This window comes from Puntigrus tetrazona, unplaced genomic scaffold (assembly GCF_018831695.1).
Source record: "Puntigrus tetrazona isolate hp1 unplaced genomic scaffold, ASM1883169v1 S000000671, whole genome shotgun sequence".
NCBI lineage: Eukaryota > Metazoa > Chordata > Actinopteri > Cypriniformes > Cyprinidae > Puntigrus > Puntigrus tetrazona.
In genome coordinates this window covers 147,950-206,757 of record NW_025048290.1, presented here as the reverse complement: position 1 = coordinate 206,757, position 58,808 = coordinate 147,950, and the positions used below count along the sequence as shown (strand labels likewise).

Genomic DNA, 58,808 nt, shown 5'->3' with positions numbered 1-58,808 from the left:
AGAGCCAACAATCTGTATCTGAGCGTCAACAAGACCAAGGAGATGATTTTTGACTTCAAGTGAGCTAGGTGACCATTCTCCACTGTCCATTGACAGATCAGGGTGGAGACCATCAAAGAGCATCACATTCCTTGGTGTTCATCTGAGCGGACCACTGAGGTGTCTCTCTGCCTGCCTCTCCCTGGACATTTACACCACACGCCCGCATCTACAGCCCACAGAATGGCACATGACCCTACACACCCTTCACATTCCCCTCCTGCCATCTGGAAAGAGTGCCGGGCATTCGAGACCCCTCAGCCAGACTGCTGAACAGTTTCTTCCCACAAGCCATCAGACTCCTCAATAATCACACCTGAATGGACTTTCTGTTCAATAGGCATTCTTTGCACTTCATATTTATTGTTGTTTTGTATTTTGTGTTCTTGCACTGATTTTGTCTTTGCACTTTTTACACTGGGTTTTGCACTCCTCTCCTTTGCTGTTTGCTCTAGTCTGCACACTTTGCACTTTATGTGGCTAAAGACACTGTCTTAGCTCTTGTATGTCATTTTTTTGATTGTGTATGACTTTATTTAGTACCAGGTCTCTAGAGAAATGTTGTCTCATTTCACTATGTTACTGCATATGTAGTTGAAATGGCAATAAAAGGCACTTGATTTGACTTTTGGTGTTGCTGAGCTCACCTGAGGCTTTATTTTTTCAGCTAATGTTGGCTTGCTTCACTGATAGTGACCGCTCTTTGGATCTCATCTTGAGTTGACAGAAACAGATTCCAAATGCAAATAGCACACTTGAAATGAACTCTGGATCTTTTTATCTGGTGATTGCAATTGGAATAATGAGAGAATAACAGACACCTGGCCATGGAACATCTGAGAAGCCAATTGTCCCATTAGCTTTGGTCCCTTAACAAGTGGGAGGCGCACATATGCAAACTGTTGTAATTCCTACACCATTCACACTGATTTGGATGTCAATACCCTCAAATTAAAGCTGACAGTCTGCATCTTGTTTCATTCTGAATCCATTGTAGTGATATATAGAGGCAAAAAATGTTAGAATTGTGTCAATGTCCTAATATTTATGTACCTCACTGTACTTATTATGCTGTCTTGGCATGTGACTAGCATGTTTCTTTGCATGTTTTTAGCATGACTAGGAAGTGACTAGCATGTTGCTGTCACGTTGTGGTGGTTTAATATGCAAGGAGCACTCGAGAGGTAAAATAAACTTAAAACAGATTTAATCTTCTCAATGGGCAAAATACATATAGGCAGGCAGGCAGGCAAGTGGAGGGCAGGACAAAAGCGGCGTGAAGACATCGGCGATCAGACAACGTGAACTCAAAACACACAAGGAAATTGAATAAATTAACAGGCAGCAGGTGAAGACAATTATACAATTAACATGAAGGGAAGGCAGGGCACAGAGAGCACATGGCACAAGACAAAACAATAAACAAAGAAGTTCAGACGTGATATGCTCGCCCCTCCCGGAGAGTGCGTCTTTGCACCGAAAGACAAAACTAAAACGGGAGCTTGGGAGGAGGTTCGGTGGAGGACAGCCCCAGGAGGGGTGCAGGCAGACAGGAGTCCAAGGAGGTGCAGACGGCGGGAGGAGCCATGGAGGAAGAGCGACCATCGACTCCATGGGGCCGACCGACGATGGTGATAGACCAGGTGGTGGAGGAGACTGAGGTGAGAGCCGAAAAGCCAGGGGTGACACCAAGGGCGCTGGTGGTCCTAGGCGAAGCCGCGGGAAGGAGAAGGCCTGACAGAGTTGGAGGGAGAACGGAGGGACAAGGTGAAGCCGGAGGAGAGGAATCCCGAGGCAATGGATGGTCGATTTAACGGAGGGACGATGGAGCCCGGTGGAGCTGGTGGCCTGATGGACCACTGTGTGAGGGAGGGGAGCTAGGAGCCTAGGAGCCGACAGTTCTACAGCCGAGGTGGAGTCCGGGGACTCGGAGGTGGGACGGTGAGGCAAGGGATCCTCCACACCCATGATGGCGATGGAGACCGGCAAACCGTGGTGAGCTCCAGATGGTGTGCTGAGGCTGGAGCGCAGGGGCTGCTGGGATCCATCGGCGACGTGCAGGCAAGTGGGTGGGAAGGGGATAAAACTTGAGGCGGCACTGGAGGAGCGCTTTCGAGGCACGGGCACTGGAGGGAGCGACGTGGGGTGGGCACTGGATGGAGTGCATCGTCGGCGCGGGCACTGTGCGGAGCGACGTGGCGGCGGGCACCGTTCACCGGAGCGACGCGTTAGGCGCGGGCACCGTGCAGAGCTCTTGGGAACAGTCTCTGGGTGCCCTCTTGAGCCAGGCATTCAGGACGGCTGGGCGGGAACCAGCGGGCTAACAGGACAGCTGAACAGGGAACAGAAACTCTGGATACAGGAGGTGCTCAGTTCAGGTCCAAATCCACATCGTCCAGCTCCTCTTGTAGATCCAGCAGTCCCAGGTGGATGATCAGCTCATCCTCAGCCACGATATGCAGTGGGCGGAACTCCCTCCACACTCTCGCTGTAAAACGGCTGTCTCCACCGCGGCGGTAGCTCTGTTGCCGCCTCACGCACCTGGTCTGTCGCAGTCGGCTCGGGTCCGGTGTGGCGCTCCACGGCTCTGTCGCTCTCCTCGGCGATGGTTCCGTGGTGGAATTGCCAGACTCGCGACTGTACCATCGGTGAGCACAGGTTTGGGCTCCGCGACGCTGGGAGATGATGGGCTGGCTTTTGGATCTGGAGTGCGGTTCTCCAGATCCAGACGCCTCTCTCGAGGTCAAGTCTCCTGAACAGCTTCGCTCGTGTGGTGGTGTTTAGTCCCGGAAGTGGATCGAGCAGAGAAGCTGTCCGGTAGCGTGAGTCGCGATTCGCAACATAAATATTTACAGCTAAAATACAAGTGTTTGTGAACGTATCTTTGTGAAACTCAGTCTGTATCTGTGGCACACGGACAGTGCAAGCTCAATGAAGCATCCTGATTAAACTTATTTTTCACACGCCTTTAGGCCTTATAAATGAAAAACACGCCAATTTTTTCAAACATAACTGCACCTCACCCACAGTGATGGTGCCACAAGCGAGTGGTATCCGGGCTAGGCTAGCAGCTATCCCATATAAGCCAGCTATCGCCACCATCGTACTGGCAAATGTTTCCGCTCTTTGGATAATAAACTGGACTATCAGACTGCTCTCAACACAGAGGACTATGAGAGACTGTTGTGTTTTGTGTTCACAGAAACATGGCTCAACAACAGCATACCGGATCACGCCGTTCAGCTCAACTCACTAACATACTACATCGAGCGGACAGAGTTCTCGATGCTGTTCCTGGAGTATATACGCAAACACTGCTCATTTCCTTTTGGAGTTCATGATTATTAAGTGCCAGCCATTCTACCATTCTAGGAATATACAACCATACTTTTTTTGCTGTATATATCTCTCCCAGCTCCAACAACAACAACAGAAGTGAGGCACTAAATGATCTGTACCAGAACATAAGTAAGCAGCAGGACAGCCCAACAAGATGCTTTTCTCTATCTTGGCTGAGGATTTCAACCATGCAGACTTCATAAAATACATCAACGAGCAGACTTTCCAACAAGGGGGAAACAACACCCTGGACTTTGTTTACACCAGAGAGGAGCTTACAAGACCCTTCCTTCCCCCACCTCGGTGCCTCAGATCACCAAACAGATTCAAGTGTGGCCAGAAGGGTCATCAGAGGCCCTTCAAGACTGTTTTAACACCACTGACTGTGTTCAAGCAGGTTTCACAGACCTCTAGGAGTACACAGAAACTGTTACATCCTACATCACCAAGTAAATTGAGTCTGTGGCAGGGGATCCAGACCATCACGGACTACAAGCCCCCACTGCAGACCTGCAACAGCACCATCTCGCGCTGCTGAATGAGCTGTTTGCTTGCTTTGAGGCAGTAACAAACAAGACTCACCACTCGGTGATGATGCTAACCCCAGAGGAAACCTCCCTTCAGCAGGTTCAATGCACGCAAAGCTCCAGGTCCTGGCAACATTCCTGGACTGTTCTGAGAGACTGTGCAGCTGTACTCACCAATGTCTTTACAGACATTGTCAACACCACAGCACTGGGCCAGTAAAGCACAGCAGCATTTCTACTTCTCCACAAACTGAGAAGAGCCAGAGCCCCAGCCCCATCATGTGCACCTTCTACAGAGACACCATCAAGATCATCCTGACCAGCTGCATCACTGTGTGGAATGGTGCCTGCAAAGCATCCTGCCGAAAGACTTTCCAATGCATAGTGAAAGCAGTTGAGAAAATCATCTCTCTCATCCCTTCAGGACATTTACAACACGTATCTCACCCGCAAGCCCTTTGCATTGCAGGTGATCCTAACCCACCTGACACAGCTTCTTCAGTCTGCTGCCATCAGGCCAAGACCAGTAGACTGGAAGGACAGCTTCATACATCAGGCTGTCAGGAAGCTGAACTCTCCTCCTGTCCTTGCCCCCTTTCCTTCCCTCCTCTCCTTGCCCCCATGCACCACTGACCCTAACCCTCTCATCCCAGAACAGTTAAACATTAATTTAAGTTTAACATTAGACTGCATTAGACTGTTTGCACTACATTCTTTATTTGCACTGTTTTTCAGTGGTTTACACTCCTTTCTGCTAAGTGCCTTTATTTATCTATACTGTACATATCTGTATATAATTGTATATAGTGTCACGTTTGGTGGTTTGATTTAGGAAGAAGCACTTCGAGAAGAGAAATAAACTTAAACAGGTTTAATCTTCTTAACAGGAAAATAAATATATACAAGCAAGCAGGCAGGCAGGCAGGCAGGCAGAACATAAAACCATAGGTAACCTCGACGATCAGACAAACGTGAATTCAAAACACAGGACTTAAATACACAAGGTAAATCATTAAATTAACAAGACACGGCTGCAGACAATAAAGCTAATTAACTAGAAGGGAAGGTAGGCACAGAGAGCACATGGCACGAGACAAAAACAATAACACAGTCCAGAGAGCGTGACATATAGTTGTTCTTTATTATATATATATTGTGACGAAGCGCCCGAGGATCCATCAGCGTTGCCCTGAACAAAACCTACAACACCTGCACCAGCCACTCAGCGACGGATTCACGCGCACCTGGAGCTCACAGCAGCGGCCAGATAAGCCCGCCAGACAGCGGCTTCAGTGAGCCATGAGACTCCAAGCTGGATGCTAACCCGCTGTTCTCTCTCTCTGTCTCCCAAAGCCACACCGTGACGGGCCTACCTGAGCTAATTCCCATTACCTCACCTTGGACTCTCACGACTCTGAGCACTGGAAACACGGAAGACGACTCACCGCTGCACTCACCGGACTCACCGGGCCTAGCTCACCGAACTCACCGGACTCACCGCTCACGCATTGCTATTGTTCAATAAATACACCCTCCGGGATCCCAAATCACCTGTCTCTCTTTGTGCTTCCTCTGCCTCACAAACTGGTGGAGAATGCGGGCAGTTTAAAGCACAAGAGAACAGAAAACGAAGAAGAAAAAAAAAAAAAAAAAAGGACGCACGCGCCATTATTAAAGGTCCCCCACAACGTCATCAACTTTTTTCTTTGTTTTCTCCCCAGGCAAGCGTTCGCTCCCCGGTGAAGATGGAGGAGTTCCTCCAACGCCTCGCCGAGGTTTCGGTTCGCCAGCAACAAATCGTGAAGCCGTCTGGCCACCGTGACAGGACGAGACCGAGCAGGAGCTCGCCAGCCCTCCGCCGCGCCACTCGACCGTGCCTCGCCGCGTGCCCGATCCCCGGTGCAAGCCGCCCAGCTGCTACCAAGATGTCTGCCAATGATGACCCGAAGTCTACCTCGAGATGTTCGAGAGTGTCGCGACCACCGAGGGGTGGGATCGGCGGGATTGGGCACGAACGTTGGCCCCGCTGCTGTCAGGAGAGCCCCAGCGTGCCTACTTCAGCATGCCGGCCAACCAGGCGAAGGTGTATGACGACCTGAAGAGGGAAATCTTGGGCAGGGTCGGTCTGTCACCGGTCTGCGCAGCCCAGGCATTCCAAGAGTGGGTCTTTCAGTCTCGCCCGGCCGGCGGGGCAGGCCGCTGAACTTACCGGCTAGCTCAGCACTGGCTCTCGGCCGGAACACCAACCCCACCATCATAGTAGAAAGAGTAATGATAGACCGGCTCCTGCGGGCTCTCCCCCGGAGTTATCGCCAGGCGGTCGGCATGAGAAACCCCAAGACCGTCCTGGAGTTAGTCGATGCGGTCGAGCTGGCGGAAGCGGCACAGCGTCGGGAGGCCGGGGAGTGAGCGCTATCTTTTCCCCGGAGGGTGCCCCAGGAGCGAGGCGCGCCGGAGGGCACCGGGCGACCGATGGAAGGCGGCGGCCCGACGCGATAGACGAGCCGATGCCGATCGAAGAGGCCTCCAACCCCCTAGAGCGTGGCTGGCAGGCTGCGGCCTCACCGGAGCTTCCCGCTGCACGGAAATCCCCATCGGCTTGAATGGGCGGAAGCTCAGTGCCCTCCTCGACTCCGGCAGTACCGTCAGCCTGGTTCAGTCCCGCCTCCTACCCCACGCTGCGGAACGCTGGAAGCGGCTGCCCTGATCTCGCCTCACCGGGACACCAGGAAAGTGTCCACCCGCATTATCACCTTGACGACCGCAGTTGGAAGCTGGCCCCTGGAGGTGGGCCTCGTGCAGGACCTGCCGGTACCGATCATCCTCGGGCGGGACTGGCCGGGCTTCGAGGAGGCGCTGCACACGCGACCAGCCTGCCAGCCCCGGAAGCCCTCGCCGGAAGAGGCGAGAGAGGGAGAAAACCGCGCCCTGCCGCTTCCTAAGGCGTCGGACAGCGGAAGAGATGGTGAGTCCTCCGCCCGCAACTAATGTCTTCTTTGATGTGTTTCAACAGGTAGTCGGAGGGGGCTCGTTCGGCCGGGCCCAGCGTGAAGACAACCGACTCAAGAACTGCTGGAACCAAGTTCATTTCATGGATGGAGAGGAGACGCGGCCCGGCCCCATCCTCTCCCGCATTTCATTGTGGAGAACGGCCTACTCTATTGTGTCGCCCAGCCGGAGGAGGGGAGGAAACGGCTCCTTGTGGTGCCCGAGGAAAAGTGGACACCATCCCGGAGCTCGCCCACGCTCATCCGCTGGCAGGACACCTCGGGGCTGCCAACACCAACAAGAGGATCCGGGACCGTTTCCACTGGCCAGGGCTCGAAGGCGACGTAAAACTGTTCTGCCAGGCCTGCCCCGAGTGCCAGAAGACCTCGCCCCGGCCACCTCCCCCTAGTCCACTGATCTCGCTGCCGATAATCGAGGTGCCCTTCGAGCGCATCGGGATGGATCTGGTGGGCCCGCTGCCGAGCTCTGCCCCCGGCCACGAACACATCCTGGTGATCGTGGACTACGCCACCCGGTATCCCGAAGCCATCCCACTCCGCAAAGCCACCGCCAAGGCGATCGCCCAGGAGCTCTTCACCCTGTCCACCAGAGTGGGGATACCCGGGGAGATACTGACCGACCAAGGCACCCCTGCAATGACTACCGGCGACTCAACCAGGTCTCCGAGTTCGACGGATAGCCCATGCCCGTGTAGACGAACTGCTCGAACGTCTGGGAAGGGCCCGGTATATCTCCACCCTCGACCTCACCAAGGGATACTGGCAAGTTCCGCTGTCAGAGGAAGCCAAGCCGAAAACAGTCTTCTCCACCCCCGGCGGACACTGGCAATACCGCTCCCTTCCCTTCGGCCTACACGGGGCTCCAGCCACATTCCAGTGCCTAATGGACATCCTACTCCGACCTCACCAACAGTACGCCGCCGCTTACCTCGACGACGTCGTGATTCACTCAGAGACCTGGGAGGACCACCTTGAGTGCCTGCGGAGGGTGCTCTGGGATCTTCGACGGCTGGACTCACCGCCAACCCCAAGAAATGTCACCTGGCGCTCTTCGAGGCAAAGTACCTGGGTTACCGAGTGGGAAGAGGACTGATCCGGCCCAGGAGAGTAAGGTCACCGCTTGTCCAGGAGGCCCCAAGACCCACCAACAAAACCCAGGTGCAGCGCCTTCTTGGGTTGGCTGGGTATTACCGTTGCTTCATCCCGACTTCTCCTCCATAGCCGCCCCTCTGACAGACCTGACCAGGAAGGGGCAGCCTGAACGGGTTCTGTGGAGCCCCGACGCGGAGGAGGCGTTCCGGAAAATCAAGGCCACACTCACCTCGGACCCTGTCCTGAGAGCCCCGGACTTCGGCTGCCCCTTCCTGCTACAGACGGATGCTTTCTGATGTGGGTCTGGGAGCCGTGCTGTCCCAGATCCAGGAGGGTGAGGAGCATCCGGTCCTCTATATTAGTAGGAAGCTGACCCCAGCCGAGAAGAACTACGCGCCGGTCGAAGGAGGCCCTAGCCGTCAAGTGGGCCGTCCTGGAGCTGCGGTATTTCCTCTTGGGCCGGCGGTTCACCCTACTCACCGACCACGCACCCCTGGATGGCCAGGATGGCCAGGGCCAAGGACACAAACGCCAGGGTGACCCGCTGGTTCCTCATGCTCCAGTACTTCCACTTCGACGTGCAACACCGCGCTGGGGCAGCCAACGCCGACGGCCTGTCTCGGATGTGGTCGGCTTTTGCAGGTCTGTCAGGGTTACTCCCCACCCACCCCCAATATCCCCATTACTACATTCTGCTTTGTCCACCAGGACCAGGACAGCGCTTGGGGAGTGTGACGAGCGTCCGAGGATCCATCAGCGTTGCCCTGGGAACAAACCTACAACACCCGCACCAGCCACTCAGCGACGGATTCACCTGGAGCTCGTCAGCCGCGGGCCAGATAAGCCCGGCCAGGCGGCGGCTTCAGTGAGCCACAAGACTCCGAGCTGGATGCTAACCCGTTGTCTCTCTCTTTGTCTCCCAGAAGCCACACCGTGACGGGCCTACCTGAGCTAATTCCCCATTACCTCACCGTGGACTCCCTCACGATTTTGAGCACTGGAAACACGGAAGACGACTCACCGCTGCACTCACCGGACTCACCGCTGCGCTCACCGAACTCACCGGACTCACCGTACTGCTATTGTTCAATAAATACACCCTCCGGGGATCCCAAATCACCTGTCTCTCTTGTGCTTCCTCTGCCTCGTCGTGTATATACATACACACACACACACACACATACATACATATATATGTAATTAGTATTTTTTTATTTACCTGTAATTTTTATATTTTATTTTGTTCACCTAGCCTCCAAGAGTAATGCAATTTCAATACTCTGTATGTATGTGCTATACGTGTGGAAGAATTGGCAATAAAGCAGACTTGAATTGACTTCTTGAAACATTGGAGGGAAATCTGGATCTTTCACATTTGTCTTATTTAAAGGTTTGGAAAAGTTTTCAACAACATTACACAGTGTGTTCAGATTTTTCTCCTTAACTAAAGACTCTGATTGGTTGTCTCCAAGCTAACATACTCCTCGTAAAGTACTGATTATCTAAGTCCTGTGTCTTGCCTATCTCCTATGTGCTTTCTGTGTCTGTTTTCGGCTGGGACTAGGTGATGATCTGCAGCGACCTTCCCACATCCAGTTTTCCTCAGGTCGATTTGGTTAATCATGTAATTCTCCAAGTAGAAGAGGTTCAGAGTGATCATCCAGTCCCTAAAAACTACCGGGCCTCACCAGCTCACCTTTTTCCAGGACCCTTCACATATACCAAGCCAAATGTTCAGACCATTCATCTTCTCCCAGCACCTGTGTCTTTTCTCATTCCCCAATCAAACCTCCCCCAAGCTGACAGGAGAAATATTTGAGTCTTTAGACTATGCCTAGACAAACTAATGATTATGAATGTATGACTATTAAGTATAGCTGTATTTCATATTTGTTACCATGTACATACTTCAGATAAGTACCTTGTGTTACCACTCATTTGCCTGTAGGTAAGGGATATATACCATGTGCGTACCAGGGAAGTACATGACTGCAAAAATAAAGTGCTACATTTCTTTCTTGACTGGATGGGTACCAGCAATTTTGTGTGTATTTAAGTATACTGTATATCATGTCTTTACATTCTTGATTCATGCAGGTTCACAGGTGATAACTATTATAATAACAGTACATAACTAGAAGTGTATGTCACTTACTGAGTCAGGGATAAAGCCAATGGCACGCAGTTCTACTTTTCCAGAGACTGAAAATGTGTTGACCATGTCAAGAGGAATTCTGTGTTTGAATTCCAAAATGTGAACCCCATTAACTGCTACCTACAAAAGTAAGTAAGACATATCAATTGACAAATCATGTTTTTTTGTATCACAACAACTACTACTAATAATTAATATGTGGGTTAAAATGCTTTTAACAGGCAGAGGGCTATCAATCTCATTTGTTTATACCTGTGATGTGATGCCTTACACTCACTTTGAAAACGTCACAAAGAACCAAGATTATGGTCTCAAAAGATGCTCCTTGTTTAAAAGGCATAAGGTCAATATTTTCTTCTTTTCCCCAGTTTTCATGTTGTAATGAGTTGCACACAATCTGTGGGGAGCTGCTGAAGCGGGGATTGAAGTGAAAGGCGATGTCTGCCTGTGGCTTTGTGCTGCATCCACATGTCAAATCGAACTGAAACCTAGGAAGGCACAATAAGCATTACATGGATGATTAAATGATAGTCTATAGCAAAATAAAAAGGTTTTAGGACTTAAGCACTTAATTTATTATGAGACACATTTAAAACAATTTTAAAAATATGTTTATGTATATACAGTATATTCTAGTTGTTACTATATAATATGTGGTTTTCTGAGACTAACTATACATCTAAAAGAAAAGTTGGTACACTCTAGAAGTGCCAAGTCCGGTTCTTGGAGATCTACAGTTCCTTAGAAGAGGAAAACGATTCCATACCTAAACAAATACAACTGATACAGCTTGATATTCAGGAATGCTTGGCAAGTGTGTTCAAACATGGATGGAACTAAACTCTGTAAGAAGATAGAACTCCAGGAATAAGATCTGGCAGCACTGCAGGTATACAAAATACTCAAAGAAATTAAAATATGCATGGTCTAAAAATTCCACCCACTTTGTTAAAATTTTGGCAAGCTCTAAAAAACAAAAAAATATATTTTACATTCTAATGGCTGTAGGTAGACCACAGATGAAATTTTGCCAATTGCTCAGTTTTTACACATACAATATACATCCTGCATTTCCCTGTTTTTGGACTTAGTTCGGAGTTATTTCCATCCAAACTATGGACCTCATCACCTACCAGTACCATCCTAGCCACTGGACCTGTCACATGGGGGAAAAGACTGGTGGTGTCCAGTGTGGAAAATCACTCACTGATATCAGCTCGAGCAGCTGGCATCACAAGGTCTTCAGTCCCAAAGCTGCTATTCATTCAAGCCCACCATTTTCAGCCTATCAAAGCTTGCATAGGAGGACCTATGGCTACCTATGACCTTATGGCTACCACCAATTCGGACACAGAGTTGACGGCAATGCTTTCCTGGGCCACTGCACGCCTCCCAGTCCTGAGCCTTGCAGCAAAAGATTAGTTCCTCGGTAAGCCCTGCCTGCCCTGGCTCTTTTCTATTTCCAGAAGTACATATAGAAGCTGATGAGCTTGTAGATTGCCCTTTTTTCGTCCAGAAGCTGCCCTGGTGGGGTGGCTAGGGGGTATGTTGAAATTCCTCGGGTGGAGAGTGAGGTTGCACTGCATCTGTGCATGCGAAATGCTGCCACTTGGAAGAATAGTCCTTGCCTCCCATCCCAGGGCCTGTAGGCTGTCAACCACTTCCGTAGCTGAGGCATGCAGTCCTGTGGGAAATCTAGCACACCCTGTCCCCGTGCCTTCCACCGCTCCCAGGTTGGCCACACCTCAACCTGCCCATTGCCAGGGGAGCCCTCCTGCTCCTCCCTATGCTTAGAACCAGTCAAGGCCAGTTAGAACCTCAGGAAGTTTCAATGTTCGGTCGACTTAAAGAATGCATACTTCTATGTCTCGATTCTTCCTCAGTGCAGATAGTTTCTTTGGTTTGCGTTGGAGGGTTGAGCTTGGCAATGATTTGGAGTCGGCGTGATTTGGAGTTGATTCAGACAAACCCAGGTAGACCTGTTTGCTTCTCCCACTGCCATCTGCTTTATTGCCTCACCGAGAAACCCCTCAGTATAGATGCACTGGCACACAGCTGGCCTCAGGGGCTTCACAAGTATGCCTCCCCCCCCAGTGAGCCTTATCGCACAGACATTTTGCAAGATCAGGAAGGACGACAAATAGGTCCAATTGGTTGCACCACATTGGCCCACCCAGACATGTTTTTGGGCACGCATCTCGCAAGAGACCCTCCTTCTCTAAGGGGTACAGCACCCTCTGGCACTCACGTCCCAATCTGGGGAATATATACATTTTTACAAAAAAAGTTGTCTTTGGAATATTTCACCCACAGTCAGTCAGGAGGTCACCACCCACATGCCGTGTTCCCAACAGCGCCTCCCGCACACACAACATAATTAAAGGAGACAACTAAATATACAAAATATAGGCTATTTTAGAGGGCAGGGTTACTTTTGAGGTCTGGTACAAATATGACATTGACTAGAAAATACATAGGCTATAGGCTAAGGCTCATATGCATGTATAATACATGTAAATTCATGAGTAAAAATAAAATTCAGACTCACGCATTCTTATTAAATAGCGGTGATTCTGCTATGTCTATTAACTTCAAACATTTGAAATCACAATCACATTTTAATATTTTAATTTTAATATTTAAGGTTGCTTTCGAGCAGTTGCTGATCCAGATTGCAGCGCTCATACTTAACGCTCCACTTTAAACAGCTTCACAAATGATCTTGACAGCAGGCATGAAAGTGGACCTTTTCCTACAACGGAAAATACAATATCTGACTATGTCTAAGTTTTATGCTGTGTTCTTGCAACATGCACATGAGGAGGAGGTCATTTTGGGGTTTAAATGAGGAGTTAAATTAAGTTAGGGTGAGAGACATGATCGATCAATCTCCAGTGTTGTATCTCTGCAACTCTTCAATAAAATTGCTGACTATTGTTAAGTATTGTCGGTCATCCTTATTCCCAAGAAAAATTCACAACAAAGCCAGCAGCCACATGCAATGGCACCTGTGATGATTTTACAGCCCAGTGTGATCCAATCACAACTGGCAGTGGCATCGGTAACCCAGCTAAGACCATTGATCCTGCCTCGCGATGGCCTAGTGCTGCAACCAGCAGCCATATCACAGGAGCAGGATGAATGATGCTAATGATAAAGCTGGGGTCTGTGAATTGGTATAATGTATGCGGGCCTGGACTTTGCAAGGGGTGATCTTCGGGGAGACTGCATACTGAGTAGAAACATACATGGAATGAGGACTTCTGTAAGACCATCGAAGCTCTGGCTCGGCTAGTGCAAGCAGAATTTCCTTTTGTGGACACCGTAACAATCTCCCATTACGTACAGGAGAAAGACGAATCTGTGTGGAATTGTTTTATTTTATCTGCATGAATGCCATATGCAAGGTGTGTTCATGAATGAACTGAGAGCTGAGATTCCATAGGGGGTGAAAAACCTCTTTGTCAGATAGAGAACAGGACGACTGGAAGAGATCTACATAGACACCCTGCATTGGGGCTAGACAAGTAACCTGTGAGCTAGACAAGTAAGAAATGACCACAAAACCAAATGCGGCAGGGGCAGTGTGGCATGTCACAATGATTTACGAAAGTAAAAATTTTTGATCAGTGACAAAATATTTCATGTTAGTTGAGGGGGTTCCTATTGAGTTTCTCACTGATTCTGGGGCAGCCAGATTAAGCATACGACCATGGGACCTGCAATGGCACCGTTTTTAACTGAGCAAACAAACAAATCCATTTCGGTATCAGGCCATGAAATTCAAGAAATATTCACAATGCCGCTAAATTGTGAAACAGAAGAGAGGCAAGTGCTGACACATGCATTCCTCTGTTCACCCCAATGTCCTGTCCTAATCAAGGAAAGGGATTTATGGTGTAAACTAAATTTGGTTTTGAAGGCTTATCCCCAGGGTGTAAGAGTTGTGGAGGAGGAGCACTTTTGTTGTCTCCATCTGTGCCCCAGTGGATTTATGTATGGCAAAAATTATGTCTGAGTAAAAATGGTGGTGAAATGGCCAAAACAGTACTAAGCCTTTCAACACAGAAATAATGCTGCCTGACAATTTGCATCGCACATCACATGTTGTAGTGGAAAAAGTCTGTATCAAAAAGACTGGTTTGAAAAAAAAACAGAAAAAGAGACATTAAAATGTGAAAAATGCTATTGGTCACAAAAGATGTGCTTCTAGGGCCAGAAGTGTTCCCCACTTATCTCTTTCTAAATGAAAAGACAAAACATGGTCGAAGGTGGGTTTTTTTTATAAAGAGGTGTGTATACTGACTGGCTTGAAGTCAAGTCTGATGGGGTTAATAAAAGGGTGTAAGCCAGTGGTAATAACTCAAAATCTGATTACAGGACACACCAAAATCAATACCCATTGAAAAAAAGAAGCTGGGGATAAAACCAGTGTCTGAGTCTGTTGAAAGAGGGAAATATTGTGCCATTCAATGAGTCTCGTTTACACCCAGTTCCATTTACATTGTGAAAAGATCAGATAGAGGCCAGCCAAAAGAGTTTTGTACAGGATTTACAGAGCAGTAAATGCAGCTGTCAGACCAAGGCTGGTTTCAGAGGATGCACATTTTTTTGACTGTGCTTATGCATTCTTTAGTGCCTGTGGAAAAACAGCCAATTCCAGTTTGCATTTGAATTTAATGGAAAAGATACACTGGCCTTACAAAGAAGATTTTAACCCTTAACTCTGACTTGTTATCCAAAATACAGTTTTGCTAATAGCAAGTTACCTTTTTGGGGCATGTCATAACCAAAAAGCAAATGCTGTCATTTTTGGGAATATGTTCATACTGTCCTACATTTATTCCTAACTATGCAGTGCTCAAGCAATCCCTGAGAGCTCTAACAACAGGAAAGGATTGAAATCAACAGACAAAATTTGAATGGACGGAAGAGGTAGAAGCAGCATTTATAAATATGAAAGTTCAGCTGTCATCAGCTCCAACATTTTGGCTGTCCACCATTGAAAAACCTTTCGTTCAGATGGTCGATGAGAAAAATGGGTTTATGACAACCGTGTTCTTGCATGCTCATGGTGACAGGTTAAGACCTGTGGGTTACTTTTCCAGTAAACTTGATCCAGTTGCAGCAGGACTGCCTCAATGCTTGAGGTGCAGTGGCAGCCTCTGAAAAGGCTGTCGGTTACTCCAACCTGACCTGAATGGTACCACACACAGTCACCATGATTCTGCAAGAACAAAAAACATTGCATTTATAAATGGCTAAGTGGCTACGATATCATACTATCCTGCTTGATATGCCAAATGTTATGGTTAAGCGTTGCACAACCTTGAATCCTGACAATCTTCTTCTGAAACCAAGTCAGTATATGAACCAGTAATTATAAACACATACATTTTCGTCATTTATGCCCACTCAATCACACGCAAACAAAAACACAAACAAACATAAAAACTCAAGCAAAAACAAAACAAAAACACTCAACACAAACATGCACACATAAACAATCCTACAGTTAAACATTTTTTTATGATACGTCATACAAACCTTTAATGGAATTAAACAGGGGGTATCTCTACAAGAGGATGAAAAGCATTATGATTAAACAATGAAGTAACTTTTGTTGTTGTTGTTTTAATATAAATTTTATATTTATATTAGTCTCTTTCAAACCAACAGAGATTTTCCTTAGTCTGAAAATCAGTTGTCACACGTTGTTTGCAACAAATGTAATTTTTAAACAAGTGTCTGACTGAGTCTTTATAACAGATTAGACTTTTTCTACTATTTACTTTAGATAGATTAAAAAGTTATTTATCTCCAATATGTATACAGTAACTGATGAGGACATGAACAAGAATAATTACATAAACTCCATGATATTATGATTCCATGATATTAATCAAATTGACAAAAGAAATAAGGTCTCTTCAAAACACAGTAAACCTTTCTTATTACGTTTTAAATGTGTTGAACAACCGTAGTCGTTTGTTAGCATTTGTTATGCTTGTAGTTTGTAGTTAATCACGTTTAAGCTAAAGTTTAAGTCTAAAGCTTTCTCAGACCCCACAAACTGCCAAAAACCTGTTGTTAAGCCTGTCGTTACAAATCCTAAAGAGAAAAGTCTTCCATGCATCCCATTTTCATTTTGTCTCAGGAAACAAAAAGACTGTCAGTGTGACCATTAATCATTTCAAAGCTAAAAAAGGTTAGTTTTAAAAACTATTTTTACAGATACCTAACATCTTAAAGCTTCTGTACTGAAATGATATTTGTCTCAAACCATCAAACATATAAGATGGTGTTAATAAGATGGACTTAATGTCAATTATTTGGATCATTTATTAGGTCAATTATTTGATAAAATCTTAGTAAAAATTAATCTATATACTGTGGAAAAATAAATATGTTGCATTTAAACACCATGGTTAATCATACCATTTTTTTAAACTGAGAAAGAAAGTCTAATCTGTTGTAAAGATCCTGTGAGACATTTGTAGTACCTTGTTTGAGGATTACTTTTGTTGTAAACAACTTGTGACAATTAATTTACAGTCTAAGAAAAATCTGTTTGAAAGATCTAAAATAAAGATATTAAAACAACAACAGCAAAAATTATATTATTGTTTCTTCATATTGCTTCATCTTGTAGAGATAGACCCTCTGTAATTCTAAGTTTTTATTTGTAAAAATTTTTATGACATCATAAAACTCAAAATGTTTACCTTCAGGGTTGTTTATGTGTGCATGTTTGTGTTGAGTGTTTGTGTGTGTGTAATTAATTAATTAAGAAATAATTTTTTCAACACAAAACACATGTAACTCTCTCTCTTAGGTCCAGACACATGTTGTCTAACCTCAATAGAGTTCAGAATATCTAAGAATGCTGATTGTAATGCATCTTTTTCATTATTGACATGGACATTAAAATTAAGACTTTGTCTGCAGCCAGTAGTAACTCAGTTAAAAAAAAAAAAATCTGTAAATTCTTTAATAAAATCTGTGTGGTGCCCTGGTGGCCTGTATACAGTAGCCAGTACAAACGTGACAGGGTTTTATCACTAACACTATTCTTCCCTCTGAGAAGTACTGAGAATATTATTAGAAATTGTAGCAATACCTTCCCTTTACCCTTCGAATGTGGCTCATTCTTATAGCAGTAGTCTTGGGGGATTTTTAAAATAATGTATTGTTATTTGTTGAACATCAATTATTCAAATAAACTGTCGTTCTTAATTTTGGTTTGGATGTTTTCAATTGTGTATGAGGTGGGCACTACTTAGACATCCAGTCAATGAGACACAACAGTCTGTATATTTCATCACCCCGGTAAGCACGGAGGGGACGAAGGGCGGGGACACATATTACAGTGTCTGAAATAGTAATTGCATGTTCACACCCCTTTTTAGTGATCTCTGAATGGGGAAATCCAACATCATTGGTGCCGACATGAATACTGAATACATACATGAATCTTACTGATTTTACATTTAGCATTAGCTAGCACTTTTAGATATGCCAAGATGTCAAGTGCTCTGGCTCCTGGTAAACCTTGGACTATACTGGCTCATGTCTCCCTTTTCACGTTCCATACAAACATTTTAGGATTTAAGATTAAGATTACTGCGCATTCTCGACTCAAGTTCTCTGAAAAGGGCAGATGTATCAACACTCAAAACAATGATCAATAATCCAGTAATTGCAGCAAAACAGCAATGTAATGGCATAGTGTAATTAAAAAAGACACCTGACAAACAACTTGACAAATATCTGGACCTTTATAGGGAAACAGCCGTGCAAACACAATAAGAGATAAATGAAATATGCACTTTTTATTTTATTTTACATGATACCTAATTATTTATATTCAGAGTATTTATACTTTCACATGCTTTACATTTTTTTCAGTGTTTTATTATAGCAATTACTTAACTTTTTGAAAAAAAAATTCTTTATGTGTGTTACATTAATTTCTTAAGGGACAAGATCAAGTTATCGACATGTCCTCAATCCTCCATCAAGCCTCTCCCATTAGGCTGGCCACACACCAAATTTCAACTTTTGAAGCACCCAACATCCCACAAATGATCCTTGCTCGCTCTCATTGGCTATAGCAGGTGTCACATGAGAGACAGTCTGATCAAGAGTTGCGAGTTCAGCAACATCTCATTTGGAAGCAGTTAAATAATAATAATGACACTACACAATAGAGGATTTTTTGGACAAAAAATTAATTGCAACAAGCCATGAATAGGTCCAACCTGCCCCCGTGCTATGTTGCTATGACAACAATTTTGGAATGAGCATCGAAGAACTAGCAAATCCAAGATCAAGCCAAATCGTTAACAATCAAGTCCATCTAACTGAGTTAGTGATATACAAAGAACGGACCCCCTGAACATAAAATACTACAAATACCTGAAATGATTAATTCAGGTGATTCACAGAAACAACACTCCTCGCAGTTACTTCTCATACTTAAAACAAAGCATATGAATAAACGTCTACTGACAAACAGGAAAGAAAGTCCTCCGTAATAGAACACCAGAAAAGTCATTTGCATTTGTTTCCTTTAAGTTATCTAACTCAAGGTATAAAATACCTTAGTAACTTAGGACTTATCATGGCAATTGGAATGGCATTGTAACACACACACACACACACACACACACACACACACACACATATTATATATATATATATATATATATATATATATATATATATATATATATATATATATATATATATATATATATATAATTTTCCCCCTCTCTCTAAAAATGGATTAGGAGAAATACTGCCATTTTTTTTCTCTGTAGTAATTTGGTAACGTAATCTCGTGGCCTCTAGTAACCTACTTCAACATTTGAAATATGAATATAACATTTAGGTGAATTAAAGTGATTTTGTAAGTTAAAAATTATTTGCTTACGTTTTTGGACTGTGGGTGGAAAATTCAGACGGTTCCTTAAGTGGCAAATAGTATTTACTAAAATAAGCATTAAATGAAACTGGGTCACAAAAGGACATATAACCTTTATAATGCATTTATGTACTTATACAACAGGATATTTTTAGTGGATCTTACCTGTCCGCATTATTATGAACACATCCCTGTATAACAATCATCTCCCCTGGGTGAAGACCACCCGCTATAATCTCAGTGAAGGGCATTGCCTGATGAACATAATAATAAACATTGATAACGTTCAAAACACATTCCATCGACAATATTTTTCAGGCGGTTACTCTTACGTTGAGCGAAACAGAATGCTTATGAATTCACAGATTTGTTTTGCATGTTAATCTTGCTATGCTGATATCTCAAATTCTTAGATCGACTTACCGGATTGAGAATTGTCTGTTTTGCATTTGCCACTGACATTAAAATTCGTATTTAGCAATTAACAGTAATATACTTAAAGTCGTGAATTTTCTAAATAACGTGGTCTTGTTATAACCCAGTTTCCTGCATTGGCGAAGAACTAAAAGGCTAAAACAGCTTACTTCAGCATCATTTGTATGAGGTGCCAGACTGGACAAAAAACGAAGGTAACGCGATTTGAACGTTCGGTTTTAATACACTCCTTTAACAACAACAACAACAACAACAACAATAATGTACTACAATAAATAATCATCAGCATTAACAATCCCAACTAAAATGTAACTTATTTTTGTTCCCCATTTATATCAAACTCTAAACTCTATAAATACCTGCAATAAGTTAAACTGTCCCCAAACATTATTAAAAAAAATATGCTTATTTTATTAGATACTTCTTTACTTGAAGTTTTAATGAGTGCCTTTTAAAATACCTATTTATACATTCATATAAAGGGAGAGTAAAAACATAATTGAATATGGTACATGCATGAGAAAACTTTTTTTTTCTCTCAAGTAATTCAGTAATGTAATCTGGTGGCTATTAGGAACCTAACCTTAAACCTGGTGGTGCTCGGGAACCTTAACACTTCTTTTTAGCTTTAATTTGTGGTTACTTTTTACTTATTAATTTCTGGGTTTGTTTTAATCCCCACTTACAATTTAGATTCTAAATTAAATAATTCCCAAGTTACTTATTTGAATTTTTTTATTTGTGGATTAATTTAGTTATTCAACCTACATGCTAGTGAATGCTAGAGATATCACATGTGGTAGCTGTGCTAGTTGGACAAGTTGCTATATTTTTAAAATAATTGTTTAATTAAAGTGTCAGGCAATTTTGACAAACATTATGATGCCTTCTGTGCTAACATTTCTTCTTTCCCTTTTAGATAAATGGTCAGGGTCCCGTTGTGTCACTTTTTAACACAAGGTACCTCACATTTCGGCATGCAGTGTACTCCATTGCTTTCAGTGGTTTGTCTAATGCATTAGGTCAAGATACATTTAAATATTTCAAAGCAAAGTTTTAAATATTTCCACAAATGCTAGCATAATAATGCTTATAGTCAATGCTATATAAAGAAAATTTTTGTAGTGTTTATTAAAATGAGACAAATCTGTTATTATTTTATCTTAATTCAGTCATTATTAAATGTCTCTTTGAAATTATCAAGTTATTTGTGTATTCCTCATCCTTTCCCACACAGAAGCATGACAGAAAAAAACAACCTAAAGAAAAATTACTGTTTTGTTTGTTTTTTTTCATTGTTTTTGTTTTTCTGTCCCGTCATGGATCACATGGCAGCTATTACCCTGCTGAGCCTTAGAGTGGGGGAACTACTCCCTTCAGGAACATCTAGAGGAATCCCTTGGTCTAGCCCATCTGACCACCTTCCCAGATAATTGCTTGAACACGTTTTTGCACACCACACTGAACACCACACCACGTGTGCAGTTGTCTTAGGAGGGTCCCTGAGGAGGGTTACAAGAAGGATTATGTAGAGTGGGTGCTGGTGTCATGTGGATTGACGCTGAACGTGCACATCAACACCAACCCCACTCAGGACCCAGGATCCAGCTCACCATCATTGTGCAGTGTGAAGCATAAGCAGCCCACCCCTGACAGAGAGCCAAAGCCCACAGTGACCAACAAGCCATCTCCAGAGAAAGTGAGATAAGGGACCCCCCAAAGCTAGAGCCTGACCAGATCCGAGAGCTGGCAACTAAGGTTTCCTCTTGTTAAACCCGTGTCTTCTCTTCACAGAGTGTTCTGTCTGTCTCTTCTGCCAGTTGTTCCACTCCTTCCTGGGATTGGACCTGCCATAAAGATAAGTCTTATGCTTTACTGCTCCAACCATAGGTCAGTACATACCAGCATTCCACGTCATCTTCCCTTAATTCAGGATATGGTCTCCTTCTTAGGAAGGCCCGCTTCTCCATTGTCCTGCCAAACGTAACTACAAATAGAAGAGGTTAGCAAGGTTGGAAGTCCTTCTGGTAGAAGTTTGGTTTATCGGGTGGTAATGGGATCATTACCATTGGATCAATTACCATAACCATCAATGAGAACTGGGACTCATTTTTTGGCTCCTCAGCAAAACTGATGTGTGGTTACACCTTATACCCGTCTGACGTGGAGGTGCTCAGGATTAGTTAACCACTTGCTAAATTTCATTGGTGTTTTCTTATAATCAGACCTAATCAGGGGTCCAAGCAAGACCCCAGGCTCCAGTCTGTCATCACGACATAACGTCTCCATTCCCTCCATCAGGAAACGAGGGTTACATACGTAAACAAGACAATTTTGGGAAGCCGTTTATTTTGGTAGTCGTTAAATTGTGTGTGTCAAAAAGGATATGGGTGAACACAATATGGGTGTTTGATATGGGTCAACACAATAAAGGAAATAAATAAAGCATTAGAACCACCAATGAGCAAACCAAAAGAAACGATTCCAGAGGGAAAAAAAGATTCAGTAAACTTTAATATTTGCATACTTATAGATCATTACACTATGTATCAGCTAGTGCATATTTAAAGCACCCTTGAAAAAAAAAAAAACTGCAAAGAATCAGCACTTAAAATTATTTTTCAAAGACACAAAGCAGTGATTTATTTGTCTCAAAATTCAGTTATACACATATATGTTTGATTACTTCATAATGTGCATTTCATGTGGTTCATTATGTATGTGTAAGTGCAGTTTAATGTACACAAAAATCACACTTTTACACTGTATCATCTTTTTGATTTGTGTTTGCATCACAACAGGCCAACAGTACAACAACTCTGCATAATTGCTAATTATTTAAAATATTACAAATATTTTTTCAAGTTACAATGTTATAAGTGAGAAATTAAATTATTAACTTAACACAAATGTTTTGTTGTTTAAACATTCACCCTGTATGTCTCTTGAACAGACAGTATGAATAAACTTTTTTTTTTTAATCAAAGTCCCAGCTTTCAAATAGTAACTGGCTAATATAATGATATCACTTGTTTTAAAAAGTAATATTACAGCAAAATTATTGAAAAATCTGAAAGCATGGATGTACATGTGACTTATGTCACAACCATTTTTATGACTTGTTTACCTTTTTATACTGCATAGTATATTCAACAATGCTTTAATATTCAGGGGTGATAAAGGGGTTATTTATGCATTTTGACTTCTGTAATCTGACAAAAACTAATTAAGCAGCACACAAAAACATATTCAGTGTGAAATGCTTTTAGCAGTGTTCTTAACAGTAAAATGTTCCTGGTTAAAAATGTGTATTATGAAAAAGTAAAGAGAAAGAGAAAAACATATCCCCAACAAAGCAAAATAGCTAAAATCATGTCAAGCATTTTTTTTCCACAGACCAGTTTTCACAACCAATTTTCAATGTGAACATAAAAAATGTGGTTTTAAGTAGTCTTTTTAACCACATGAATGAAATAACAGGGCACCTCTCCTTGACCTGGGGTGTATTGCTTGAAGTCTCCAAATACATTGTGGTTGCATTTTCCAAAAATGATGCTCTTAAAATCTCCTTAAAACTCTCCAAACGATGGGGGTAGTACGACAGTGAATTTACTATAAGACAGAAGAGAAAACCTCTTAAGAACATCATGCATGTAACATCAACAACAGTTCAGCAAAAAACTCAATAGTGAGATGTAGAAAAGGGACATTCTATCTACTTTCTCTAGGCTTTATTACACAGTGAGTTGTTTACAGTACCTGCATCATATTTCTCATCAACCTCAGATGAACCTTCTGGGGGTATTAGAAAAGAGATCCATAAACTGAACAAATGAGATGATGATCTCACTCAGGTGTGTTAAATGAGGGAGACATGCAAAATGTGTAGAGCAGGGGGTCCCCAGGACTGGAATTGAGAACCAATGCACTAGGCTATACAATCGTGGGAAAACATCTGATCTGACAGTTGTCCAAAAGATCATTCATGCCCTTCATAAAGTGTAAGCCACAAACATTTTTTGCCAAAGAAGCTGGTTCTTCACAAAGTGCTGTATTCAAGATAGTTGAGTTGAAGGGAAAAGTGTTTTAAGAAAAAGATGCACAACCAACCAAGAGAACTGCAGCCTTATGAGGATTGTCAAGCAAAACTTCACAAGCAAAGGGACTGGGGTCAAGGCATCAAGAGCCACCACACACTGACGTGTCAATGAATTTAGCTACAATTGTTGTATTCCTCTTGCTAAGCCACTCCTGAACCAGACAACATCAGTGTGGCGTCTTACCTGGGCTAAGGAGAAGAAGAACTGGGCCTGTATTCACAAAACAACTAAAGGCTAAAAGTAGCTCCTAACATGTCGATTTTAGGATAAAATATTATAATAGTATAGTAGGCATGTCAGTCCTAAATTTAGATTTCTTAAGTTTTGTTGTTGACTACTTCACATAGCGTTTTAGAGCTAAAACTTGCTCCTAAATGTGTGAAACATTAGGGGTTCTGAAGTGGACTTCCAAGTCACTAAGACCAACTCACAACTAGCCTAAAATGCTATGTTGCTTGCAATCTGCCTCTGAATATAAACGTATTAGAAACATTTGACTATATAATTAGCTTTTAAAAGGTTACAAGTAACAGCTGTTCCTGTGTCCAGTTTGCTTTTCTTTTAAGTTTGTATGTCTTACTATCAGCCATGATTATTCTACTCTACTTATTAAATAAAAAAAAACAAAAACACTTCTTATATGCATATGTGAGTGATGGGATCTGTAAAAACCCTGTCGGATGTGCGCTGGAACGTTTTCAGTAAATTCGAAAAATAGGTTAAGGGTAATTGTCAAAATCTATCATCTCTGAAAATATACTGGCAAAATTTCACTTATTTGGTTCAGACAAACAATATTTCAGCAAGCAGAAAAGTCTTCCTATTATGAACACTGTGGAGGTGTTTTCTCTTAACATCAAACAGTTAACCTATCCTATTAAAATAAACTATGTAACATATAATAAAGGTGAATCAATGCACATTTCCCACGAATTCTGTGTAAAGTACCCCACGCAAAGCATATTTATTTGTTTAATTTTAATATGGAGAGATGGCAAAGCGAAAGAAAAGAACTCAGTCTGAAGTATATGTCCTTACTAGAACTAGGAAGTATGATCATATTAGCCGGTTCTGTCAATACTGCACTGGCTCCCTATCAAACATTGGATAGGTTTAAAAATCTTATTAAATTACCTATAAAGCCCTGAATGGTTTAGCTTCTTAATACTTGAGCGAGCTTTTAATCACATTATAGTCCTGCATGTCCGCTGCATTCTCAAAACTCTGGCCATTTTATAATACCTAGAATATCAAAATCGACTGCGGGCGACAGATCCTTTTCCTATTTAGCACCCAAACTCTGGAACAATCTCCCTAACTCTGTTCCGGAAGCAGAGAAACTCTGTCAGTTTAAATTTAGATTAAAGACACATCTTTTTAACCTAGCCTACACATACCACACTAATACATTTTTATTTTTTTTTTTAATTCAAATCAGTTTAGATCAGCTGGAACCGGGAACACATGTTCATCAGAGACCAGAACACCTAGATGCGCACCGTGGACAGATCACCAGATCCTGATGAACACACACACACACACACACACTGCTGATGTAAGTAATTTACACAGCTGCGTTCAAAATTGAACTGGAGGTTAAGTGCTGGGCGTCTGACCAGAGGAGAACTGGCACCAACTGAGTCTTGTTTCTCCCAAGGTTTTTTTTTTTCTCCATTGCTTTTCTGAGGTACACTATTTTTGCACTTTAAACTAACAATTTGTGATAAAAAGTTCAGAAACTATGGTCTGGCAGAGACTACTCTCCTTTCAGCCAATCACATTGTGCACAGTTATTAAGAGTGCTGCCATCATCCATAGCAACAAGAACAACCCGGCCCATACTCTTAGCTCTATGTTCCTTAGTAAAAGTTTGTCTCAACAGCTTTGTTGATAGGTTTTAAGTGAAAATGTTTCGTAAATACGGGCTCTGAACTGTTGCCCAGTGGTCCAAAGTTCAGATTTGAGCAGGTTTTCTTTATCATTTAGATAATTTGATAATTTTGATTTGGGGTGCAATGTCATCTGCTGGTGTTGGTCCATTGTGTTTTTTGAAAACCAACATCATTGCACCCCTATCCATGATGGATGCACCTTTATATTGTTTTTATGATCTTTATTGTTATCACATTATTATTAGCTTTCAGATCATTTTGAAGTTAGGATACCTGTTGAGAGTTTTTATCATTTTTTGTCACATTTCTGTAATACCCACTTCCTATTTGTAGTTAAGAGAGGATAATGCTGTTCTATAATAGCTTTTGTCCTAAATGTGGTCCTAAGTGAAATTATTATGGTTTCCAAAATAAGATTTTAAAGTTAGGATCTTTCTGTCGTACTCCAGGAAGGGTTGCAGTTCTAGAAAATGCTGGTACTGGAGACTAAATGTTTTACATCTGATTGTTCACATTAGCAATCTTAAATATATGCAGTTAACGTGTCTTTTCTTCTCGACCTTTTTTTTTTTCTGACCTCGATGACCCAGTGTGTATTTTGTTTTCCAATGGTCATGTCTTAACTTCACAACTGTACTGTATTGCAGTAGATTTGAATAATTTCTTATGGGGATTTAATTAATTATTATTATTATTTTTTTTTAAATTGAGTAAGTTAAACATCTTTTTAATAATTTTATAAGCTTACATATATGTGAAACAAAATGTATGCAAATTGCTGTGATCTTTCTTTATTTCACTGACTGATGAAAAATAAAAATAAAAAATAATAATAATAATTTCCAGCATTGTATTCTGAGTTTAAGGATAATTGTAGATGGCTGTTATTAGTTATGTTATGATGAATTGTCAAAATACTTTAACATTCATTAAAATAATATCAAAATAATTTAACATTAACATAATTTAACATTGCAATCCTGATAGTATTCCCACTTTTACAAAACGTAACTGTAATCATAATGCTTTGTAAATTGTTACAGTTACATAAAAAACTGTTACTACATTTTTATATCCTGATTATGTAACAACATTACATGTAATACATTACTCATCAACCCTGCATACAGATCACAACCATACAAAAACTGATCCTCTCTAGAGGCTGAAGTCACAGTACCTTGTATCAGGTGGAGTCTGGACATCCACTAATTGAGGCAGTTCCAGAGTGTAGTCCAGTGTAATCATGTGAGGCTTGCTATTAACCCATAGCACTGAGGTGGAGATGTCCTGTTTTAGATCACTCTGCAAAACAAGCTCTGATTGTTTCACATTTTATCAGAATTATTGGACTTTGACATGTGCACAGACCAAATAAACAGAACAGGCAGATAGCAGTAATTATTTATTTATTTCAGTTTTCAGCACAGTTTACTGCTCCTTTAATTACGTTTAAGTAGGTAATGCTAAAAAATGATTTATCAGAATTAGTCTCTTTTCAAATTTGTGCAGCTAAGCCCTGATTTAAAATCCTCAATACAAAGAATAAAGTAGATACATGATTTCAGACAAGCCAAGCATAATTATAGTCTATAGTAGTGGTTCTCAAACTTTTTATACTCAGTGCCACCAAACATTTGGCTATGCAAGTACCACCATGATGACCAACATTAAACTACAGTAACATAGTAGGCTTACTCTGCAAAAGACAGTTTTATTGCTAATAAGAATATTTATTGTTGTTAGCCCCTTTAACATTGTAAATGCACAATTGGAACGTTAATACTTTATAATGCTTACAAAATATAAGTAAATTATTAAAATGTGTAGCTAAAAGTTAAATAAAAACTGTACTGTACGTAAAATGTAAATAAAAATAATAAATACATTTTTATTTCATCTTTATTTATTTATAATTTTCTTTTACATTATTTTAGATTTAGTGTAGTGATTCCTCTGCGTACCACTAGAGTAGTACCATTAATGGTACTCGTACCACACTTTGAGAACCACTTCATAGGCTATTCTAAATATACAACAGAGGTACAACCCAAGTACACAGTTGGGTTCTTCACGTCCCCTGCGAAGCTGAAGCTTAGATTGACCGAGTGTGTTGATTTTATCAAAAAGTGCAACAATTTTAAAAGTCACAATTAGAAGATATTCAAATGTTTCAAATGTTTGCCAATATGTATTGAGGATTTAGATTTTTTTTTTTACTAATGTATTATGATGTATATGGAAAATGTAACATATTGCACTATATAGAGGATAGGAAGTTATTCAGACAGTATAAACATAATTTAGGTCATGCAAACCAGCGTACAGTGAACTGAGGAACGTCTCGGGTTACTTGACTGTAACCCTGTTCCCTGAAAAAGCGGGAACGAGATGCTGCGCTGAATGCGCTAATGAGAACGTCTTTTGTTCGACCGGTTGTTGAAGCACGTGTGTCAAACATGCCAAAGTTTGGCTTATATAACCTCGGTCAGGTGACGTCACCTGATCATGAACACCTGGAGGTTATAAATAGATGTGACGCGGAAACATCCTCAGGTCAAATTTTTGTCTGAAAGGACGTCCAGTCATGCCCACAGTGCGGCATTGAGGCGCAGCATCTCGTTCCCGCTTTTTCAGGGAACAGGGTTACAGTCAAGTAACCGAGAGCGTTCCCTATCAAAAGCTACTCTCGATGCTGCGCTGAATGCGCTAATGGGAACGAGAATACTAACGCCGCCGCACTAGGAGTGTCTGGACCCCCAGCATTGTGTAGTGTGTGCGCGCAACACTGAAGAGGTCTCAGACATTACTCTGGGATGTCGACTCAAGGACATGCGAGCCCGGAGTAGCATGGACATCCAAACTATAAAATCTAACAAATGTGTGCGGAGAGGACCAACCTGCCGCATCACAGACTTGCTGCAAGGGCGCGCCTCTTGCTAAAGCCATCGACGATGCAACCCCTCTGGTTGAATGAGCTCTAACTCCTAGAGGCGAAGTTTGACCACGCGCCTCATAGGCTAGGGCAATAGCATCTCTCACCCAGTGTGACATAGTCTGTCTAGTGGCAGCCGCCCCCCGGTGGCGGCAACCATAGCATACTGGCTGCTCTGACTTACGCCACTGGCTAGTGCGGTGGACGTAGATCTGGAGAGGACGTACTGGACACAGTAAGTGAAGTTTCTCCTGCTCCGGTGTCATGAATGGCGGAGAGCAGAAGGCTTCAAGGATGACCTTATAGTCAAGAATGGAACTTTCGGAAGATAACTAGGGTGAGGATGCAAAATAGCTTTTACCAGCCCAGGGGCAAAATCTAGGCAGGATGGCGAGACTGACAGAGCCTGCAAATCCCCAATTCTCTTCAGAGAAGTAATAGCTGTTAGAAAAACCATCTTTAGGGTCAGAAACCTGACAGGCGCTGACTCTAGTGGTTCGAAAGGGGTGTCCACCAAGCCTTCAAGCTCTATAGCTAGATCCCATGAAGGAACTGTCGCCCTAGTGGGCGGCCTCAACCTCTTAGCTCCTCGAATGAAGCGAACAACTAGAGGGTGTTTCCCTACGGAAGCCCCTTCAATCAGAGCATGGCAAGCCGAAATGGCGGCCACGTAAGTTCTGAGAGTATTAGGATGTGTGCCTGAGGACATTTTCTCTTGCAGAAACTCTAGCACTGAAACAATCTGGCAGTAAACTGGGTCTGCATGGTGTGTTGTACACCAACTTTCGAAGATGCGCCATTTCATGGCATATGTTCTTCTAGTGGAGGGAGCCCTAGCGCTAAGAATAGTCTCTATTACATTGGCTGTAAGGCCAGCATCACTTAGTTGGTCCCTCTCAGGGGCCAGGCGTGAAAGATTCCAGAGCTCGGGACGGGGATGAAATATTGTCCCCTGTGCCTGAGAGAGAAGGTCCCTCCTCACCGGAATCGCCCACGGCGAGCCGTCGAGGAGAGATATTAGATCTGAGAACCATATTCTGGTTGGCCAACGGGGCGCTATGAGTAAGAGGCGAGACCCCTGTTGACGGACCTTGGCTAGGACTCCGGGGAGCAGAGCAATCGGAGGAAATGCGTAAAGACGCATTCTGGGCCACACATGGGCCATCGCGTCCCAGACCCAGGGGAGCTGGATGAGTCAGAGAGAAGTAGAGGGGACATTGTGCTGTCTCCTGTGAAGCAAAGAGGTCCACCTCTGCTTCAGTAAAACCTTTCCCAGATTTGACTGACTACTTCGGGGTGGAGTTTCCATTCCCCATGTGTCACAGCTTGTCTGGACAGCAAGTCTGCTCCCCTGTTCATGTGACCGGGAATATAAATCGCCCTGAGGGACAGGAACTTGTCCTGCGCCCAAAGCAGAACCTGCTGCGCTAGCTCGTTCAAGCGGCGCGACCGCAGTCCGCCCTGGCGATTTATGTAAGAGACTACTGCCGTGTTGTCCACCCGCACTAGGGACATGGTAGCCTCTCAACTGCTGGAGGAAGTATTTCAGGGCCAGAAATACAGCCTTCATTTCGAGGCAATTGATGTGCCATTCGAGAAGATGACCTCTCCAGATCCCTTGGGCTGGGCGGCCATCTAAGACCGCTCCCCAACCCGTGAGGGATGCGTCTGTCGTTAGCATCTTGCGATGACAACACGGACCTCAGAGTGGGACCCAAGGTCAGAAACCGGGTCTGAACCACATAGATAGGTGCAGAAGCCCTCGACGCTGCGTAACCCTTATTTGCCTCTGGGGATTGGCCCTTGGATGAAATCCCTGGCTCTGAGCTACAACTGAAACGATCTCATGTGCAGGAGGCCCAAAGGTATCACTGTGGAAGCAGCTGCCATGAGACCTAGAACTCTCTGAAAGTGATGAAGAGTGACTTTCTGGCCTAGCTTGATGCTCTTTAGGGTGTTTAGAATGGATTCGAGGCGTGCAGGAGACAGCTGTGCCTGCATCGTGGTCGAATCCCATACGACCCCCAAATATGTTGTCCTCTGAACAGGGAGAGAACGCTTTTCTTGGCGTTGAGTCTCAACCCCAGCGATCCGAGATGAGCTAGGACGACATCCCGATGTCGAAGCGCAAGCTCTTGAGACTGAGCCAGAATCAGCCAGTCGTCTATGTAATTTAGAATGCGGATGCCCTGCAGTCGTAAAGGAGCCAGAGCTGCATCCATGCATTTTGTGTATGTGCGGGGTGACAATGCTAGGCCGAAAGGAAGAACCCGATACTGGTAAGCTTCGCCCCCGAAAGCGAACCTCAGGAACTTCCTGTGTTGTGGCAATATTTCTATGTGAAAATATGCGTCCTTTAGATCGATTGTCACAAACCAATCGCCCGGTTGGATTTGAGAAACAATCATTTTTATTGTTAACATCTTGAACTTGTATGTTCTGAGGTGATGGTTCAATCCTCGAAGATCCAAAATCGGACGCAGCCCCCCATCTTTCTTGGGAACGAGAAAATACCGGCTGTAATAGCCTGACTGTCTGTCTGGTAGAGGAACACGTTCTATGGCCCCTTTGTCCAGCAGAGTTTGCAACTCCTGTATCAACAAATGCGCTCGTTCCGGTTTCACGGAAGTGAAAATCACGCCGTTGAAACGCGGAGGACGATATGCGAACTGAATCCTGTAGCCTCTTTCTATGGTCTTTTGGACCCATGGGGAGATATTTGGCAGAAGCTTCCACGCTGCCAGCTTCTCTGAAAGGGGCACTAATTTTGACACTTCGTTTTGTTGGGGGGTTGTTAGATGTTTGGCGTCCTGAAACGTGGCAGGAGGCGACCGAACATCCAACGTTTCGTTGGAAACTGTTGCTCCCCGAAACACCAGTGGCGGCGGAGATTGAACAATGGCTTCCTGAGGGTGCCAGGAAGGAGCCTTTATTCTCTGTTGGAATTTTTCGCGCCCCTCCCCGGGGTGAGGCACCCCCACGGTGCTGAGTGCACCAGCATCAGGACTTCTTCTTTGCGGAGATTATGCTCCGCAGGTCCGGTCTCCTTGAGGCGGACTGTGAAGAGCGGCGAGCTCTACGAGGGGGTGCTCGGCTCGCCACACTGTCCCTCTGTGCCTCACGCCTCAAAGGAACCGGACCTGGTCGGGACCGGGTGGCCGACGGTCCCGACTCTTGAGCACGGCGGGGAAGAAACCTCACGAACGCTTCCTCATAGCGTTTCGCCTCCCGAAACCTAGTGGCGACGGCATTAACTGAGTCACCAAATAGGCCGGAAGGCGAGACAGGGGCATCAAGGAGGATGGCGCGGTCTTTGTCCTTGATGCCCGTGAGGTTGAGCCACAGATGTCTCTCCGTGGACACCATAGCAGCCATAGAACGGCCGATGGCACGGGCCGTCTGCTTGGTCGCACGGAGAGACAGATCTGTGGCTCGGCGCGCAGCTCTAAAAACGCCTCTTCATCTATGGACCCGCCTGTGCTCAAGTCCTTCAGCAGATCAGCCTGGTATGCCTGCAGGACCGCCATGGTGTGCAGGGAAGCACCAGCCTGACCCGCTGCCTGAAAAGCTTTCCCCACCAGCGAAGATGTCATACGGCACGGCTTGGTGGGGAGGGTCGGTCTTTAGGGACGATGAAGTTCCAGGAGAGATAGCCCGCAAGCGCCTCTTCCACCTGGGGCATCATCGAGTAGCCCGATGCCTTCGCATCCACGATAGTCGAATAAATCGACGCCGATGGCACGCGAGACACGGGACGAATAAGGCTTACTCCACGAGCGCACCAACTCCTCGTGGAGATCGTCAAAGAAGGGGAGAGACCGCCGCTGAGGCCCTCCCGGCCACCCGACAGAAATCTGTCGTCTAGTTTCGAGCGCTTGGGGTTCTCTCGCTCCTGGGGCCAGTCTAGATGTAATCTTTCGACTGCATGAGTTACCACCTCGAGTAGCTCCTCACGCTTTATTGTCGCGGGAGGAGCGCTCTGTGGTGGCACTTTCTGCTTCCCAGAAGCAAGAGATGAAGTCTCCTCGGTCCGTTCAGAAGAAGCGCTGGGGCGTGATAGAGAAACGGACGCGAGGGCTTCGCGATCCGCGAGAGCGAGAGAGAGGGGCTGGTCCGTCTCACGCTCAGCAGCCGGATCGGCACACGATCCACTCGATCCTCCTTTAAAAAAGGCGAGGCGAGCGCGAAGCACCTTGATAGAAAACAAATCACAGTGCTCACACTCGCCCTCGAGCCCGAGGATCGCGTGCTCTTCCCCCAAGCACTCGAAACAAAAGTTATGGTGATCGTCATCGGAGAGCTGCCTCTGGCACGGAGGCAAGCATCTCCTTTCTTGATGTGTCATATTATCTTTTTTTTTTTTTTTCTCTCTTCTCTTTTATATATATTTTTTCACACACACACACTCACACACAATGCGGTCCTTGAAGACAAAAGACCTGAGGATGTTTCCGCGTCACATCTATTTATAACCTCCAGGTGTTCATGATCAGGTGACGTCACCTGACCGAGGTTATATAAGCCAAACTTTGGCGTGTTTGACACACGTGCTTCAACAACTGGTCGAACAAAAGACGTTCTCATTAGCGCATTCAGCGCAGCATCGAGAGTAGCTTTTGATAGGGAACAACAGCGATCTGTCACTCCATATTAAACAGCGCCAAAACTGTATTCATTGTTTAAATACTGCAATAAAATGGACAGAATTTGAAAACAGATAATTTAGTTTTTCATAATAAAAGTACCAAAGCATAATGCTTCTTGCAATATATTGAACTTGAAGTGCCCTTCAATGTTCCATCCATTAACTGATAACAGACTATTGGATTCTTGGGATTTAAGAATCAATAATGTTCTGTAAAAATGAGAATCAATTCATATAAAGATATCAATATTTTTTACTCAGTCTTATGCGTAGTCCAACATTTTGCTCTTATATATCTCATGCGTTTATATTCCATCTCCGCTATCATGAAACCCATGTCACAACAAAAATAAGATCTGATCATAGCACCATCCACTTACCGGTTGGTGAGGTCCGCACAGTAAATGCCATGAATAAATACATCACTGTTGGCAGTTTCAGTGTTCCTGCTGCCGGTGTGAATGCAACCAGCAAAACAGGCAGAGGGAAAAAAAATTCTAGGAACTACCCTGCTGGCATAGCGTTAGTTCAGCATGTCAAGTTCGGCAGGGGGGTTTTTGCCACTCTCCCTGCTCTCATGCATGCTGGCAAGAGGATGCATAGACAAGAAGGGAGGTCTTGCCGAGGACATAACCCTACCGTCAATTTAAACTATATGCAAATCTTTGATGATAGTGGTCTCAACAGAACTATGTGGTGCGAAAGCCCTTTATTAAATAGGTTGTATCAAAATCAAGAGCACCCGCCCATATGCCTTGCCATAACTTACTGTTTTACTGAAAATTTGTGGGTCTTTAATTACCTTATAGTAAATATTCTTTCCTTGGGGTGCTTGGCCAGTCTCAAGGATGTAATCATAGTTACGGTGGTCAATGATTAGGATTCCTCCAGGTTTCACCATGCTGGCTATGTTTTGTAAAGCAAGCTTCTGATCACTTTGGTCCCCTGTAAGATATGAGAAAATGGTTAAACAAATCCGCTAATTCCCTTTAGTTGCATTTTTATATATTTACACAAATCTGTTCTCTTCCAGTCGGTCACTCTGAGTCACGTCGGATGACCGACAAATTGGGATCTCACTTCGAGAGACCAATCTACTTCGAGTGTATCTAAATGAGCCAATTGAAGATTGGCATGCGCTAATCGCATCCAGCTGCCGCTTATCACAGCGCGGGTATAAATAAGCAGCGGGTGCAGCGCATATTCAGCTTTTAGTTTCGGAGCCGAGCGTGACTGTTCTGCTCCAAAGACGGTCTACGAGTGTTGGAGTATGGCGTTTCAGCGGAAGTCGTTTTCCTGCATCGAGTGGATTGTGTAAGGGTCCCCCTTTTCCTGCAGAACGGAATTCAGAGGCCCTGGTCGAAGGTCAATGCGTGTTTGGTCTTTCCTATGCGTCTCTTCAAAAATCACTAATATTTATTAATCTTTTGTGTTTCCAATTAGAGTACTGACCTTATACATAATTTTATCTGACTCCAATCTTTCGTGATTTTAGTTATATTTATTTAAATGTAACTGCTGATCTCTCCAGTGACGCCGCTGGGACTACTCCATATGAGACCGCTTCAACACTGGCTACACGATCAAGTCCCGAGGTGGGCATGGCAACTTGGCACTCACCGGATTCAAATAACACCGGCCTACCGCCAAACCTCTCATTCCTTTGGGCCGGAGTGCCCCTGGAGCAGGTCTCCAGGTATGGCATAGTTTTCATGGATGCCTCCACCACCGGCTGGGGGGCCACGTACAACAGAAGAATGGAGACTCCATCCCCAGATGGTTCAGCTGATTTGGGAATGTTTCGGAGCCGCTCAGGTAGACCTGTTTGCCTCTCCAGAGACTTCCCATTGCCAGTGTTTTTTCTCCCTGACCGAGGGGACACTCACCACGGACACACTGGCACACAGCTGGCTGTGGGGCCTTCGCAAGTATGTATTTCTCCCAGTGAGGCTTCTTGCACAGACACTGTGCAAGGTCAGGGAGGACGAGGAGCAGGTCTTGCTAGTAGCTCCCTACTGGCCCACGAAGACTTGGATCCTGGAACTTGTGCTCCTCGCGACAGTCCCTCCTTGGCTGATTCCTCTGAGGAAGGATCTTCTGACTCAGACACGGGGCACCCTTTGGCACCCGCGTCCACTCCATGTCTGGTCCCTGGCCTACCTCAAGGGGTAGTTGACACCATTTCTTCGGCTAGAGCGCTGTCCACGAGACAGGCCTATGCCTTGAAGTGGAGCCTGTTCATCGAGTGGTGTTCTTCTCAAGGTGAAGACCCCTGGAATTACCCTATCAGAGTCGTGCTTACCTTCTTGCAGCAAGGGTTGGAGCGAAGGCTGTCTCCCTCCACCCTTAAAGTCTATGTGGCTGCAATCGCCGCAAATCATGACCGCATAGACGGGAGGTCTGTGGGTAAAGCATGACCTGATCATCAGATTCCTGAGGGGGGCCAGGAGGTTGAATCCTCCACGGCCCCCTACAGTACTCTCTTGGGACCTGTCTGTAGTGCTGACAGCACTGCAGCAGGCTCCGTTTGAACCTTTGCCAGCAGTTGGGCTAAAGTTGTTATCTTTGAAGACATTGCTCCTGCTTGCATTGGCGTCCATCAAGAGGGTAGGGGACCTGCAGGTTTTTTCGGTCAATGATTTGTGCCTACAGTTTGGGCCCTCGAATTCCCAGGTAACACTCAGGCCACGGCCCAGCTACGTGCCCAAGGTTCCCACTACCCCCTTCAGAGACCAGGTGGTGAACCTTCAAGCGCTGCCCCTGGAGGAGGCAGACCCAGCCCTGACGTTGCTTTGTCCCGTCCTAGCACTAAGATGCTACGTTGACCGGACACAAAGCTTCAGGACCTCAGACCAGCTCTTTGTTTGTCACGGAAGGGGAGTGCCGTCTCCAAGCAGAGGATGGCCCACTGGATAGTGGATGCCATTACCTTGGCCTACCAAGCACAGGGTATGCCCTGCCCCCTCAGGTTGTGGGCACACTCAATAAGAAGTGTTGCATCGTCCTGGTCGTTGGCTCGTGGCGCCTCGCTGACAGATATTTGTAGAGCTGCGGGCTGGGCGACCCCTAACATGTTGGCTAGATTCCATAGCCTATGTGTGGAACCGGTATCCTCCTGTTTTCTCACCTCAAACGGGTAGAAGCACTGAGAGGCCCGGTTTCAGGTCGGCATGTTAACCGCTCCAGAGCATCCATACAGTAGACCCTGTTGAGTTCCTCCATTCCCCTTGGCAGCCAGATGTTGCGGAGCATCTGGTGCCAGGCCCTCTCAATGAATCCGTGAGAACCGGTGAGGGCTGGGAGCCATGTAAAGTACCCCAAGAGGACTTTGTGTGTGTATTTCCATGGCATAGCCTTGGAGCCCCGTGTTTCCCTGGCAGACCATCTGCCCATCTAAGAGGGTTCAATCACCTCCAATTTTCCATATGCAAACTGAAATATTGTCCATATGCGTATTCGTTCCGAGACCTCCTACGGGAAGGCTGGACTTCCGCACGTCCCTGTTCACTAGAACGTGGTACGTTCCCCAGTGTTCATAGTCTTACGAATGGGTAGTGTTTACAAAAGTAGCTGGCTTCTTGTGGTTGAGTCCCGGCCTACACCGATAGACTGAGGGTGCTTGTGGGCTCCCACAGGACATTGGAAGAGGCAGTGTCCATGCCGTTTTGGTAGGGATCCCAATTCGTTGGTTAACCGACGTGACTCGGAGTGACCGACTGAAAGGGAACGTCTCGGTTACATATGTAACCCTCGTTCCCTGAAGACGTCACGTCCCGTCGCCACGGTGCTGCACCTCCACTGAAGGGGTCAGGTCACTAGCTCAGCTCCTCAGCGAAAACCTGAATATGCGCTGCACCCGCTGCTTATTTATACCCGCGCTGTGATAAGCGGCAGCTTATCTTCAATTGGCTCGTTTAGATACACTTAAAGTAGATTGGTCTCTCGAAGTGAGATCTCAATTCGTCGGTCATCCGACGCGACATCTCTGTTCCTTCTTCAGGGGAACGAGGGTTACATACGCAACCAAGACGTTATCGTTCTTTATACCTATATGTAACAGGTTTTGGTGAGTGACATTAGTGCCTATCTATCAGGGAGAAGTATCTCCTATTTAAAAGCCAATTGGTTATCATGTCCAGTTTCCCCCTGTTGGCTGTAGGTAAGTGTTTTACGCTAAAAACATGTTTTAACACTGATTTCATGTATATATTTAAATAATTACTAATATTTCCTTTCTCTGTTTGAGTTTGCCATAAGAAATTACCTCTCTTTCACTATTCAATCGCCTCGCTTTGTTTTGTGCTGCTTTGTCTGATTTTAATACCCACTGCTGTAAAAAAGCTTCATTAGGTGATATCCATGTCGCATTGTCCAAGTCCCCATTATTAATTGTTCTTTGGTTTGTTGCAGGAGCTGAGCAGGCATACTGGTCTTCCTCTTTGTGGTGGTGGTTCTTCTCAAATCGTGTGTTGTGTTACACCTTGATTGTTTGATAGTGATCAGAATGCACATTAGTGTGTGTGTGGGTGTGTGTGTGTGTGTGTGTGTGTGTGAGTGAAAATGCACCCCTGAAACGCCAACTCAACATTGTTCCATTGCCATTTGGGAACCTCAGCCATGTTGGTATTCATTAGATTTTTGTTTTACATATAAAACATAGTACATTTATTTAAAATTGGTTTTCATTCTTTGTTTGTAGGAGGTTTCTAGTTTGTTGGTTTTAGTGTTTTTTTTTAACTAACTGTATTAATAAACATTGCATTTTTATACTGCACTCATGTCTCCTGCCTAATCTTAATGGAAATCGAACCTGTGTGCTTTATTACACAATTCTAGTGGTTTAAGTATTCTTCCCTGGGGTTAATTATTAGGGTGGCATAGTCAGATTTTCTCACTCCTTTCTCACTGCCACATATGTACATTATCTTTAAGACGCCAAACTTTGAAGCTATGTTTTGCAAGCAGGTTAATAATGTTGATGGTATAGTGATGATGTTATGTTAATCCTGTAAGTGTATATCTGCACAATATTATGTTATTTGTTAATATATGTTGTCAAGTTTCAGAAGCGTGCAGTAGTGCGTTGTTATTTAATTGCATAAATCTCTACCATTTTAGAATGACTATCATAATTTAGAATTTTTAAGTGAGTTTCAGACCATTGATGATTATGTATCTGTTTATGTTCAAACGTAAATAAATGTAAATAATTAACATCTGTAGTAAGTTTATGTAAAGTAATATTCTTTATATCTAATTTCCAATTTTCCTCTATGTCAGACCACACACACACGCATAAACTCTTAAATGTGTGTCCACCTATGAAATACCAGTGCTCACCAGCGTGACTTGTTTTTGTGAACCCAATTCATTAAAATTTAGATACACTCTGAGCCTTTACTCTTACCAGAGTGTACCAGAATGGCTAGTTCTATCAGAACAATCCAGAGGTTCTCTACACTTACCTTTGAAATCTGGCAAATGAGCAAATGAATTGCCTAAACAGATTACTGCATCGAATCCATCTCCAGGTTTTTTAACATCTTCTGGTAACGTTAGCCAGTTGGCCTCCTCAATTACTGAAATAAAAATGTCCAGACCATGAACAAACATTTAACTACTCACATAACAGTAAAGTCACCCACTTAAAACAGGGAACACTACTTACCCCAGTTATCAAAGGCAGGCTCTTTTCTCCTCTCCCATCTCTCTTTAAGAGCATATTTGAGCATTTTGTCACTGGCATCCACACTAACCACATTAAATCCCTCTTCTACTAACATGATGGAATCCACCCTTAAAAAATTAAAAAAAATAAATATGTATGTATGTATGTATGTATGTATGTATGCAGCCTTACAATGTATCCATATTTCATATTTGCTGAATGCTAAACTATTATTTATTGTACAAATTAAAGGTTTTGTACTTTAGTAACGATTATGACGGTGACACAGCTGATGTTTGGTTGACTGTATTTCATTTTGATAAAGTACCAACTGGGCTGTCAAGTTAGCAATACTGGAATGTGTGTGTGTGTGCGTTTGTGTGTACCTACACTCTGACATGATCACTTTAATTGAAATCAACTTTAACCACTTAAAATATAAATACTGTGCCAATAAAACAATGAGTGCTTTTTTTCAGTTGAGCAGTGACATTCAAGAAATTTAATGAACAAATGTTAAATAAAGCACTGTTTACACAATTCTAGTGGTTTAAGTATTCTTCCCTGGGGTTAATTATTAGGGTGGCATAGTCAGATTTTCTCACTCCTTTCTCACTGCCATCAATTATACAATACATTTTAGTTAAAGCAACTGTATTAACGTTTAGTCATGAGTAGTGACTGCAGATTTTCTCTGTTTGTTGCTTTATGAACATTAAAAGAATAGCTCACAGACAAAAAAAAAAAAAAAGAAAATTCTGTTATCTGTCTGTCAAATCTCTTGTAGTGTTCTATTTGTATGCTCACTCCCTTCAGTTAGTGTACACCAGCAAATGTTACCCAAATTCTTCAAAATATCTTCCTTAGTGTTCAGAAAAAGAAAAAAATTAAATACAAGGACATGGGTGAATGGGTAAATAATGTAAATTGTTTTTTTGGTTTTTTTTTGGTTGAACTATTCCTTTAATCAGAAAAGCATTCTATTCCATCTATTTTCTGTATTTATTTTGATGTCTTTCATTGTCTTCATTTGTGACTCGCCTTGGATTTGATATAATCACTAAATGTAATATAAATGTAATGACAAGAGGCATTTATGTTTAGTTCTGTCACTTTAAGAGCGAACATGCGCTGTAGCACGATACACGATTTCTTAAATTAAGTAAATTAATTAATTGCACAGACCATTTTTTACATAGTTTTTTTTAGTAGCCCTATATATATATATATATATATATATATATATATATATATATATATATATATATATATATATTAGTGTCCCGAGCAGCCATTAGCTTCACCCTGGAAATTCACGAGGAGCACCTGGCTCTCCAGACAAGCGGAGAGTGCCCAGGCCATAAAACTGTTGCCGAAAATGTCAGCCCACAATGATGTTGAGGCTTTCCTACAGATGTTTAAGACCACTGCAAATGCCAAAGGATGGCATTGTGAGCGTCGTTGCTGGGGAGGGAGCGCCGCCATTTCCCCAGTCGAGGAGCAACGCGCACCAAAGGGTATCCAGCGACCAGTGAACAGGCAGGTGGTTCCCTCTGCACACAATGAACCGATGCCCACCTAGGACCCAGCATTCCCTGCGTGAATGTGGCTGGCAGGCTGCAACGTTCACCACGAACCACCCATCAGAGCCCCAGAGGTCAAGGTGAACGCCAAACCCTTCTGTGCCCTCTTAGATTTAGGCAGCATGGTCAGCCTGGTTTGGGCTAAAATCCTAGCCCCATGAGCTGAAAGTAACATGTACATTCCCATAACCTGCATTCACTGGGACACGTAGTAAGTACCTGCCTGGAGAGTGAACCTGTCGGCCGTTTCGGGCACCTGGCCCATGGAGGTGGGCGTGGTTAAGGACCTGCCTGTACCAGTGCTGATCGGAAGAGGATGTGTCATTGAACATCTCATTATACTTAAAATTTTGCTATTGCAGAATATTAAACCTTTACTAGAATTAAATTTTACAATGTGAAAAATAAAACAAATTTAGTAATTGTCAGATTATAGTTTTTATTTAATTTTGTGATCGCAGTAAATTAAACTTAAAAAAATACTAATAATGTATAAAATGTACATATATCTTTTTTATTTAATCAACACAAAATAACATGTCTCTAACTCATTTACAGACACCAGTAAATCAGTAAATAGCTTTAAAATTAACAATTTTCTCTTTACAGTATGTATTTTATAACATATTAATTTAAAGTGATATTTATATGCTGTGTGATATTTATATGTTTTTATAAAAAGGCTGAAACATTTCTCTTAGCGACATTTCCTTTGACATATGGAGCAGACAGGTTGTTTTAATGGAGAGAACACTGAAAGTAAGTCTTGTAAGTCTCAAATCTAATACTTATGTATTTTATGACGTTACATTATTAACAATTTTTTTTGTCCTTTTCTAAAGTTTTCTCATAGACATTTTCTTTAAATGGTGATGAAAAATATAAAAATAAAAAGATATAGCTTTATGAAAATAAAATTAAAGTTAAGCGATTAGCCTCATACACAGTATGTATTTGTAAAAACATACTGTTTCACAACTACATTTTATTTCTCCTAAACTTTTTCAGAGACAATTGCTTTGATTCAGGATGCAGAGCAGGTAAAGAGTTTACAGTCATTATCAACAAGACACCTAAAGTAAGTGTAATAACCTTATTCACAATGTTTTTTGTAACATCATGTTGACAAATCAAACCATTCTGAACTCCCACAAATTTAAAACAATAATTAAAATAATTAGTTCTTTCATGTGTTGTGACAAAATAACTTAATTCACAAGCTTCATGATACGATAATTTTGAAACAATTATTTATCTCGTTGTTACAGATACTACAGGCTGTAACAACTGAAAAATCAAAAGGAAATGTGTTTGAGTATAAAACTGTCACGTGCTCTGTGTGCCCTGCCTTCCCTACTTGTTAATTGTATTATTGTCTTCAGCCGTGTCGTGTTAAATTGAGTCAATTTCCTTGTGTATTTAGTCCTGTGTGTTTTGAGTTCACGTTGTCCGATCGTCGATGTCCCTACGTGGTTTTTGTCCTGTCTGCCTGTTCTGCCTGCCTTTGTATATTTATTTTTTCCCGTTTGGATTAAATATGTTTAATTAAGTTTATTTCAAGTCTCGTGTGCTTAGTCTCGTGAAAGCGCGAACGTGACAGTACGATCGGACTTTAAAAGTAAAGTGGCGTATTTCCCCTTTTGTTTTTTGGTTATTTTTTTGGCATGGATTCCCCCTATAACGACCCCAACTTCCTCATCGATCGCTCTCTCGAGGGTTATACGATGGACTTCCTCACCCTCGCGAATGACTCGCACTACCCAGACAGCTTCCTCTGCTCACTGTACTTCTGAGGACTCGACAACTCCACACGAGTGAAGCTGTCCGGGGACGGCCCTCGAGAGAGCATCGCCGCATACATCGAGTGGGTGCTGGTGTCATGCAATTCGTCAATGACTGTTGCGCTGGAGGACAACGACACCAGCCCCACTCCAGATCCAGAACCCAGCCCATCATCTCCCCGCGTCGCGGAGGCCAAGTCTGTGCCCACTGATGGACGACCACGGAACCATCGCCGAGGAGAGCGACAGAGCCGTGGAGCGCCACCGGACCCGAGCCGATTGTGACAGAGCAGGTGCGTGAGCCGGCAACAGAGCTCGCCACGGTGGAGACAGCCAACTGTAATGAGAGTGCAGAGTGGAGCGCCGCCCACTGCACATCGGCTGAGGATGAGCTGATCATCCACCTGGGGCTGCTGGATCTACAAGAGGAGCTGGACGATGTCGACCTGGACATAGACTGGGCACCTCCCCTGTATCCAGAGTTCCTGTTCCCGCCCAGCCGTCCCGTTAGCCCGCTGGTTCCGCCCAGCCGTCCCGTTAGCCCACTGGTTCCGCCCAGCCGTTCTGAATGCCTGCCTCAAGAGCGCACCCTAGAGACTGTTCCCCGTGCGCTCCCTCCAGTTCCCGTGCCCGCGCCACGAGCGTTCCCTCCAGTTCCCGTGCCCGCGCCACGAGTGCTCCTTCCAGTTCCCGTGCCCACGCCACGTGCGCTCCATCCAGTTCCTGTGCCCACGCCACATGCACTCTGTCCAGTTCCCGTGCCATGTGCGCTCTGTCCAGTGCCGCCTTAAGTTAGTCCCACCCTCCACCCTTGTCAAACGCCGTTGATGGATCCCAGCAGCCCCTGCGCTCATCCTCAGCTCACCATCTGGAGCTCGCCACGGGTCTGCCGGTCTCCATCACCGTTGAGGGTGGAAGATCCCTTGCCTCACCGTCCTGCCTCCGAGTCCTGTACTCCACCTCGGCTCGTAGACCCGTCGGCTACCCCTAGGCTACTAGCTCCCTCCTCTCCACCATGGTCCATCAGTCCACCAGGCTCCATCGACCCTCTGGCTCCGCTTTGGTCTGTCGTCGACCATCCGTCGCTGCTCCTCCTCCATGGCTCCTCCCTCCGTTGGCTCCATCATGGACCACCATGGATGGGCTCTGGATCTCCTCCCTGGCTCCTCCCTCCGTCTGCACCTCCCAGGACTCCTGTCTGCCTGCCCCCTCCTGGGGGCCGTCCTCCACCGGAACCTCCTCCAAAGCTCCCGTTTGTTTTGTTTTTTCGGTGCAAGGACGCACCTTCCGGGAGGGGGGCGATAGGTCACGTCTCTGGACTCTGTTATTATTGTTTTTGTCTCGTGCCACGTGCTCTGTGTGCCCTGCCTTCCCTACATGTTAATTGTATTATTGTCTTCAGCCGTGTTGTGTTTAATTGAATCAATTTCCTCGTGTATTTAGTCCTGTGTGTTTTGAGTTCCATCACTCAGGTTAGGGCTCCCTTCACAAGGCAGGATCCCCAAAGATGCTTGCTTGTTGTGGTGCTCTCCTTCCTACAGGATTACTTACAGCGGAGGCTGTCCCCCTCTAGTTTGAAAGTCTGTTGCTGCTATAGCTGCCCATCATGATGCAGAGGATGGACTGTATTTGGGAAGGCATCATATGATCGTCAGGTTTCTTTAGGTGCAAGAAAGATGAATCCTACCAGACCACACCTCATCCTTTCTTGGGACCTTTCATTGCCCTGTTAGGACTATGGAATGCTCCCTTTGAGCTGCTGGACTCAATCGAAGTTTTTGTGCTTCAAGACTCTCCTGGTTGCACTCACTTCAATCAAGAGGATGAGTATTAAGCTCAAGGTGAGCCATGCCCCCTAGGGGTGAGAGCCCACTCCACCCTGAGGGGTTAGGATACTTGTGTATGCCTCGTTCCCTTAAGCAGGGAATGGAGACGTAACGTCCCTCTTGCCAAAACCTTGATCTGCGCTGGGAGATCCAAGATGGCGCCATTGAGGTTGGCTGCCGTCACGACCGCTCCGGCAAAACTTTGTTTTTTTGTTAATCTTCTGTATTTTTAATACTCGGGGCTGTTTTCTTTATATAAGATGGCTATCATTACATATGACCGAGCCACTCTTACATCTATTGGTGTACAATGAACCCACCTTTCGCCATTTTTAAACCCGGACCCATGTTGGCCGAGCCAGATCCTGTCGAAGACAAAAGGACACGATGCGCACCGGCGTCCACGGGGGAAACAAGCCGGCATCAGGAAAAACGTCCAGTCTCTGGAAAACAAGCTCGATGACCTCAGGGCAAGGATCAAGTTCCAGAGAGACATTTGGGACTGCAACCTTCTCTGCTTCACCGAAACATGGCTGAACCTAGCGGTACCGGACTGGCCGAGTTTTTCTCTGTTTACCGCATGGACAGAATAATGGAGTCGGGGAAGACAAGGGGAGGTAGAGTTTGTCTGGTGGTCAAAAACCGCTGATGCAACAGCGCCACGCTCTCTCACGTTTATTATATGCAAGTGTGAACTTGTGAATTTACGCTTTGATTTGAATGCTAACAGAGCATCTGTGTTTCATGACTGACACAGAAGAGAGTACACTATGTGTGTCTAGCAGATGCTCTCCAAAATGGCGCAAATAAATTATTTTTTTTTTTTTATGAACTCAAGCTGAAAACAAACAATAGTATGCATGCCGAGAGAGCCAGAGAGAAAATCACCTTCACCATTTCGGAGCACGACGTAAGGAGGGCATTCAGGAGAGTGAACACCAGGAAGGCAGCAGATCCTGACGGCATCACAGGTCGGGTTCTGAGAGCCTGTGCTGACCAGCTAGCACCGGTGTTCACTGAGATATTCAATCTCTCCCTGGAACAGTCTACAGTCCCAAACAGTCCATCATCGTTCAAACAGTCCATCAAACAGTCCATCATCGTTCCTTTGCCGAAGAAACCTCAGCCCTCTTGCCTGAATGACTACCACCCTTTAGCTCTGACGTCGGTAGTGATGAAGTGCTTTGAGAGACTGGTCAGAGACTTAATCACTGCATCACTGCATACGGATGGGAAAACACACCTTATCCTCCGTCACTCTCAGCACTGGAGCCCCTCAGGGTTCTGTTCTGAGCCCCCTGCTGTACTCGCTGTACACACGACTGTGTGGCCACTACAAACTCCACCACCATCATTAAATATGCTGACGACACTGTCGTGGTGGGCCTGATCTCCAACAACGATGAGATGGCCTACCTTCAGGAGATCAACAACCTGGAGAGATGGTGTCAGGAGAACAATCTGCTCCTGAACGTCAGCAAAACAAAGGAGTTAGTAGTGGACTTCACCATGAAGCAGGTGTGCTCATACCATCCAATCATGATCAATGGGACCCCAGTGGAGAGAGTGGACAGTTTTCGGTACCTGGGTGTTCACATCATGCAGGACCTGTTGTTAGATGAAACATGATTTTCTATGATTTTTTATGATTTAATGTTGACATTAAGTGACTGCATGATGGAAATTTCCAGAGCAGATGCCTGTGCATGTCTTCAAGGATTGCTTGTTCTCTCATATCTTGGACTCAGTTCCTGCTTATCGCGTACCAAGGCCGCTTCTTGCAAGTTTTGGGAAGATAGTCTTAATCTCAGAACTCAACCTTGGACGAGTCACGCTATGACGATATGATGCTCCACTTGTAACATGGTGTATTTTCTTATTTTTCACAATAAAAAGTAGGTTTTCTGGTGGGGCTTTCAGACTGTTTTGCTCTCGCTTGCAACTGAAGACGCCACTTGCGAGCTCTTAAATTTAACAAATTGTTGTGTCTTTATTTTAACAAGAGTGACTTCGACGGTAAAGAACCTTGAAGGGGGATCCAGACCCAACACCTGTCTTGGTCCTGTCACATCAACACCATGGTAAAGAAGGCCCGGCAGCGTCTATACCATCTGAGGCGCTTAAGGGACTTCAGACTCCCATCTCAGGTGCTCAGGAACTTTTACACCTGCACCATTGAGAGTGTCCTGACGGGAAACATCACCTCCTGGTTCAGGAACAGCACCATGCAGGACAGGCGAGCCCTTCAGAGGGTGGTGAGCTCTGAGCTCCATGTGCTGCAGCACATCTACAACAAGCGATGCTGTACTAGGGCCAGGAAGATCATGAAAGACCTCAGCCATCCCAACAATGGACTTTTCTCAGTTGCGTTTAGGAAAGCGCTTTCGTTCCCTGAAGGTAAACACAGAGAGAATGAGGAGGAGCTTCTTCCCACAGGGCATTCGGAGTCTGAACCAGGAAACACCCAGAACCTAATTACCAGGACTTTCATGTTCACCCCTCTTTCCCTAGATACTTGTCACTTTACTCTACACTGGACAATTTTGCACTAGTCACTTTACATTCACAACAGCCACTTTACACTTTATACTTTGTACACTTCTTCTTCTTCTTATATATATATATATATATATATATATATATATATATATATATAGTTTGTTTTCAGCTTGAGTTCATAAAAAAATATATATATATTTATTTGCGCCATTTTGGAGAGCATCTGCTAGACACACATAGTGTACTCTCTTCTGTGTCAGTCATGAAACACAGATGCTCTGTTAGCATTCAAATCAAACCGTAAATTCACAAGTTCACATTTACATATAATAAACTTGGTTTATGCATATTTGATGTACTGTCCAAGGAGAGGGCTCCAAGCTCAGTAAAACTCCCAAGCCTCAGGGATACCTCCCCCTGGAGGGGAGTCCAAACTCGGTGCTCAGCCTAGCCTCAGAGCGCTTTCCCTGAGTGCTCCTCTCCATGCTAGGGTAGGAACGAAAGGGCTATAAACTAATTTTTTCCCACTGAGTTACACTGGTGCGACTAACTTTCTCAGTTAGTCACACCATCTTAAGGCTTAGGACAGGCAAAGTATACTTTTGCCTGTACAATTTAGTGGCACCCCTTTTTTAATCACACTAATGACCTTGCATGTGAATAATCATAATTTGAGCAAGATGAGATGAAAGCATGAAGATAAGGTGAATAAACAATGAACAAAAAAAAAACACATTTATTCCTTCTACTACGTGATGTGTGAATTGCCAGATATCAAACGTTCAAACCTTGAATCAAAGCTTTGCTCAGTTTCTTGTTAAGCGAATACACCTTATGCCAAGTGTTTTGCTTATTTTAAGCAATCCAGCAACAATGCACGGACGCTCACTCATCATTGATGCTGCAGACTATGATCCGGCAAACAGCGATAAACAAGCTGGAGTTTTATTATCCGGTAATGCAATATATCTAAGCAATTATAAGCAATATATCAAAGTAATTATAAACTGTATTATAAACAGTTTTTTTATGAGTAAGAAGAAGAAGATATTTATATAGTGCCTTTCCAGTGCTCAAGGACTCTTTACAACAAAATAACAAAAAAAGATAATACAAATAGACACTGAAGGAAATAACATTGAGAATACAGTAGAGAAACATTGTATGCACAGGATACCAATCAGACAAATGGTCAAGCATAACAATGCAAAAGGAGGAAATTAAAAGACAAGTTAATTAAACAAAGTTAGTACAAATTAGAAGTATAACGTTCAGAAAAGTACTGGAACTTACACAAAAAAAAAGCAGCAGCTATTTTTAACAAAGATTAATAATAATTACTGTTAATGGAAACGCATTAACTAAAGGTTAACTAATGACATTTTATGTAAAGTTATACCGATTAGTTTTTTGCACTTTAACCTGCATGCAATTTTTACTTTATAAATGTTTTGGATATTATTGTATTTAAATGATAATATATTTTTGTTAGAAGAAAAAAAAAGGTATACAAAAAAAGTTATTTTCAGCGCTAATTGGATAAATTGAGTAATCTTAATAATTATGAATTGGCCATAATAATTATCTGTGGTGTCACGACTGACACAGAAGAGTGTATGCTTATTTTATCCAGTGAATGCTCCACAAAAAAGGCGCTACAGTGCTAAATTGTTGAATAAAATTGTTATTTTTGTTTAATTTTCATACAAAATTTTAATTTTGGGTTGGTGTATTATTTAATTTGTTCAGTTTTTTCCTACATTGCCCTGTGATTTTTTTCTGTTTTAATTGTATTATTTAAATGATTTTTTTTTTAAGAATTTATAATTTAATACAAACGTATTATAAAAAAACAATGGTAATCAAATTAAAATTTATCACTACACCCTTTGCTGTGTTGATGCATTATCAGCCTCTCTCTGTTTTTCCACTGCAAGTACATTAACCACTAAGCGGCCTTCCGGAGCGTTTGAGTGTGAAATTACAAACTAGTCTAGAGCGCCATCTGCAGTTAAAACAGTTTAGAATCAGAATTTCAAAGCATTACGAAAATAACAGAATCGATTAATCGTTACACCCCTAAAAATAATAAGAATAATAATAATAAGAAGAAGAAGAAGAAGAATGCATTATTATTATTATTAGAGATACATTCAGTACTGTAGTAACATATCACATATATTAGGTCTATATACAAGACATTTGGTTTTTTTTCTGATATATGACTGTTTTAACAAATGAAAAGGTGCAATGCTGGTTAAATGAGTTCATGTCCTTACATATTGAGAAAGCAAATGCTACACCATGAATGGCACATATACTTATATATAATAAAGATATTCACTTTCCTAGGCAATTCTATTAAGTTAAATATAGTTACATGTTAACATATAGCAAAACTTATATATATATATATATATATATATATATATATATATATATATATATATATATATATATATATATATATATATATATATACACACACACATTCCTTTGAAGCGTCTACTTGCGTGAAGGTTGGAAAATAATGTTGTCCAATGGGCTGCCAAAATTCAATCCCTCCCCTCCAGCAACTTCTCACTCCATAACTGCCTGCAAACCTGCATTAGGATGTGCTTCCATTGGAGAAGAAATGTGCTACTCACAATGCATGACAGTTAATAAGAATTTACACATTAAATCGCGGAGAGATCATGTTTGTGACATCTCCAACACCGCACAAAAATGTGTGTGTGTAATATATATATATATATATGTACATTTAAGCTACAGCTAAAATGACCCCGTACCTATATTTTTTGTATTATAAAGATGACATTGCAAAAGTTGGTTACGATTTCCATTTCATTGACTTTAAACTGATTTGCAAATGATTTGCAGTTTAAATTGACACGAGGATAAATATCTGCTTAAGACATCAGTGTGTGGGGAATACAAATGCTCAGTCCAGAGTTTATTTAAATGAAAAACAGGTCTTGCTGGTTACGCTAAATTAACAATTGTTCATAAAGGCACTCCCTAAATACAGCTACTACACAGCACTGGCCAGCAGCAGCAGTTATTATTAGACAAGTAAGTGTCCATGTTTCACTGACAGGGAGCAGAAGTTGAAGTTTTTTCGACAATTGACAGCACACACACAGTGGAAAATAACACAAAGCATTTGTGTAATTCAGCCAAAAATGCCTTCGGTTTCAATGCCCAACCACATGACCTAGATTTCTGAGAGGTTGAACTGGCTAAACCACAAAGCAATCTTAGTCTGGACTAAAGTCTAAAGGCTAAAGGTGTTTAGCCATAATTGTACATTTATATATTGATTTTTTAAAAAGTTATTATTTAAAAAATATTCAGGTTAGGTCATACCCTGTGCCGCAGGCTACATCCAGCACTTTCTGAGCCCCATGTTTTCTGAGCAGGGACAGCAACCAGCTCTTATACTCCTCTGTCCTACTCCGAGTGTCTCCGATGTACAGCTGCCACACTTTCGCCGCTTTACCGTCGGCATACTGATCAGGAAGACCAACTACACCTACACCGAGAGAGCGTGTACGGTAAACACTGTCCACCATGCTGAATTATCACACCACGTGAAAGTTCGTCTTCCGGATCTGAATTAACCTCCCGTTTCTTGTTCATGCTTATGTTGTTGACACTTATATCGCGTCTGAGTTGAGACAGAAACTTTTGACCAATCAGACACGCGAATACACTCACGCCTACATTTCCATTTGCCGAGACCTGTGATGACGCACCTAGGCTGGAAGACACATATCCGACCTATGTTTCATCAGATTTTTTCCAAGGTTAAAGAGTAAATGTCAGGAAAAGTGTAACTGATATAATAATATAGGGCACCAGCATAATATTGTAGAATCATGGGAATTAGGACCTAAAAATGTTATAATTTGCTTCTGAAGTTAAAAGGGTTCAGTTCATAGGTTAAATGAAAAGGTAATAATTAATTAAATTACAAAAATGTCAAATTAAAAAGAAAATTTTAAAGAAAAAAGCCTTCCAAAGACATAGCAATATATGGTTTACCTAACATAGTGATAATTCAAATAAAAGTTAATCTGTTAATCATTAGCTGATAGATGTTAAAATGTTGAGAAAACATAAAATGTAAAGATTGTTTTTGTGAGTCCAGTGGTACAATTCTGTGTCCCTTTAATGTTCTGTGTAATTATAGTTTTGTGTGAGTAAATGTACACAAAATTGGAAATAATTACGAAATGTACTACTTAATAATTGGAATCTTAGTATGTAATCCAGTATAATAAATATTTGTCAAAAGAAAAAAAAAATATCAGCTGCTCCCCGGCATTATTGGGTTTTAATTAGGAAACAAAAAAAAACATGACAAATGTAAAATTTCTACCAAAATGTAATATTAAGTAAATTCATTTTGCTATTATATTTTTATTTTATATTATATATATTCATCAACTTTTTTTCACTGTTAATGTATTTTGTTCATGTCCATTTTTTAAATGATCAGAATGTGTCATTTCATACTCTGGAAACTATTGATCATTTTAGTAACATTTGATATTTTTATGCAATTGTCAAATTCCAACCATGAAAATGTATTTATTTTTCTAATGCCTCCTGCCTCAAATGCAGCATAGACAAAGTCTCCCTTCAGTTTTGCCACTGACTTGCATTCTTGAACAGATAATCTCTTTTCACCCCATTCACCTCTCTTGGACTCAGTGACCACTGTGTGAACACTGACTCAATAAAAAACACGTTGACAAGTCAACTTTATTTATGCAGAACTTCATACAATAAAGATGGTTCAAAGGAATCTTTACTGTTATAGTCAAGAAAATACTGATTTAGCAATGCAAACGATGCAAATGCAAATTCAGCAATGCAAATCAATTTAGCTGTAAAGCAGCTCTAAAAAAGATAACAGTAAACAATCATTATTTAGCTACAATCATTTTGTTGATTGAGTACTGTGCGACAGCTGCATGAAGTCCATTGATTACGTAATGAGTTAAATTCATCTATAAAATGGCCGTGATATTATTTTTAAACTTTTCACTGTAAATGAAGCTACCTGGTCAGCAGCCACACTACCCAATATAGTACCTCATCAAGCACAACAACACTGGATGAAAGATAACAGTTATGAAACCAAATAAAAAAACTTTCTCAAAAGTGGTTTTGTACTGGTCTATGTGAACTTTGCAAGCAATCAGCCAACCCAGATTACGTGAATGTATGTTATAAGAAAAGTGTTTTATCTTTTGACATTAAATCTACAGAAAATATGTCGCTTAGACAAACCAAGTAATTTATATAACAAATAAGTGCTATGATTTGCACTCCTCTTACAATTTAATACATATAATTAACAATTAGGGTCTGTTAAGTACATATCATAAATTAACAATAAAATTTTGTTTGTTATTCCTAAATAGATAAACCTTGTATAATATACAAGAACATTGATAGAACATTGTATGAACAGATTAGAAGACACGAGACAATACATTTTCTTTGTTCTCGACATTGATCCATTGTCATAAAGAGTTAGTTTTGTGTAAATAAATTACCACCTTAGGCATGGAGAAACAGTATAAACATTAGTTCAACCTTTGACCTTTTGCACTAGGACAATAAGGTTAAAAGCAGCTCAAGTTAAATATTTGTGTTGATCTGTGAGTGAGGACTGATAAATGTTAGACTATATGTATATGTATATCTTCACCAAATGTGTTAGCAGAAAAAAATAAATAATATATATATATATATATATATATATATATATATATATATATATATATATATATATATATATGTATATATAATTTAATTCTTGTGCTAACACATAACATTTATCAGTCCTCAGTCACAGATCAATATATATATATATATATATATATATATATATATATATATATATATATATATATATATATATATATATATATATATATATTATGGAAGCCCGTTTCCGTCACTGAATAAAAAATAAAAAAAGGTTATTGCGACTTTTTATCTCACAATTCTGACTTTTTTATAGCTGATATAAAGTCAGCTAATGAGTAGGATAAGAGGACTTAGTTTGTAACGTATACGTAAGCTACTTTCTGTGTGTGAGGGTTCTATTCATTAGCCGCTATAGGTAAATATCTAGAAAAACAACTAAGAGCAGTAAATGGTAATGTAAATACTATTTGTGCTAGAAACCAGTATGTTAAGGACTATGACAATTAATTAAAATAATATGATAGTAAAAAACAACTACCAATTTTTAACTACCAATTAGTTGCTTATTAACATGTTTATTAGTACTTAGAAAACACATATTAATGCCTTATTCTGCAAACTAACAAAATTATAAAGGTAACCTTTCATTTCAATAACTGCTTTTTTATTTTATTTTATCATCTTGTCTGAGATCTGTTTTTGAGTAAATATTTGTTTTTTTGCTTTTGAGCAAACAATTTCTTGAATGTATGTATATAATAGGTAAATTATATTACTCATCACATTTAAAAACGCGTGGTCCTCCTAGACAAAATGCAAACCATTTTTGTTCAAGTATTGCATAATACTGAAAAAATAAATATTTATATTTGCAGATTGATGTCAGTGTCCTGCTGCTAATGACTGATGACCGAATGAGAAGCTATTTTCCTTCATATGGAGACAGGCTGGCAGTAATGGGATTTTGTAGTAAGTGAGCCATCTCATATGCTAGCTATTTGTTTTTGGTCATTCTTCATACACTTGAAATTATTTTGCACATTTATAAAAATAAAATATTCACTTTAATTTGGTCACTTATTGCTAGGTACTTTAAATGCTGAACCATTTTTTTTTTTTGAAGATTTAAATTTCAGTAGTGAAATTCTTCCATTGTTTAGTTGCAACCATGTGTTTACAAGTTGTTCATATTGAATATAGGCTTTAAACCGTTACAATGTGTTAATGTTTCATTCTTACATACTGTACCATTATTTTTCATGTATACATAAGGTCAAACTGTCACTTCAATTTGCTTACTACTGGTTATGCTGAATGTTAAAAAAACCTTTTTCTTTTTTTTTTCAATAGGGAAAGTTCTCTTCATTGTTTAACCACACATACTGTTTACATTAAATTATACAAATTATACATGTTGCCTCTTCAGTATGATAGATGGCTTTAAACCATTATAATGTGCTGTTAAACTATAACGTGTGTTCTAAACTTTGTGTTTTGTGCTATAAAATTGGGTTATTGTATACAGCTGCATTATTTTGAACCTTTCATATATCGCATAGGTAAAACATTTATACAGCTTTTTAAGATTGTTGTATTGAAATCCTTTGAATGTGGTTTATTCTTACTTGTACCACATTGCAATGTTTGATTAACCAGTCATGCATTAAACACCAACAATCAGCATATATGGAGCCAAAGTTTTTTTTTTTTTTTGTATAAATAAATAATGCTCATGAAAGTCTGCCCTTTTTAAAAATATTTTGAACCGTTTAAATCTATCTCAGTTATAGCCCTGTAGAGGAACAAAATGTTTACCACAACAAGGTTGCATAATTAACAAAATACCATAAAAAAAATCCAGTTCCAATTAAAATCTTATTTCAGGCATAATAGAAAATACAGAAAACATGTCTGTCTACATATGCATATACACACACACACACAAATCTGGGGCTTGCAGGATAGGTTCACCACAGAGAGCCTGCTTTAGGTCGGTGAAAGCCCGCTCTGCTTCCTTAGTCCAGTTTAGCTGGTTTGGGTGGTACTTGCGGGTCAGCTCAGTTAAGGGGGCCGCTTTTGTGGCAAAACTAGGGATAAATGGTCGGTAGTCGCTGACAAGCCCAAGGAAGGTCCTTACTTGCTTCTTGGTTCGGGGCTGGGGCCAGGAAAGTATAGAGTCAACCTTCTTGGATTGTGGTTTCACATTTCCTCTTCCAACAGTATACCCCAGGTAGTCGGCCTCCTCTTGGGCTAGTAAACCCTTGGAGGCATTTGCTGTTAGGGCGGCTGCCTCCAGATGGTGAAGATGTTCCTCCCAACCTCTGTTGTAGACAACATCTGGCATAAGGGGATCCTCTCAAAAAGTCTCTACAACAGTCCTGCTGCTTGATCCCAGCTTAAGATCCAAAAAAGGGGGCAGGTGAGGAGGAGCTGCCAAACCCAGCACCGGAGGAACCAGGACTGAAACAGGGGAACAGAGATCTGGAGAGAACTAGGCAGAGCAAGCACAGAGTAAAACTAAAAAATACCAGCTATGCTTGGAGTCCACAAAGACAAGGCAGGACAGGGCAGGACAGGACTGGATACAAATGCAGTATCCTCACACTACAACGGTCAGTCACAAGACTGCAAACGAAGGGAACTTAAGTAGAGGGGCAAATAAGGAGCTAATGAGCCACAGGTGAGAAGGCAGCTAAAGTGGTTAATCAGATGACAATGGGGCGGGGGAAACACGAGCACATGGCAAACTGTTTGACAGACAAAAACAAAAAAAACTGAATCAGACTGAAGTCATGACAGTTTCACCTTAAATTGTTGGCAGGTCTCCTTCATCACAGTAGACATGAAGCATGAGCCTTGGTCTGTAAGGATTTCCTCGGCTATCCCCACCCAGCCAAAGAGCTTTACCATTTCTCTTGCTACCGCCTTTGAGGTGGCTGACCGGAGTGGTATCCCCTCTGGGAAGCGGGCGGCATAATCAAGAATGACCAGAAGATATTGGTGACCTCTGCTGGTCTTTGGCAGGGGTCCCACAATATCAAGTGCAATCCTGCTGAAAGGGGTTTCAATTATAGGCAGAGGGGTAAGTGGATTGTGGTAGGTTACCTTGGGACTTTGAAGTTGACAGACTGAACAGCGACAATAATCTTCTACTGCCTTCTTGATGCCCGGCCAATAGAACCGTGTGAGGATGCGCTCATAGGTCTTCTCTGAGCCCAGGAGGCCTCCCAACAGGTGAGTGTGTGCCAAATACAACACCTTAGAGATATATGCTTTGGGTACCAACAGTTGTTCACACGTTTCCCCTCTTCGCTGATCCACTCTATATAACAATACATTTTTTATCATAAAATGTGGATATGCCAACCTACTCATCCCCTCTTGTAGTCGGCCCTCAACTAATTGCGCATTCTTCCAAGCCTGGGTCAGTACAGGATCTTGCAGCTGGGCAGTGCCAAACTGTCCCAAGTTTTTCCCCCGTAAGGTCTCTGATGGAGGAAATTCAGAAAACACTTTGTGGGATTCTAGCTCTTGGCATACCTGCACTCCTCCTGGACCTTCCTCTGGGCTGGTTGCTTCTGCATCAGTAGTCTCTTCAGGGGTTTGAGTAGGGTTGTGTCTAGACGAACGGCGCCTTTGGGGTCGTGGAGGTCTCCTCTCATCTGCAGCTCGGGCTGTCCAGTAGGCGGCAAATGCCTGACAGTCTCTGCCAACCAGGACTGGGACGGGCAAGCACTCCACAACCCCTGCTCGTACTTGGAACTGGCCCCGAGGCGTAACCATGCTTATTTCTGCAATGGGGTAGTTTCTAGTGTCACCATGAATACAGGATACAGAGATCTCTCTTTCCACGAGTGACCCTGCAAACTCCGGCCAGACTAAGGTCACCATGCTTCCAGAGTCAACAAGGGCTTCAGTGTCTTGGCCTCCAATCTTGACAGGGACATCCTGCCCCTTCGTGGGCCCAGCAGGTGGTGAGAAAATGCCACTGGCGTCTTGAAGAGTCTGTGGTGCTTGCTGTGAGCCTGAGCTCTTCTCTGCCTGGGCAATCCCGGGTCTAGTGCCCCTCCCTTCTACATGTAAAACACTGGTATGCAACCAGACTTCGCAGAGGCCTCTCATCCTTCCAACTGCCTTGAGTCTTCAGGGCTTTTGCTTGAGTTATCTCACGGGATTTCTTAGGGCGCTCTCTGTCTTGTTGTGGTCTCCAGGAGAGCAATTAGGGCCTCTACGCTTTGCGGTCCCTGTTGAGCCTGTTGTATTACAAATTTATAAAAGGTTAAACACAGATTCCAATATAACAGTATATGCTGAATGTTTATTGTGATTTACATTCTAAGAGCAGGAAGCCCAAGCCCTGAGACAGTTATCTTTTGTCTTTCAGTTCTTGAACATGTGGTAGGTGTCCTAAGTCAAGTGTGAATGCTAATCCTAAGGTACAACTGTGCTTTTTGTTTCACTTATGCATTTGAATGACACTTGGATGCTAAATAGATCAAGGATCGGGAAAGTTCCTGTTCTGGGCTAAGTTCCTGATCTGCATTTGCATACTTTTGTTTTACTGGTCTCCACCTCTGTGTACTCCTCCCCCTTGAAACATATAAACTTCAAACTAGCATGTTTCAGTTAGATTTTTTTGGGCGAGAACCACTTCATAACTGGCGGCCTCATGGACAGTGAGATCCCGACAGGCCTTCTGTGCCTCTCCGGTTAGAAAAGGAAGAATTAAATTTGCCCACTCCATCCTTGGCCATCTCTCTCGCTGAGCGGTTCTCTCAAAGAGGACAAAGTAGGTTTCATCATCATCATGTTCATCATCATTAGTCATCTTGGTTAGATAATCTTGAGGCCTCCTGCCCTGGGCCTTAGTCCTTCGACAGAGTTCTGTGACTGCTGCATTCAGGGTGGTTTGGGCCTGCAGAATGGCAATCAGGGCCTCTTCCATTTTTTTTTTTTTTTTTTTTTAAGAATCACAAGCCGGGCTTCTCTATGCCCGCATTCTCCACGGGCATAGAGAATGCGGTTTTATAAGCTGCACGAGTACTCATATATATTTGTTTGTGTTATCCAGGTACATGTTTTGTTATATGTTCTCAAAAAAAGACGTTTTGTAAAAGTTTATCGCCCCAGTCTGCATGAGATGTCACAGCATGTCATGCATTGCTGCCGCACACGGTTTTATAAACTGCATGATTCCTCATATATATTCGTTTGTGTTATCCAGGTACATAATAAATGAGGACTTGAGGGCAAGAATTATCGCAGTCTGTCTTTCATTCAACACAACGCAGAAAACACACCGCTACATATATATATAGTAACGAGGTGAAGAATCACACGACAAGGAGAGCTCAATGAATAGGTTTTGATCCTCTGGAAGGTCTCCTCCGCTACCTTGGTCCAGACGATCTTCTCTGGCTGCCCCTGGAGGAAGGCCTCTAACGAGGAGAATTTGGAGATAAAGCAGCAATTGTAAACCGCCAACCCCAAGAAAACCCGTACCTGGATTTTTGTGAGGGGTCTCTGAGCCTTCTGCACCACTTCCACCTTCTTTTCTTGAGGCCGGATGAGGCCCCTCCCGACTTGGAACCCCAGGTACTTGCGGTCCAGTACTGGCGGTGAGTCCAGCCCTCCAGAGCTCAGAGAGAACCCTCCGCACATGCTCAAAGATGATCTTCCCATGCCTCCGAGTGAATTAGTGCATCATCCAAGTAGGCTGCGGCATATGCTTTGTGGGGTTAGAGAATGATGTCCATCATGCGCTGGAACATAGCTTGTGCCCCATGTAGGCCAAAGGGAAGGGTCCGGTACTGCCTGAGGGGGTAGAGAGCGCAGTTTAAGGTTTTGCAGATTCAGATAATGGCACCTGCCAATACTCTTTTGTGAGGTCCAGGGTTGAGATATACTGGGCTCTTCCCAACTGATCCACCAACACATACACTCGGGTCATGGGTTACCCATCGAATTCAGAGACTTTATTGAGACTTTATTGTCCGGTTTGGGGACCATCACGATTGGGCTGCAAGGCTGCATAATGGCTCTTCACCTCAGCCTCCAGGCCGGGCCAGTGGAACCGATCTTGGATCCGTTGTTGCGTGCTCCTAGGTGCCTGGCCATGGGATGGGAGTGTGCCAGTTCTAAGATCGCCTCCATCTTGGTGCGTGGGACTACCAACAAGAGTTTTTCCACCCCCATCCGCTGTGCGACGCAGTACAGCACACTGTTTTTCACGACAAAATGCAGGAGAGGGTGGGGCCCAGATTGTACGTCTGTCCTCTCACTCAATGACGTGCACCAAGAACCGCTGATGGTCACCCTCCGGGCAGGCACTTGTTGTGTGTCCCCGTGTACACACGTGATCGGGATGAAACACTTTATTTCTCCATGAGGCGCTAGTATGTTGGGCCGCACCAGGCTCACAGCGCTTTCTAGAGTCGAGTAGGCCACGGAAAGGCTTGCCGTTGATCTGTACATCAGCCTCCAGGGCTCCTGCCGGTGGGGTGTGGTGTACGATGCAGCCTACCAGCCAAGTCTTTGCCGGAAGCATTGGGTCCTTGGTGGACATGGGCTCATCGTGGGTAGAGGGAACCGCCGGCCTGCTTACTGGTCGCTGGGTGCCCTCCGGCACGTG

The 58,808-nt window shown here is 43.0% G+C and overlaps 3 protein-coding genes across 5 annotated transcripts; all 3 read right to left on the bottom strand.

Annotated features, from left to right (window-relative positions):
- Positions 1-9,236: 9,236 nt before the first annotated feature.
- On the bottom strand, positions 9,237-19,680 carry LOC122334892 (galectin-8-like). 3 transcript variants are annotated; one of them, XM_043232774.1, is made up of 5 exons: positions 19,510-19,680; positions 19,252-19,340; positions 19,096-19,152; positions 10,438-10,648; positions 9,237-10,280 (listed from the first exon to the last, which is right to left on the bottom strand). In XM_043232774.1, the coding sequence occupies exons 1-5, from the start codon at positions 19,546-19,548 to the stop codon at positions 10,140-10,142; spliced, it is 537 nt and encodes a 178-aa protein (XP_043088709.1). In that variant the 5' UTR covers positions 19,549-19,680; the 3' UTR covers positions 9,237-10,139. The 3 variants fall into 3 exon arrangements, with proteins under 3 accessions (XP_043088709.1, XP_043088710.1, XP_043088711.1); XM_043232776.1 differs by having other exon boundaries at positions 10,157-10,280; positions 10,413-10,648; XM_043232775.1 differs by lacking the exon at positions 19,096-19,152 and having other exon boundaries at positions 9,244-10,280.
- A 2,337-nt stretch (positions 19,681-22,017) lies between these two features.
- Positions 22,018-50,048, bottom strand: LOC122334893 (glycine N-methyltransferase-like). The gene is given in 7 exon segments (XM_043232777.1): positions 22,018-23,071; positions 23,074-23,133; positions 26,689-26,818; positions 33,896-34,038; positions 38,559-38,672; positions 38,762-38,889; positions 49,820-50,048. Coding segments are annotated over 7 exon segments (888 nt in total). The 5' UTR covers positions 50,026-50,048; the 3' UTR covers positions 22,018-22,964.
- Positions 50,049-53,961: 3,913 nt separating this feature from the next.
- On the bottom strand, positions 53,962-54,521 carry LOC122334894 (uncharacterized mitochondrial protein AtMg00860-like). The gene is made up of 2 exons (XM_043232778.1): positions 54,149-54,521; positions 53,962-53,969 (listed from the first exon to the last, which is right to left on the bottom strand). The coding sequence occupies exons 1-2, from the start codon at positions 54,519-54,521 to the stop codon at positions 53,962-53,964; spliced, it is 381 nt and encodes a 126-aa protein (XP_043088713.1).
- Between the last annotated feature and the right edge of the window lie 4,287 nt (positions 54,522-58,808).

Bases quoted from the DNA above. Each gene is read 5' to 3' on its own strand.
- LOC122334894 (XM_043232778.1), bottom strand. From the start codon at position 54,521: ATGCCAGATGTTGTCTACAACAGAGGTTGGGAGGAACATCTTCACCAT.
- LOC122334892 (XM_043232774.1), bottom strand. From the start codon at position 19,548: ATGTCAGTGGCAAATGCAAAACAGACAATTCTCAATCCG. The intron at 19,341-19,509 runs GTAAGTCGATCT...TATGTTCATCAG, and splicing joins AACAGACAATTCTCAATCCG to GCAATGCCCTTCACTGAGAT. The intron at 10,281-10,437 runs GTGAGTGTAAGG...TTACTTTTGTAG, and splicing joins TTCTTTGTGACGTTTTCAAA to GTAGCAGTTAATGGGGTTCA.